Genomic DNA, 72,089 nt, shown 5'->3' with positions numbered 1-72,089 from the left:
AATACATCGTCCTCCAGCCGAGTTGACTCCATGGGTCTATTGCTGCCTCGGGCACCTTATGGCCGTTCTGCTGTGAATCTAGATTATCGAATGGGACGAAAAACTGATAGTGAATTGTAACGTTCAGGGCCACCTAATGACGATGGATCACTCAAATTGCGTCCCGATTCAATACATCGTCCCCAGCCGACTTGTCTCCATGGGTCTATTGCTGCCTCGGGCACCTTATGGCCGTTCTGCTGTGAGTCTAGATTATCGAATGGGACGAAAAACTGATAGTGAATTGTAACATTCAGGGCCACCTAATGACGATGGATCACTCAAATTGCGTCCTGATTCAATACATCGTCCTCCAGCAGACTTGACTACATGGGTCTATTGCTGCCTCGGGCACCTTATGGCCGTTCTGCTGTGAGTCAAAGATTTTCGAATCGGACGAAAAACTGATAGTGAATTGTAACTTTCAGGGCCACCTAATGACGATGGATCACTCAAATTGCGTCCCGATTCAATACATTGTCCTCCAGCAGACTGTCTCCATGGGTCTATTGCAGCATCGGGCACCTTATGGCCGTTCTGCTGTGAGTCTAGATTATCGAATGGGACGAAAAACTGATAGTGAATTGTAACGTTCAGGGCCTCCTAATGACGATGGATCACTCAAATTGCGTCCCGATTCGATACATCGTCCTCCAGCCGACTTGACTCCATGGGTCTATTGCTGCATCGGGCACCTTATGGCCGTTCTGCTGTGAGTCTAGATTATCGAATGGGACGAAAAACTGATAGTGAATTGTAACGTTCAGGGCCACCTAATGACGATGGATCACTCAAATTGCGTCCCGATTCAATACATCGTCCTCCAGCAGACTTGACTTCATGGGTCTATTGCTGCCTCGGGCACCTTATGGCCGTTCTGCTGTGAGTCAAAGATTTTCGAATCGGACGAAAAACTGATAGTGAATTGTAACTTTCAGGGCCACCTAATGACGATGGATCACTCAAATTGCGTCCCGATTCAATACATTGTCCTCCAGCAGACTGTCTCCTTGGGTCTATTGCAGCCTCGGGCACCTTATGGCCGTTCAGCTGTGACTCAAAGATTTTCGAATCGGACGAAAAACTGATAGTGAATTGTAACGTTCAGGGCCTCCTAATGACGATGGAACATTCAAATTGCGTCCCGATTCAATACATCGTCCTCCAGCCGACTTGTCTCCATGGGTCTATTGCTGCCTCGGGCACCTTATGGCCGTTCTGCTGTGAGTCTAGATTATCGAATGGGACGAAAAACTGATAGTGAATTGTAACGTTCAGGGCCACCTAATGACGATGGATCACTCAAATTGCGTCCCGATTCAATACATCATCCTCCAGCAGACTTGTCTCCATGGGTCGATTGCTGCCTCGGGCACTTAATGGCCGTTCTGCTGTGAGTCAAAGATTTTCGAATCGGACGAAAAACTGATAGTGAATTGTAACATTCAGGGCCACCTATTGACGATGGACCACGCAAATTGCGTCCCGATTCAATACATCGTCCTCCAGCCGAGTTGACTCCATGGGTCTATTGCTGCCTCGGGCACCTTATGGCCGTTCTGCTGTGAATCTAGATTATCGAATGGGACGAAAAACTGATAGTGAATTGTAACGTTCAGGGCCACCTAATGACGATGGATCACTCAAATTGCGTCCCGATTCAATACATCGTCCCCAGCCGACTTGTCTCCATGTGTCTATTGCTGCCTCGGGCACCTTATGGCCGTTCTGCTGTGAGTCTAGATTATCGAATGGGACGAAAAACTGATAGTGAATTGTAACATTCAGGGCCACCTAATGACGATGGATCACTCAAATTGCGTCCTGATTCAATACATCGTCCTCCAGCAGACTTGACTACATGGGTCTATTGCTGCCTCGGGCACCTTATGGCCGTTCTGCTGTGAGTCAAAGATTTTCGAATCGGACGAAAAACTGATAGTGAATTGTAACTTTCAGGGCCACCTAATGACGATGGATCACTCACATTGCGTCCCGATTCAATACATCGTCCTCCAGCAGACTTGTCTCCATGGGTCGATTGCTGCCTCGGGCACCTTATGGCCGTTCTGCTGTGAGTCAAAGATTTTCGAATCGGAAGAAAAACTGATAGTGATTTGTAACTTTCAGGGCCACCTAATGACGATGGATCACTCAAATTGCGTCCCGATTCAATACATCGTCCTCCAGCAGACTTGACTTCATGGGTCTATTGCTGCCTCGGGCACCTTATGGCCGTTCTGCTGTGAGTCAAAGATTTTCGAATCGGACGAAAAACTGATAGTGAATTGTAACTTTCAGGGCCACCTAATGACGATGGATCACTCAAATTGCGTCCCGATTCAATACATTGTCCTCCAGCAGACTGTCTCCATGGGTCTATTGCAGCATCGGGCACCTTATGGCCGTTCAGCTGTGACTCAAAGATTTTCGAATCGGACGAAAAACTGATAGTGAATTGTAACGTTCAGGGCCTCCTAATGACGATGGAACACTCAAATTGCGTCCCGATTCAATACATCGTCCTCCAGCCGACTTGTCTCCATGGGTCTATTGCTGCCTCGGGCACCTTATGGCCGTTCTGCTGTGAGTCTAGATTATCGAATGGGACGAAAAACTGATAGTGAATTGTAACATTCAGGGCCACCTAATGACGATGGATCACTCAAATTGCGTCCCGATTCAATACATCGTCCTCCAGCCGACTTGACTCCATGGGTCTCTTGCTGCCTCGGGCACCTTATGGCCGTTCTGCTGTGAGTCTAGATTATTGAATGGGACGAAAAACTGATAGTGAATTCTAACGTTCAGGGCACCTAATGACGATGGATCACTCAAATTGCGTCCCGATTAAATACATCGTCCCCAGCCGACTTGTCTCCATGGGTCTATTGCTGACTCGGCACCTTATGGCCGTTCTGCTGTGAGTCTAGATTATCGAATGGGACGAAAAACTGATAGTGAATTGTAACGTTCAGGGCCACCTAATGACGATGGGTCACTCAAATTGCGTCCTGATTCAATACATCGTCCTCCAGCAGACTTGACTTCATGGGTCTATTGCTGCCTCGGGCACCTTATGGCCGTTCTGCTGTGAGTCAAAGATTTTCGAATCGGACGAAAAACTGATAGTGAATTGAAACGTTCAGGGCCACCTAATGACGATGGATCACTCAAATTGCGTCCCGATTCAATACATCGTCCTCCAGCCGACTTGACTCCATGGGTCTATTGCTGCCTCGGGCACCTTATGGCCGTTCTGCTGTGAGTCTAGATTATCGAATGGGACAAAAAACTGATAGTGAATTGTAACGTTCAAGGCCTCCTAATGACGATGGATCACTCAAATTGCGTCCCGATTCAATACATCGACCTCCAGCAGACTTGTCTCCATGGGTCTATTGCTGCCTCGGGCACCTTATGGCCGTTCTGCTGTGAGTCTAGATTATCGAATGGGACGAAAAACTGATAGTGAATTGTAACGTTCGGGGCCACCTAATGACGATGGATCACTCAAATTGCGTCCCGATTCAATACATCGTCCTCCAGCCGACTTGACTCCATGGGTCTATTGCTGCCTCGGGCACCTTATGGCCGTTCTGCTGTGAGTCTAGATTATCGAATGGGACGAAAAACTGATAGTGAATTGTAACGTTCAGGGCCACCTAATGACGATGGATCACTCAAATTGCGTCCCGATTCAATACATCGTCCTCCAGCAGACTTGACTTCATGGGTCTATTGCTGCCTCGGGCACCTTATGGCCGTTCTGCTGTGAGTCAAAGATTTTCGAATCGGACGAAAAACTGATAGTGAATTGTAACTTTCAGGGCCACCTAATGACGATGGATCACTCAAATTGCGTCCCGATTCAATACATTGTCCTCCAGCAGACTGTCTCCATGGGTCTATTGCAGCCTCGGGCACCTAAACGCCGTTCAGCTGTGACTCAAAGATTTTCGAATCGGACGAAAAACTGATAGTGAATTGTAACGTTCAGGGCCTCCTAATGACGATGGAACACTCAAATTGCGTCCCGATTCAATACATCGTCCTCCAGCCGACTTGTCTCCATGGGTCTATTGCTGCCTCGGGCACCTTATGGCCGTTCTGCTGTGAGTCTAGTTTATCGAATGGGACGAAAAACTGATAGTGAATTGTAACGTTCAGGGCCTCCTAATGACGATGGATTACTCAAATTGCGTCCCGATTCAATACATCGTCCTCCAGCAGACTTGTCTCCATGGGTCGATTGCTGCCTCGGGCACCTAATGACCGTTCTGCTGTGAGTCAAAGATTTTCGAATCGGACGAAAAACTGATAGTGAATTGTAACTTTCAGGGCCACCTAATGACGATGGACCACGCAAATTGCGTCCCGATTCAATACATCGTCCTCTAGCCGAGTTGACTCCATGGGTCTATTGCTGCCTCGGGCACCTTATGGCCGTTCTGCTGTGAATCTAGATTATCGAATGGGGCGAAAAACTGATAATGAATTGTAACGTTCAGGGCCACCTAATGACGATGGAACACTCAAATTGCGTCCCGATTCAATACATCGTCCCCAGCCGACTTGACTCCATGGGACTATTGCTGCCTCGGGCACCTTATGGCCGTTCTGCTGTGAGTCTAGATTATCGAATGGGACGAAAAACTGATAGTGAATTGTAACATTCAGGGCCACCTAATGACGATGGATCACTCAAATTGCGTCCTGATTCAATACATCGTCCTCCAGCAGACTTGACTACATGGGTCTATTGCTGCCTCGGGCACCTTATGGCCGTTCTGCTGTGAGTCTAGATTATCGAATGGGACGAAAAACTGATAGTGAATTGTAACGTTCGGGGCCACCTAATGACGATGGATCACTCAAATTGCGTCCCGATTCAATACATCGTCCTCCAGCCGACTTGACTCCATGGGTCTATTGCTGCCTCGGGCACCTTATGGCCGTTCTGCTGTGAGTCTAGATTATCGAATGGGACGAAAAACTGATAGTGAATTGTAACGTTCAGGGCCTCCTAATGACGATGGATCACTCAAATTGCGTCCCGATTCGATACATCGTCCTCCAGCCGACTTGACTCCATGGGTCTATTGCTGCATCGGGCACCTTATGGCCGTTCTGCTGTGAGTCTAGATTATCGAATGGGACGAAAAACTGATAGTGAATTGTAACGTTCAGGGCCACCTAATGACGATGGATCACTCAAATTGCGTCCCGATTCAATACATCGTCCTCCAGCAGACTTGACTTCATGGGTCTATTGCTGCCTCGGGCACCTTATGGCCGTTCTGCTGTGAGTCAAAGATTTTCGAATCGGACGAAAAACTGATAGTGAATTGTAACTTTCAGGGCCACCTAATGACGATGGATCACTCAAATTGCGTCCCGATTCAATACATTGTCCTCCAGCAGACTGTCTCCTTGGGTCTATTGCAGCCTCGGGCACCTTATGGCCGTTCAGCTGTGACTCAAAGATTTTCGAATCGGACGAAAAACTGATAGTGAATTGTAACGTTCAGGGCCTCCTAATGACGATGGAACATTCAAATTGCGTCCCGATTCAATACATCGTCCTCCAGCCGACTTGTCTCCATGGGTCTATTGCTGCCTCGGGCACCTTATGGCCGTTCTGCTGTGAGTCTAGATTATCGAATGGGACGAAAAACTGATAGTGAATTGTAACGTTCAGGGCCACCTAATGACGATGGATCACTCAAATTGCGTCCCGATTCAATACATCATCCTCCAGCAGACTTGTCTCCATGGGTCGATTGCTGCCTCGGGCACTTAATGGCCGTTCTGCTGTGAGTCAAAGATTTTCGAATCGGACGAAAAACTGATAGTGAATTGTAACATTCAGGGCCACCTATTGACGATGGACCACGCAAATTGCGTCCCGATTCAATACATCGTACTCCAGCCGAGTTGACTCCATGGGTCTATTGCTGCCTCGGGCACCTTATGGCCGTTCTGCTGTGAATCTAGATTATCGAATGGGACGAAAAACTGATAGTGAATTGTAACGTTCAGGGCCACCTAATGACGATGGATCACTCAAATTGCGTCCCGATTCAATACATCGTCCCCAGCCGACTTGTCTCCATGGGTCTATTGCTGCCTCGGGCACCTTATGGCCGTTCTGCTGTGAGTCTAGATTATCGAATGGGACGAAAAACTGATAGTGAATTGTAACATTCAGGGCCACCTAATGACGATGGATCACTCAAATTGCGTCCTGATTCAATACATCGTCCTCCAGCAGACTTGACTACATGGGTCTATTGCTGCCTCGGGCACCTTATGGCCGTTCTGCTGTGAGTCAAAGATTTTCGAATCGGACGAAAAACTGATAGTGAATTGTAACTTTCAGGGCCACCTAATGACGATGGATCACTCACATTGCGTCCCGATTCAATACATCGTCCTCCAGCAGACTTGTCTCCATGGGTCGATTGCTGCCTCGGGCACCTTATGGCCGTTCTGCTGTGAGTCAAAGATTTTCGAATCGGAAGAAAAACTGATAGTGATTTGTAACTTTCAGGGCCACCTAATGACGATGGATCACTGAAATTGCGTCCCGATTCAATACATCGTCCTCCAGCAGACTTGACTTCATGGGTCTATTGCTGCCTCGGGCACCTTATGGCCGTTCTGCTGTGAGTCAAAGATTTTCGAATCGGACGAAAAACTGATAGTGAATTGTAACTTTCAGGGCCACCTAATGACGATGGATCACTCAAATTGCGTCCCGATTCAATACATTGTCCTCCAGCAGACTGTCTCCATGGGTCTATTGCAGCATCAGGCACCTTATGGCCGTTCAGCTGTGACTCAAAGATTTTCGAATCGGACGAAAAACTGATAGTGAATTGTAACGTTCAGGGCCACCTAATGACGATGGATCACTCAAATTGCGTCCCGATTCAATACATCGTCCTCCAGCAGACTTGACTTCATGGGTCTATTGCTGCCTCGGGCACCTTATGGCCGTTCTGCTGTGAGTCAAAGATTTTCGAATCGGACGAAAAACTGATAGTGAATTGTAACTTTCAGGGCCACCTAATGACGATGGATCACTCAAATTGCGTCCCGATTCAATACATTGTCCTCCAGCAGACTGTCTCCATGGGTCTATTGCAGCCTCGGGCACCTAAACGCCGTTCAGCTATGACTCAAAGATTTTCGAATCGGACGAAAAACTGATAGTGAATTGTAACGTTCAGGGCCTCCTAATGACGATGGAACACTCAAATTGCGTCCCGATTCAATACATCGTCCTCCAGCCGACTTGTCTCCATGGGTCTATTGCAGCCTCGGGCACCTTATGGCCGTTCTGCTGTGAGTCTAGATTATCGAATGGGACGAAAAACTGATAGTGAATTGTAACGTTCAGGGCCACCTAATGACGATGGATCACTCAAATTGCGTCCCGATTCAATACATCGTCCTCCAGCCGACTTGACTCCATGGGTCTATTGCTGCCTCGGGCACCTTATGGCCGTTCTGCTGTGAGTCTAGATTATCGAATGGGACGAAAAACTGATAGTGAATTGTAACGTTCAGGGCCTCCTAATGACGATGGATCACTCAAATTGGGTCCCGATTCAATACATCGTTCTCCAGCAGACTTGTCTCCATGGGTCGATTGCTGCCTCGGGCACCTAATGGCCGTTCTGCTGTGAGTCAAAGATTTTCGAATCGGACGAAAAACTGATAGTGAATTGTAACATTCAGGGCCACCTAATGACGATGGACCACGCAAATTGCGTCCCGATTCAATACATCGTCCTCCAGCAGACTTGACTCCATGGGTCGATTGCTGCCTCGGGCACCTTATGGCCGTTCTGCTGTGAGTCTAGATTATAGAATGGGATGAAAAACTGATAGTGAATTGTAACGTTCAAGGCCACCTAATGACGATGGATCACTCAAATTGCGTCCCGATTCAATACATCGTCCTCCAGCAGACTTGACTTCATGGGTCTATTGCTGCCTCGGGCACCTTATGGCAGGCCTGCTGTGACTCAAAGATTTTCGAATCGGACGAAAAACTGATAGTGAATAGTAACGTTCAGGGCCTCCTAATGACGATGGAACACTCAAATTGCGTCCCGATTCAATACATCGTCCTCCAGCAGACTTGTCTCCATGCGACTATTGCTGCCTCGGGCACCTTATGGCCGTTCTGCTGTGAGTCAAAGATATTCGAATCGGACGAAAAACTGATAGTGAATTGTAACGTTCAGGGTCACCTAATGACGATGGATCACTCAAATTGCGTCCCGATTCAATACATCGTCCTCCAGCCGAATTGACTCCATGGGTCTATTGCTGCCTCGGGCACCTTATGGCCGTTCTGCTGTGAGTCTAGATTATCGAATGGGACGAAAAACTGATAGTGAATTGTAACGTTCAGGGCCACCTAATGACGATGGATCACTCAAATTGCGTCCCGATTCAATACATCGTCCTCCAGCCGACTTGACTCCATGGGTCTATTGCTGCCTCGGGCACCTTATGGCCGTTCTGCTGTGAGTCTAGATTATCGAATGGGACGAAAAACTGATAGTGAATTGTAACGTTCAGGGCCTCCTAATGACGATGGATCACTCAAATTGCGTCCCGATTCAATACATCGTCCTCCAGCCGACTTGACTCCATGGGTCTATTGCTGCCTCGGGCACCTTATGGCCGTTCTGCTGTGAGTCTAGATTATCGAATGGGACGAAAAACTGATAGTGAATTGTAACGTTCGGGGCCACCTAATGACGATGGATCACTCAAATTGCGTCCCGATTCAATACATCGTCCTCCAGCCGACTTGACTCCATGGGTCTATTGCTGCCTCGGGCACCTTATGGCCGTTCTGCTGTGAGTCTAGATTATCGAATGGGACGAAAAACTGATAGTGAATTGTAACGTTCAGGGCCTCCTAATGACGATGGATCACTCAAATTGCGTCCCGATTCAATACATCGTCCTCCAGCCGACTTGACTCCATGGGTCTATTGCTGCATCGGGCACCTTATGGCCGTTCTGCCGTGAGTCTAGATTATCGAATGGGACGAAAAACTGATAGTGAATAGTAACATTCAGGGCCACCTAATGACGATGGGCCACGCAAATTGCGTCCCGATTCAATACATCGTCCTCCAGCCGAGTTGACTCCATGGGTTTATTGCTGCCTCGGGCACCTTATGGCCGTTCTGCTGTGAATCTAGATTATCGAATGGGACGAAAAACTGATAGTGTATTGTAACGTTCAGGGCCACCTAATGACGATGGATCACTCAAATTGCGTCCCGAATCAATACATCGTCCCCAGCCGACTTGTCTCCATGGGTCTATTGCTGCCTCGGGCACCTTATGGCCGTTCTGCTGTGAGTCTAGATTATCGAATGGGACGAAAAACTGATAGTGAATTGTAACGTTCAGGGCCACCTAATGACGATGGATCACTCAAATTGCGTCCTGATTCAATACATCGTCCTCCAGCAGACTTGACTTCATGGGTCTATTGCTGCCTCGGGCACCTTATGGCCGTTCTGCTGTGACTCAAAGATTTTCGAATCGGACGAAAAACTGATAGTGAATTGTAACTTTCAGGGCCACCTAATGACGATGGATCACTCAAATTGCGTCCCGATTCAATACATCGTCCTCCAGCAGACTTGACTCCATGGGTCGATTGCTGCCTCGGGCACCTTATGGCCGTTCTGCTGTGAGTCAAAGATTTTCGAATCGGACGAAAAACTGATAGTGATTTGTAACATTCAGGGCCACCTAATGACGATGGACCACACAAATTGCGTCCCGATTCAGTACATCGTCCACTAGCCGACCTGACTCCATGGGACTATTGCTGCCTCGGGCACCTTATGGCCGTTCTGCTGTGAGTCTAGATTATAGAATGGGATGAAAAACTGATAGTTAATTGTAACGTTCAGGGCCACCTAATGACGATGGATCACTCAAATTGCGTCCCGATTCAATACATCGTCCTCCAGCAGACTTGTCTCCATGGGTCTATTGCTGCCTCGGGCACCTTATGGCAGGCCTGCTGTGACTCAAAGATTTTCGAATCGGACGAAAAACTGATAGTGAATTGTAACGTTCAGGGCCTCCTAATGACGATGGAACACTCAAATTGCGTCCCGATTCAATACATCGTCCTCCAGCAGACTTGTCTCCATGCGACTATTGCTGCCTCGGGCACCTTATGGCCGTTCTGCTGTGAATCAAAGATTTTCGAATCGGACGAAAAACTGATAGTGAATTGTAACGTTCAGGGTCACCTAATGACGATGGATCACTCAAATTGCGTCCCGATTCAATACATCGTCCTCCAGCCGAATTGACTCCATGGGTCTATTGCTGCCTCGGGCACCTTATGGCCGTTCTGCTGTGAGTCTAGATTATCGAATGGGACAAAAAACTGATAGTGAATTGTAACGTTCAGGGCCTCCTAATGACGATGGATCACTCAAATTGCGTCCCGATTCAATACATCGTCCTCCAGCAGACTTGTCTCCATGGGTCTATTGCTGCCTCGGGCACCTTATGGCCGTTCTGCTGTGAGTGTAGATTATCGAATCGGACGAAAAACTGATAGTGAATTGTAACGTTCAGGGCCTCCTAATGACGATGGATCACTCAAATTGCGTCCCGATTCAATACATCGTCCGCCAGCCGACTTGACTCCATGGGTCTATTGCTGCCTCGGGCACCTTATGGCCATTCTGCTGTGAGTCTAGACTATCGAATGGGACGAAAAACTGATAGTGAATTGTAACGTTCAGGGCCTCCTAATGACGATGGATCACTCAAATTGCGTCCCGATTCAATACATCGTCCCCAGCCGACTTGACTCCATGGGACTATTGCTGCCTCGGGCTCCTTATGGCCGTTCTGCTGTGAGTCTAGATTATCGAATCGGACGAAAAACTGATAGTGAATTGTAACATTCAGGGCCACCTATTGACGATGGACCACGCAAATTGCGTCCCGATTCAATACATCGTCCTCCAGCCGAGTTGACTCCATGGGTCTATTGCTGCCTCGGGCACCTTATGGCCGTTCTGCTGTGAATCTAGATTATCGAATGGGACGAAAAACTGATAGTGAATTGTAACGTTCAGGGCCACCTAATGACGATGGATCACTCAAATTGCGTCCCGATTCAATACATCGTCCCCAGCCGACTTGTCTCCATGGGTCTATTGCTGCCTCGGGCACCTTATGGCCGTTCTGCTGTGAGTCTAGATTATCGAATGGGACGAAAAACTGATAGTGAATTGTAACATTCAGGGCCACCTAATGACGATGGATCACTCAAATTGCGTCCTGATTCAATACATCGTCCTCCAGCAGACTTGACTTCATGGGTCTCTTGCTGCCTCGGGCACCTTATGGCCGTTCTGCTGTGAGTCTAGATTATTGAATGGGACGAAAAACTGATAGTGAATTCTAACGTTCAGGGCACCTAATGACGATGGATCACTCAAATTGCGTCCCGATTAAATACATCGTCCCCAGCCGACTTGTCTCCATGGGTCTATTGCTGACTCGGCACCTTATGGCCGTTCTGCTGTGAGTCTAGATTATCGAATGGGACGAAAAACTGATAGTGAATTGTAACGTTCAGGGCCACCTAATGACGATGGGTCACTCAAATTGCGTCCTGATTCAATACATCGTCCTCCAGCAGACTTGACTTCATGGGTCTATTGCTGCCTCGGGCACCTTATGGCCGTTCTGCTGTGAGTCAAAGATTTTCGAATCGGACGAAAAACTGATAGTGAATTGAAACGTTCAGGGCCACCTAATGACGATGGATCACTCAAATTGCGTCCCGATTCAATACATCGTCCTCCAGCCGACTTGACTCCATGGGTCGATTGCTGCCTCGGGCACCTTATGGCCGTTCTGCTGTGAGTCTAGATTATCGAATGGGACAAAAAACTGATAGTGAATTGTAACGTTCAAGGCCTCCTAATGACGATGGATCACTCAAATTGCGTCCCGATTCAATACATCGACCTCCAGCAGACTTGTCTCCATGGGTCTATTGCTGCCTCGGGCACCTTATGGCCGTTCAGCTGTGAGTCTAGATTATCGAATGGGACGAAAAACTGATAGTGAATTGTAACGTTCGGGGCCACCTAATGACGATGGATCACTCAAATTGCGTCCCGATTCAATACATCGTCCTCCAGCCGACTTGACTCCATGGGTCTATTGCTGCCTCGGGCACCTTATGGCCGTTCTGCTGTGAGTCTAGATTATCGAATGGGACGAAAAACTGATAGTGAATTGTAACGTTCAGGGCCACCTAATGACGATGGATCACTCAAATTGCGTCCCGATTCAATACATCGTCCTCCAGCAGACTTGACTTCATGGGTCTATTGCTGCCTCGGGCACCTTATGGCCGTTCTGCTGTGAGTCAAAGATTTTCGAATCGGACGAAAAACTGATAGTGAATTGTAACTTTCAGGGCCACCTAATGACGATGGATCACTCAAATTGCGTCCCGATTCAATACATTGTCCTCCAGCAGACTGTCTCCATGGGTCTATTGCAGCCTCGGGCACCTAAACGCCGTTCAGCTGTGACTCAAAGATTTTCGAATCGGACGAAAAACTGATAGTGAATTGTAACGTTCAGGGCCTCCTAATGACGATGGAACACTCAAATTGCGTCCCGATTCAATACATCGTCCTCCAGCCGACTTGTCTCCATGGGTCTATTGCAGCCTCGGGCACCTTATGGCCGTTCTGCTGTGAGTCTAGATTATCGAATGGGACGAAAAACTGATAGTGAATTGTAACGTTCAGGGCCACCTAATGACGATGGATCACTCAAATTGCGTCCCGATTCAATACATCGTCCTCCAGCCGACTTGACTCCATGGGTCTATTGCTGCCTCGGGCACCTTATGGCCGTTCTGCTGTGAGTCTAGATTATCGAATGGGACGAAAAACTGATAGTGAATTGTAACGTTCAGGGCCTCCTAATGACGATGGATCACTCAAATTGCGTCCCGATTCAATACATCGTTCTCCAGCAGACTTGTCTCCATGGGTCGATTGCTGCCTCGGGCACCTAATGGCCGTTCTGCTGTGAGTCAAAGATTTTCGAATCGGACGAAAAACTGATAGTGAATTGTAACTTTCAGGGCCACCTAATGACGATGGATCACTCAAATTGCGTCCCGATTCAATACATCGTCCTCCAGCAGACTTGACTCCATGGGTCGATTGCTGCCTCGGGCACCTTATGGCCGTTCTGCTGTGAGTCTAGATTATAGAATGGGATGAAAAACTGATAGTGAATTGTAACGTTCAAGGCCACCTAATGACGATGGATCACTCAAATTGCGTCCCGATTCAATACATCGTCCTCCAGCAGACTTGACTTCATGGGTCTATTGCTGCCTCGGGCACCTTATGGCAGGCCTGCTGTGACTCAAAGATTTTCGAATCGGACGAAAAACTGATAGTGAATTATAACGTTCAGGGCCACCTAATGATGATGGATCACTCAAATTGCGTCCCGATTCAATACATCGTCCCCAGCCGACTTGTCTCCATGGGTCTATTGCTGCCTCGGGCACCTTATGGCCGTTCTGCTGTCAGTCTAGATTATCGAATGGGACGAAAAACTGATAGTGAATTGTAACTTTCAGGGCCACCTAATGACGATGGATCACTCAAATTGCGTCCTGATTCAATACATCGTCCTCCAGCAGACTTGACTTCATGGGTCTATTGCTGCCTCGGGCACCTTATGGCCGTTCTGCTGTGACTCAAAGATTTTCGAATCGGACGAAAAACTGATAGTGAATTGTAACTTTCAGGGCCACCTAATGACGATGGATCACTCAAATTGCGTCCCGATTCAATACATCGTCCTCCAGCAGACTTGACTCCATGGGTCGATTGCTGCCTCGGGCACCTTATGGCCGTTCTGCTGTGAGTCTAGATTATAGAATGGGATGAAAAACTGATAGTGAATTGTAACGTTCAAGGCCACCTAATGACGATGGATCACTCAAATTGCGTCCCGATTCAATACATCGTCCTCCAGCAGACTTGACTTCATGGGTCTATTGCTGCCTCGGGCACCTTATGGCAGGCCTGCTGTGACTCAAAGATTTTCGAATCGGACGAAAAACTGATAGTGAATTGTAACGTTCAGGGCCTCCTAATGACGATGGAACACTCAAATTGCGTCCCGATTCAATACATCGTCCTCCAGCAGACTTGTCTCCATGCGACTATTGCTGCCTCGGGCACCTTATGGCCGTTCTGCTGTGAGTCAAAGATATTCGAATCGGACGAAAAACTGATAGTGAATTGTAACGTTCAGGGTCACCTAATGACGATGGATCACTCAAATTGCGTCCCGATTCAATACATCGTCCTCCAGCCGAATTGACTCCATGGGTCTATTGCTGCCTCGGGCACCTTATGGCCGTTCTGCTGTGAGTCTAGATTATCGAATGGGACGAAAAACTGATAGTGAATTGTAACGTTCAGGGCCACCTAATGACGATGTATCACTCAAATTGCGTCCCGATTCAATACATCGTCCGCCAGCCGACTTGACTCCATGGGTCTATTGCTGCCTCGGGCACCTTATGGCCATTCTGCTGTGAGTCTAGACTATCGAATGGGACGAAAAACTGATAGTGAATTGTAACGTTCAGGGCCTCCTAATGACGATGGATCACTCAAATTGCGTCCCGATTCAATACATCGTCCCCAGCCGACTTGACTCCATGGGACTATTGCTGCCTCGGGCTCCTTATGGCCGTTCTGCTGTGAGTCTAGATTATCGAATCGGACGAAAAACTGATAGTGAATTGTAACATTCAGGGCCACCTATTGACGATGGACCACGCAAATTGCGTCCCGATTCAATACATCGTCCTCCAGCCGAGTTGACTCCATGGGTCTATTGCTGCCTCGGGCACCTTATGGCCGTTCTGCTGTGAATCTAGATTATCGAATGGGACGAAAAACTGATAGTGAATTGTAACGTTCAGGGCCACCTAATGACGATGGATCACTCAAATTGCGTCCCGATTCAATACATCGTCCCCAGCCGACTTGTCTCCATGGGTCTATTGCTGCCTCGGGCACCTTATGGCCGTTCTGCTGTGAGTCTAGATTATCGAATGGGACGAAAAACTGATAGTGAATTGTAACATTCAGGGCCACCTAATGACGATGGATCAATCAAATTGCGTCCTGATTCAATACATCGTCCTCCAGCAGACTTGACTTCATGGGTCTCTTGCTGCCTCGGGCACCTTATGGCCGTTCTGCTGTGAGTCTAGATTATTGAATGGGACGAAAAACTGATAGTGAATTCTAACGTTCAGGGCACCTAATGACGATGGATCACTCAAATTGCGTCCCGATTAAATACATCGTCCCCAGCCGACTTGTCTCCATGGGTCTATTGCTGACTCGGCACCTTATGGCCGTTCTGCTGTGAGTCTAGATTATCGAATGGGACGAAAAACTGATAGTGAATTGTAACGTTCAGGGCCACCTAATGACGATGGGTCACTCAAATTGCGTCCTGATTCAATACATCGTCCTCCAGCAGACTTGACTTCATGGGTCTATTGCTGCCTCGGGCACCTTATGGCCGTTCTGCTGTGAGTCAAAGATTTTCGAATCGGACGAAAAACTGATAGTGAATTGAAACGTTCAGGGCCACCTAATGACGATGGATCACTCAAATTGCGTCCCGATTCAATACATCGTCCTCCAGCCGACTTGACTCCATGGGTCTATTGCTGCCTCGGGCACCTTATGGCCGTTCTGCTGTGAGTCTAGATTATCGAATGGGACAAAAAACTGATAGTGAATTGTAACGTTCAAGGCCTCCTAATGACGATGGATCACTCAAATTGCGTCCCGATTCAATACATCGACCTCCAGCAGACTTGTCTCCATGGGTCTATTGCTGCCTCGGGCACCTTATGGCCGTTCTGCTGTGAGTCTAGATTATCGAATGGGACGAAAAACTGATAGTGAATTGTAACGTTCGGGGCCACCTAATGACGATGGATCACTCAAATTGCGTCCCGATTCAATACATCGTCCTCCAGCCGACTTGACTCCATGGGTCTATTGCTGCCTCGGGCACCTTATGGCCGTTCTGCTGTGAGTCTAGATTATCGAATGGGACGAAAAACTGATAGTGAATTGTAACGTTCAGGGCCACCTAATGACGATGGATCACTCAAATTGCGTCCCGATTCAATACATCGTCCTCCAGCAGACTTGACTTCATGGGTCTATTGCTGCCTCGGGCACCTTATGGCCGTTCTGCTGTGAGTCAAAGATTTTCGAATCGGACGAAAAACTGATAGTGAATTGTAACTTTCAGGGCCACCTAATGACGATGGATCACTCAAATTGCGTCCCGATTCAATACATTGTCCTCCAGCAGACTGTCTCCATGGGTCTATTGCAGCCTCGGGCACCTAAACGCCGTTCAGCTGTGACTCAAAGATTTTCGAATCGGACGAAAAACTGATAGTGAATTGTAACGTTCAGGGCCTCCTAATGACGATGGAACACTCAAATTGCGTCCCGATTCAATACATCGTCCTCCAGCCGACTTGTCTCCATGGGTCTATTGCAGCCTCGGGCACCTTATGGCCGTTCTGCTGTGAGTCTAGATTATCGAATGGGACGAAAAACTGATAGTGAATTGTAACGTTCAGGGCCACCTAATGACGATGGATCACTCAAATTGCGTCCCGATTCAATACATCGTCCTCCAGCCGACTTGACTCCATGGGTCTATTGCTGCCTCGGGCACCTTATGGCCGTTCTGCTGTGAGTCTAGATTATCGAATGGGACGAAAAACTGATAGTGAATTGTAACGTTCAGGGCCTCCTAATGACGATGGATCACTCAAATTGCGTCCCGATTCAATACATCGTTCTCCAGCAGACTTGTCTCCATGGGTCGATTGCTGCCTCGGGCACCTAATGGCCGTTCTGCTGTGAGTCAAAGATTTTCGAATCGGACGAAAAACTGATAGTGAATTGTAACATTCAGGGCCACCTAATGACGATGGACCACGCAAATTGCGTCCCGATTCAATACATCGTCCTCCAGCCGAGTTGACTCCATGGGTTTATTGCTGCCTCGGGCACCTTATGGCCGTTCTGCTGTGAATCTAGATTATCGAATGGGACGAAAAACTGATAGTGAATTATAACGTTCAGGGCCACCTAATGACGATGGATCACTCAAATTGCGTCCCGATTCAATACATCGTCCCCAGCCGACTTGTCTCCATGGGTCTATTGCTGCCTCGGGCACCTTATGGCCGTTCTGCTGTGAGTCTAGATTATCGAATGGGACGAAAAACTGATAGTGAATTGTAACTTTCAGGGCCACCTAATGACGATGGATCACTCAAATTGCGTCCTGATTCAATACATCGTCCTCCAGCAGACTTGACTTCATGGGTCTATTGCTGCCTCGGGCACCTTATGGCCGTTCTGCTGTGACTCAAAGATTTTCGAATCGGACGAAAAACTGATAGTGAATTGTAACTTTCAGGGCCACCTAATGACGATGGATCACTCAAATTGCGTCCCGATTCAATACATCGTCCTCCAGCAGACTTGACTCCATGGGTCGATTGCTGCACCGGGAACCTTATGGCCGTTCTGCTGTGAATCTAGATTATAGAATGGGATGAAAACCTGATAGTGAATTGTAACGTTCAAGGCCACCTAATGACGATGGATCACTCAAATTGCGTCCCGATTCAATACATCGTCCTCCAGCAGACTTGACTTCATGGGTCTATTGCTGCCTCGGGCACCTTATGGCAGGCCTGCTGTGACTCAAAGATTTTCGAATCGGACGAAAAACTGATAGTGAATTGTAACGTTCAGGGCCTCCTAATGACGATGGAACACTCAAATTGCGTCCCGATTCAATACATCGTCCTCCAGCAGACTTGTCTCCATGCGACTATTGCTGCCTCGGGCACCTTATGGCCGTTCTGCTGTGAGTCAAAGATATTCGAATCGGACGAAAAACTGATAGTGAATTGTAACGTTCAGGGTCACCTAATGACGATGGATCACTCAAATTGCGTCCCGATTCAATACATCGTCCTCCAGCCGAATTGACTCCATGGGTCTATTGCTGCCTCGGGCACCTTATGGCCGTTCTGCTGTGAGTCTAGATTATCGAATGGGACGAAAAACTGATAGTGAATTGTAACGTTCAGGGCCACCTAATGACGATGGATCACTCAAATTGCGTCCCGATTCAATACATCGTCCTCCAGCCGACTTGACTCCATGGGTCTATTGCTGCCTCGGGCACCTTATGGCCGTTCTGCTGTGAGTCTAGATTATCGAATGGGACGAAAAACTGATAGTGAATTGTAACGTTCAGGGCCTCCTAATGACGATGGATCTCTCAAATTGCGTCCCGATTCAATACATCGTCCTCCAGCCGAATTGACTCCATGGGTCTATTGCTGCCTCGGGCACCTTATGGCCGTTCTGCTGTGAGTCTAGATTATCGAATGGGACGAAAAACTGATAGTGAATTGTAACGTTCGGGGCCACCTAATGACGATGGATCACTCAAATTGCGTCCCGATTCAATACATCGTCCTCCAGCCGACTTGACTCCATGGGTCTATTGCTGCCTCGGGCACCTTATGGCCGTTCTGCTGTGAGTCTAGATTATCGAATGGGACGAAAAACTGATAGTGAATTGTAACGTTCAGGGCCTCCTAATGACGATGGATCACTCAAATTGCGTCCCGATTCAATACATCGTCCTCCAGCCGACTTGACTCCATGGGTCTATTGCTGCATCGGGCACCTTATGGCCGTTCTGCCGTGAGTCTAGATTATCGAATGGGACGAAAAACTGATAGTGAATAGTAACATTCAGGGCCACCTAATGACGATGGGCCACGCAAATTGCGTCCCGATTCAATACATCGTCCTCCAGCCGAGTTGACTCCATGGGTTTATTGCTGCCTCGGGCACCTTATGGCCGTTCTGCTGTGAATCTAGATTATCGAATGGGACGAAAAACTGATAGTGTATTGTAACGTTCAGGGCCACCTAATGACGATGGATCACTCAAATTGCGTCCCGAATCAATACATCGTCCCCAGCCGACTTGTCTCCATGGGTCTATTGCTGCCTCGGGCACCTTATGGCCGTTCTGCTGTGAGTCTAGATTATCGAATGGGACGAAAAACTGATAGTGAATTGTAACGTTCAGGGCCACCTAATGACGATGGATCACTCAAATTGCGTCCTGATTCAATACATCGTCCTCCAGCAGACTTGACTTCATGGGTCTATTGCTGCCTCGGGCACCTTATGGCCGTTCTGCTGTGACTCAAAGATTTTCGAATCGGACGAAAAACTGATAGTGAATTGTAACTTTCAGGGCCACCTAATGACGATGGATCACTCAAATTGCGTCCCGATTCAATACATCGTCCTCCAGCAGACTTGACTCCATGGGTCGATTGCTGCCTCGGGCACCTTATGGCCGTTCTGCTGTGAGTCAAAGATTTTCGAATCGGACGAAAAACTGATAGTGATTTGTAACATTCAGGGCCACCTAATGACGATGGACCACACAAATTGCGTCCCGATTCAGTACATCGTCCACTAGCCGACCTGACTCCATGGGACTATTGCTGCCTCGGGCACCTTATGGCCGTTCTGCTGTGAGTCTAGATTATAGAATGGGATGAAAAACTGATAGTTAATTGTAACGTTCAGGGCCACCTAATGACGATGGATCACTCAAATTGCGTCCCGATTCAATACATCGTCCTCCAGCAGACTTGTCTCCATGGGTCTATTGCTGCCTCGGGCACCTTATGGCAGGCCTGCTGTGACTCAAAGATTTTCGAATCGGACGAAAAACTGATAGTGATTTGTAACGTTCAGGGCCTCCTAATGACGATGGAACACTCAAATTGCGTCCCGATTCAATACATCGTCCTCCAGCAGACTTGTCTCCATGCGACTATTGCTGCCTCGGGCACCTTATGGCCGTTCTGCTGTGAATCAAAGATTTTCGAATCGGACGAAAAACTGATAGTGAATTGTAACGTTCAGGGTCACCTAATGACGATGGATCACTCAAATTGCGTCCCGATTCAATACATCGTCCTCCAGCCGAATTGACTCCATGGGTCTATTGCTGCCTCGGGCACCTTATGGCCGTTCTGCTGTGAGTCTAGATTATCGAATGGGACAAAAAACTGATAGTGAATTGTAACGTTCAGGGCCTCCTAATGACGATGGATCACTCAAATTGCGTCCCGATTCAATACATCGTCCTCCAGCAGACTTGTCTCCATGGGTCTATTGCTGCCTCGGGCACCTTATGGCCGTTCTGCTGTGAGTGTAGATTATCGAATCGGACGAAAAACTGATAGTGAATTGTAACGTTCAGGGCCTCCTAATGACGATGGATCACTCAAATTGCGTCCCGATTCAATACATCGTCCGCCAGCCGACTTGACTCCATGGGTCTATTGCTGCCTCGGGCACCTTATGGCCATTCTGCTGTGAGTCTAGACTATCGAATGGGACGAAAAACTGATAGTGAATTGTAACGTTCAGGGCCTCCTAATGACGATGGATCACTCAAATTGCGTCCCGATTCAATACATCGTCCCCAGCCGACTTGACTCCATGGGACTATTGCTGCCTCGGGCTCCTTATGGCCGTTCTGCTGTGAGTCTAGATTATCGAATCGGACGAAAAACTGATAGTGAATTGTAACATTCAGGGCCACCTATTGACGATGGACCACGCAAATTGCGTCCCGATTCAATACATCGTCCTCCAGCCGACTTGACTCCATGGGTCTATTGCTGCCTCGGGCACCTTATGGCCGTTCTGCTGTGAATCTAGATTATCGAATGGGACGAAAAACTGATAGTGAATTGTAACGTTCAGGGCCACCTAATGACGATGGATCACTCAAATTGCGTCCCGATTCAATACATCGTCCCCAGCCGACTTGTCTCCATGGGTCTATTGCTGCCTCGGGCACCTTATGGCCGTTCTGCTGTGAGTCTAGATCATCGAATGGGACGAAAAACTGATAGTGAATTGTAACATTCAGGGCCACCTAATGACGATGGATCACTCAAATTGCGTCCTGATTCAATACATCGTCCTCCAGCAGACTTGACTTCATGGGTCTATTGCTGCCTCGGGCACCTTATGGCCGTTCTGCTGTGAGTCAAAGATTTTCGAATCGGACGAAAAACTGATAGTGAATTGTAACTTTCAGGGCCACCTAATGACGATGGATCACTCACATTGCGTCCCGATTCAATACATCGTCCTCCAGCAGACTTGTCTCCATGGGTCGATTGCTGCCTCGGGCACCTTATGGCCGTTCTGCTGTGAGTCAAAGATTTTCGAATCGGACGAAAAACTGATAGTGATTTGTAACATTCAGGGCCACCTAATGACGATGGATCACTCAAATTGCGTCCTGATTCAATACATCGTCCTCCAGCAGACTTGACTTCATGGGTCTATTGCTGCCTCGGGCACCTTATGGCCGTTCTGCTGTGAGTGTAGATTATCGAATGGGACGAAAAACTGATAGTGAATTGTAACGTTCAGGGCCTCCTAATGACGATGGATCACTCAAATTGCGTCCCGATTCAATACATCGTCCGCCAGCCGACTTGACTCCATGGGTCTATTGCGGCCTCGGGCACCTTATGGCCGTTCTGCTGTGAGTCTAGATTATCGAATGGGACGAAAAACTGATAGTGAATTCTAACGTTCAGGGCCTCCTAATGACGATGGATCACTCAAATTGCGTCCCGATTCAATACATCGTTCTCCAGCAGACTTGTCTCCATGGGTCGATTGCTGCCTCGGGCACCTAATGGCCGTTCTGCTGTGAGTCAAAGATTTTCGAATCGGACGAAAAACTGATAGTGAATTGTAACATTCAGGGCCACCTAATGACGATGGACCACGCAAATTGCGTCCCGATTCAATACATCGTCCTCCAGCCGAGTTGACTCCATGGGTTTATTGCTGCCTCGGGCACCTTATGGCCGTTCTGCTGTGAATCTAGATTATCGAATGGGACGAAAAACTGATAGTGAATTATAACGTTCAGGGCCACCTAATGACGATGGATCACTCAAATTGCGTCCCGATTCAATACATCGTCCCCAGCCGACTTGTCTCCATGGGTCTATTGCTGCCTCGGGCACCTTATGGCCGTTCTGCTGTGAGTCTAGATTATCGAATGGGACGAAAAACTGATAGTGAATTGTAACTTTCAGGGCCACCTAATGACGATGGATCACTCAAATTGCGTCCTGATTCAATACATCGTCCTCCAGCAGACTTGACTTCATGGGTCTATTGCTGCCTCGGGCACCTTATGGCCGTTCTGCTGTGACTCAAAGATTTTCGAATCGGACGAAAAACTGATAGTGAATTGTAACTTTCAGGGCCACCTAATGACGATGGATCACTCAAATTGCGTCCCGATTCAATACATCGTCCTCCAGCAGACTTGACTCCATGGGTCGATTGCTGCCTCGGGCACCTTATGGCCGTTCTGCTGTGAGTCTAGATTATGGAATGGGATGAAAAACTGATAGTGAATTGTAACGTTCAAGGCCACCTAATGACGATGGATCACTCAAATTGCGTCCCGATTCAATACATCGTCCTCCAGCAGACTTGACTTCATGGGTCTATTGCTGCCTCGGGCACCTTATGGCAGGCCTGCTGTGACTCAAAGATTTTCGAATCGGACGAAAAACTGATAGTGAATTGTAACGTTCAGGGCCTCCTAATGACGATGGAACACTCAAATTGCGTCCCGATTCAATACATCGTCCTCCAGCAGACTTGTCTCCATGCGACTATTGCTGCCTCGGGCACCTTATGGCCGTTCTGCTGTGAGTCAAAGATATTCGAATCGGACGAAAAACTGATAGTGAATTGTAACGTTCAGGGTCACCTAATGACGATGGATCACTCAAATTGCGTCCCGATTCAATACATCGTCCTCCAGCCGAATTGACTCCATGGGTCTATTGCTGCCTCGGGCACCTTATGGCCGTTCTGCTGTGAGTCTAGATTATCGAATGGGACGAAAAACTGATAGTGAATTGTAACGTTCAGGGCCACCTAATGACGATGGATCACTCAAATTGCGTCCCGATTCAATACATCGTCCTCCAGCCGACTTGACTCTATGGGTCTATTGCTGCCTCGGGCACCTTATGGCCGTTCTGCTGTGAGTCTAGATTATCGAATGGGACGAAAAACTGATAGTGAATTGTAACGTTCAGGGCCTCCTAATGACGATGGATCACTCAAATTGCGTCCCGATTCAATACATCGTCCTCCAGCCGACTTGACTCCATGGGTCTATTGCTGCCTCGGGCACCTTATGGCCGTTCTGCTGTGAGTCTAGATTATCGAATGGGACGAAAAACTGATAGTGAATTGTAACGTTCGGGGCCACCAAATGACGATGGATCACTCAAATTGCGTCCCGATTCAATACATCGTCCTCCAGCCGACTTGACTCCATGGGTCTATTGCTGCCTCGGGCACCTTATGGCCGTTCTGCTGTGAGTCTAGATTATCGAATGGGACGAAAAACTGATAGTGAATTGTAACGTTCAGGGCCTCCTAATGACGATGGATCACTCAAATTGCGTCCCGATTCAATACATCGTCCTCCAGCCGACTTGACTCCATTGCTGCATCGGGCACCTTATGGCCGTTCTGCCGTGAGTCTAGATTATCGAATGGGACGAAAAACTGATAGTGAATAGTAACATTCAGGGCCACCTAATGACGATGGGCCACGCAAATTGCGTCCCGATTCAATACATCGTCCTCCACCCGAGTTGACTCCATGGGTTTATTGCTGCCTCGGGCACATTATGGCCGTTCTGCTGTGAATCTAGATTATCGAATGGGACGAAAAACTGATAGTGTATTGTAACGTTCAGGGCCACCTAATGACGATGGATCACTCAAATTGCGTCCCGAATCAATACATCGTCCCCAGCCGACTTGTCTCCATGGGTCTATTGCTGCCTCGGGCACCTTATGGCCGTTCTGCTGTGAGTCTAGATTATCGAATGGGACGAAAAACTGATAGTGAATTGTAACGTTCAGGGCCACCTAATGACGATGGATCACTCAAATTGCGTCCTGATTCAATACATCGTCCTCCAGCAGACTTGACTTCATGGGTCTATTGCTGCCTCGGGCACCTTATGGCCGTTCTGCTGTGACTCAAAGATTTTCGAATCGGACGAAAAACTGATAGTGAATTGTAACTTTCAGGGCCACCTAATGACGATGGATCACTCAAATTGCGTCCCGATTCAATACATCGTCCTCCAGCAGACTTGACTCCATGGGTCGATTGCTGCCTCGGGCACCTTATGGCCGTTCTGCTGTGAGTCAAAGATTTTCGAATCGGACGAAAAACTGATAGTGATTTGTAACATTCAGGGCCACCTAATGACGATGGACCACACAAATTGCGTCCCGATTCAGTACATCGTCCACTAGCCGACCTGACTCCATGGGACTATTGCTGCCTCGGGCACCTTATGGCCGTTCTGCTGTGAGTCTAGATTATAGAATAGGATGAAAAACTGATAGTTAATTGTAACGTTCAGGGCCACCTAATGACGATGGATCACTCAAATTGCGTCCCGATTCAATACATCGTCCTCCAGCAGACTTGTCTCCATGGGTCTATTGCTGCCTCGGGCACCTTATGGCAGGCCTGCTGTGACTCAAAGATTTTCGAATCGGACGAAAAACTGATAGTGAATTGTAACGTTCAGGGCCTCCTAATGACGACGGAACTCTCAAATTGCGTCCCGATTCAATACATCGTCCTCCAGCAGACTTGTCTCCATGCGACTATTGCTGCCTCGGGCACCTTATGGCCGTTCTGCTGTGAGTCAAAGATTTTCGAATCGGACGAAAAACTGATAGTGAATTGTAACGTTCAGTGTCACCTAATGACGATGGATCACTCAAATTGCGTCCCGATTCAATACATCGTCCTCCAGCCGAATTGACTCCATGGGTCTATTGCTGCCTCGGGCACCTTATGGCCGCTCTGCTGTGAGTCTAGATTATCGAATGGGACAAAAAACTGATAGTGAATTGTAACGTTCAGGGCCTCCTAATGACGATGGATCACTCAAATTGCGTCCCGATTCAATACATCGTCCTCCAGCAGACTTGTCTCCATGGGTCTATTGCTGCCTCGGGCACCTTATGGCCGTTCTGCTGTGAGTGTAGATTATCGAATGGGACGAAAAACTGATAGTGAATTGTAACGTTCAGGGCCTCCTAATGACGATGGACCACTCAAATTGCGTCCCGATTCAATACATCGTCCGCCAGCCGACTTGACTCCATGGGTCTATTGCTGCCTCGGGCACCTTATGGCCATTCTGCTGTGAGTCTAGACTATCGAATGGGACGAAAAACTGATAGTGAATTGTAACGTTCAGGGCCTCCTAATGACGATGGATCACTCAAATTGCGTCCCGATTCAATACATCGTCCCCAGCCGACTTGACTCCATGTGACTATTGCTGCCTCGGGCTCCTTATGGCCGTTCTGCTGTGAGTCTAAATTATCGAATCGGACGAAAAACTGATAGTGAATTGTAACATTCAGGGCCACCTATTGACGATGGACCACGCAAATTGCGTCCCGATTCAATACATCGTCCTCCAGCCGAGTTGACTCCATGGGTCTATTGCTGCCTCGGGCACCTTATGGCCGTTCTGCTGTGAATCTAGATTATCGAATGGGACGAAAAACTGATAGTGAATTGTAACGTTCAGGGCCACCTAATGACGATGGATCACTCAAATTGCGTCCCGATTCAATACATCGTCCCCAGCCGACTTGTCTCCATGGGTCTATTGCTGCCTCGGGCACCTTATGGCCGTTCTGCTGTGAGTCTAGATTATCGAATGGGACGAAAAACTGATAGTGAATTGTAACATTCAGGGCCACCTAATGACGATGGATCACTCAAATTGCGTCCTGATTCAATACATCGTCCTCCAGCAGACTTGACTTCATGGGTCTATTGCTGCCTCGGGCACCTTATGGCCGTTATGCTGTGAGTCAAAGATTTTCGAATCGGACGAAAAACTGATAGTGAATTGTAACTTTCAGGGCCACCTAATGACGATGGATCACTCAAATTGCGTCCCGATTCAATACATTGTCCTCCAGCAGACTGTCTCCATGGGTCTATTGCAGCCTCGGGCACCTTATGGCCGTTCAGCTGTGACTCAAAGATTTTCGAATCGGACGAAAAACTGATAGTGAATTGTAACGTTCAGGGCCTCCTAATGACGATGGAACACTCAAATTGCGTCCCGATTCAATACATCGTCCTCCAGCCGACTTGTCTCCATGGGTCTATTGCTGCCTCGGGCACCTTATGGCCGTTCTGCTGTGAGTCTAGATTATCGAATGGGACGAAAAACTGATAGTGAATTGTAACGTTCAGGGCCACCTAATGACGATGGATCACTCAAATTGCGTCCCGATTCAATACATCGTCCTCCAGCAGACTTGTCTCCATGGGTCTATTGCTGCCTCGGGCACCTTATGGCCGTTCTGCTGTGAGTCTAGATTATCGAATGGGACGAAAAACTGATAGTGTATTGTAACGTTCAGGGCCACCTAATGACGATGGATCACTCAAATTGCGTCCCGAATCAATACATCGTCCCCAGCCGACTTGTCTCCATGGGTCTATTGCTGCCTCGGGCACCTTATGGCTGTTCTGCTGTGAGTCTAGATTATCGAATGGGACGAAAAACTGATAGTGAATTGTAACGTTCAGGGCCACCTAATGACGATGGATCACTCAAATTGCGTCCTGATTCAATTCATCGTCCTCCAGCAGACTTGACTTCATGGGTCTATTGCTGCCTCGGGCACCTTATGGCCGTTCTGCTGTGAGTCAAAGATTTTCGAATCGGACGAAAAACTGATAGTGAATTGTAACTTTCAGGGCCACCTAATGACGATGGATCACTCACATAGCGTCCCGATTCAATACATCGTCCTCCAGCAGACTTGTCTCCATGGGTCGATTGCTGCCTCGGGCACCTTATGGCCGTTCTGCTGTGAGTCAAAGATTTTCGAATCGGACGAAAAACTGATAGTGATTTGTAACATTCAGGGCCACCTAATGACGATGGATCACTCAAATTGCGTCCCGATTCAATACATCGTCCTCCAGCAGACTTGACTTCATGGGTCTATTGCTGCCTCGGGCACCTTATGGCCGTTCTGCTGTGAGTCAAAGATTTTCGAATCGGACGAAAAACTGATAGTGAATTGTAACTTTCAGGGCCACCTAATGACGATGGATCACTCAAATTGCGTCCCGATTCAATACATTGTCCTCCAGCAGACTGTCTCCATGGGTCTATTGCAGCCTCGGGCACCTTATGGCCGTTCAGCTGTGACTCAAAGATTTTCGAATCGGACGAAAAACTGATAGTGAATTGTAACGTTCAGGGCCTCCTAATGACGATGGAACACTCAAATTGCGTCCCGATTCAATACATCGTCCTCCAGCAGACTTGTCTCCATGCGACTATTGCTGCCTCGGGCACCTTATGGCCGTTCTGCTGTGAGTCTAGACTATCGAATGGGACGAAAAACTGATAGTGAATTGTAACGTTCAGGGCCTCCTAATGACGATGGATCACTCAAATTGCGTCCCGATTCAATACATCGTCCCCAGCCGACTTGACTCCATGGGACTATTGCTCCCTCGGGCTCCTTATGGCCGTTCTGCTGTGAGTCTAGATTATCGAATCGGACGAAAAAATGATAGTGAATTGTAACATTCAGGGCCACCTATTGACGATGGACCACGCAAATTGCGTCCCGATTCAATACATCGTCCTCCAGCCGAGTTGACTCCATGGGTCTATTGCTGCCTCGGGCACCTTATGGCCGTTCTGCTGTGAATCTAGATTATCGAATGGGACGAAAAACTGATAGTGAATTGTAACGTTCAGGGCCACCTAATGACGATGGATCACTCAAATTGCGTCCCGATTCAATACATCGTCCCCAGCCGACTTGTCTCCATGGGTCTATTGCTGCCTCGGGCACCTTATGGCCGTTCTGCTGTGAGTCTAGATTATCGAATGGGACGAAAAACTGATAGTGAATTGTAACATTCAGGGCCACCTAATGACGATGGATCACTCAAATTGCGTCCTGATTCAATACATCGTCCTCCAGCAGACTTGACTTCATGGGTCTATTGCTGCCTCGGGCACCTTATGGCCGTTCTGCTGTGAGTCAAAGATTTTCGAATCGGACGAAAAACTGATAGTGAATTGCAACTTTCAGGGCCACCTAATGACGATGGATCACTCACATTGCGTCCCGATTCAATACATCGTCCTCCAGCAGACTTGTCTCCATGGGTCGATTGCTGCCTCGGGCACCTTATGGCCGTTCTGCTGTGAGTCAAAGATTTTCGAATCGGACGAAAAACTGATAGTGATTTGTAACATTCAGGGCGACCTAATGACAATGGATCACTCAAATTGCGTCCCGATTCAATACATCGTCCTCCAGCAGACTTGACTTCATGGGTCTATTGCTGCCTCGGGCACCTTATGGCAGGCCTGCTGTGACTCAAAGATTTTCGAATCGGACGAAAAACTGATAGTGAATTGTAACGTTCAGGGCCTCCTAATGACGATGGAACACTCAAATTGCGTCCCGATTCAATACATCGTCCTCCAGCAGACTTGTCTCCATGCGACTATTGCTGCCTCGGGCACCTTATGGCCGTTCTGCTGTGAGTCAAAGATATTCGAATCGGACGAAAAACTGATAGTGAATTGTAACGTTCAGGGTCACCTAATGACGATGGATCACTCAAATTGCGTCCCGATTCAATACATCGTCCTCCAGCCGAATTGACTCCATGGGTCTATTGCTGCCTCGGGCACCTTATGGCCGTTCTGCTGTGAGTCTAGATTATCGAATGGGACGAAAAACTGATAGTGAATTGTAACGTTCAGGGCCACCTAATGACGATGGATCACTCAAATTGCGTCCCGATTCAATACATCGTCCTCCAGCCGACTTGACTCCATGGGTCTATTGCTGCCTCGGGCACCTTATGGCCGTTCTGCTGTGAGTCTAGATTATCGAATGGGACGAAAAACTGATAGTGAATTGTAACGTTCAGGGCCTCCTAATGACGATGGATCACTCAAATTGCGTCCCGATTCAATACATCGTCCTCCAGCCGACTTGACTCCATGGGTCTATTGCTGCCTCGGGCACCTTATGGCCGTTCTGCTGTGAGTCTAGATTATCGAATGGGACGAAAAACTGATAGTGAATTGTAACGTTCGGGGCCACTTAATGACGATGGATCACTCAAATTGCGTCCCGATTCAATACATCGTCCTCCAGCCGACTTGACTCCATGGGTCTATTGCTGCCTCGGGCACCTTATGGCCGTTCTGCTGTGAGTCTAGATTATCGAATGGGACGAAAAACTGATAGTGAATTGTAACGTTCAGGGCCTCCTAATGACGATGGATCACTCAAATTGCGTCCCGAATCAATACATCGTCCCCAGCCGACTTGTCTCCATGGGTCTATTGCTGCCTCGGGCACCTTATGGCCGTTCTGCTGTGAGTCTAGATTATCGAATGGGACGAAAAACTGATAGTGAATTGTAACGTTCAGGGCCACCTAATGACGATGGATCACTCAAATTGCGTCCTGATTCAATACATCGTCCTCCAGCAGACTTGACTTCATGGGTCTATTGCTGCCTCGGGCACCTTATGGCCGTTCTGCTGTGACTCAAAGATTTTCGAATCGGACGAAAAACTGATAGTGAATTGTAACTTTCAGGGCCACCTAATGACGATGGATCACTCAAATTGCGTCCCGATTCAATACATCGTCCTCCAGCAGACTTGACTCCATGGGTCGATTGCTGCCTCGGGCACCTTATGGCCGTTCTGCTGTGAGTCAAAGATTTTCGAATCGGACGAAAAACTGATAGTGATTTGTAACATTCAGGGCCACCTAATGACGATGGACCACACAAATTGCGTCCCGATTCAGTACATCGTCCACTAGCCGACCTGACTCCATGGGACTATTGCTGCCTCGGGCACCTTATGGCCGTTCTGCTGTGAGTCTAGATTATAGAATGGGATGAAAAACTGATAGTTAATTGTAACGTTCAGGGCCACCTAATGACGATGGATCACTCAAATTGCGTCCCGATTCAATACATCGTCCTCCAGCAGACTTGTCTCCATGGGTCTATTGCTGCCTCGGGCACCTTATGGCAGGCCTGCTGTGACTCAAAGATTTTCGAATCGGACGAAAAACTGATAGTGAATTGTAACGTTCAGGGCCTCCTAATGACGACGGAACACTCAAATTGCGTCCCGATTCAATACATCGTCCTCCAGCAGACTTGTCTCCATGCGACTATTGCTGCCTCGGGCACCTTATGGCCGTTCTGCTGTGAGTCAAAGATTTTCGAATCGGACGAAAAACTGATAGTGAATTGTAACGTTCAGTGTCACCTAATGACGATGGATCACTCAAATTGCGTCCCGATTCAATACATCGTCCTCCAGCCGAATTGACTCCATGGGTCTATTGCTGCCTCGGGCACCTTATGGCCGCTCTGCTGTGAGTCTAGATTATCGAATGGGACAAAAAACTGATAGTGAATTGTAACGTTCAGGGCCTCCTAATGACGATGGATCACTCAAATTGCGTCCCGATTCAATACATCGTCCTCCAGCAGACTTGTCTCCATGGGTCTATTGCTGCCTCGGGCACCTTATGGCCGTTCTGCTGTGAGTGTAGATTATCGAATGGGACGAAAAACTGATAGTGAATTGTAACGTTCAGGGCCTCCTAATGACGATGGATCACTCAAATTGCGTCCCGATTCAATACATCGTCCGCCAGCCGACTTGACTCCATGGGTCTATTGCTGCCTCGGGCACCTTATGGCCATTCTGCTGTGAGTCTAGACTATCGAATGGGACGAAAAACTGATAGTGAATTGTAACGTTCAGGGCCTCCTAATGACGATGGATCACTCAAATTGCGTCCCGATTCAATACATCGTCCCCAGCCGACTTGACTCCATGGGACTATTGCTGCCTCGTGCTCCTTATGGCCGTTCTGCTGTGAGTCTAGATTATCGAATCGGACGAAAAACTGATAGTGAATTGTAACATTCAGGGCCACCTATTGACGATGGACCACGCAAATTGCGTCCCGATTCAATACATCGTCCTCCAGCCGAGTTGACTCCATGGGTCTATTGCTGCCTCGGGCACCTTATGGCCGTTCTGCTGTGAATCTAGATTATCGAATGGGACGAAAAACTGATAGTGAATTGTAACGTTCAGGGCCACCTAATGACGATGGATCACTCAAATTGCGTCCCGATTCAATACATCGTCCCCAGCCGACTTGTCTCCATGGGTCTATTGCTGCCTCGGGCACCTTATGGCCGTTCTGCTGTGAGTCTAGATTATCGAATGGGACGAAAAACTGATAGTGAATTGTAACATTCAGGGCCACCTAATGACGATGGATCACTCAAATTGCGTCCTGATTCAATACATCGTCCTCCAGCAGACTTGACTTCATGGGTCTATTGCTGCCTCGGGCACCTTATGGCCGTTCTGCTGTGAGTCAAAGATTTTCGAATCGGACGAAAAACTGATAGTGAATTGTAACTTTCAGGGCCACCTAATGACGATGGATCACTCACATTGCGTCCCGATTCAATACATCGTCCTCCAGCAGACTTGTCTCCATGGGTCGATTGCTGCCTCGGGCACCTTATGGCCGTTCTGCTGTGAGTCAAAGATTTTCGAATCGGACGAAAAACTGATAGTGATTTGTAACATTCAGGGCGACCTAATGACAATGGATCACTCAAATTGCGTCCCGATTCAATACATCGTCCTCCAGCAGACTTGACTTCATGGGTCTATTGCTGCCTCGGGCACCTTATGGCCGTTCTGCTGTGAGTCAAAGATTTTCGAATCGGACGAAAAACTGATAGTGAATTGTAACTTTCAGGGCCACCTAATGACGATGGATCACTCAAATTGCGTCCCGATTCAATACATTGTCCTCCAGCAGACTGTCTCCATGGGTCTATTGCAGCCTCGGGCACCTTATGGCCGTTCAGCTGTGACTCAAAGATTTTCGAATCGGACGAAAAACTGATAGTGAATTGTAACGTTCAGGGCCTCCTAATGACGATGGAACACTCAAATTGCGTCCCGATTCAATACATCGTCCTCCAGCCGACTTGTCTCCATGGGTCTATTGCTGCCTCGGGCACCTTATGGCCGTTCTGCTGTGAGTCTAGATTATCGAATGGGACGAAAAACTGATAGTGAATTGTAACGTTCAGGGCCACCTCATGACGATGGATCACTCAAATTGCGTCCCGATTCAATACATCGTCCTCCAGCAGACTTGTCTCCATGGGTCTATTGCTGCCTCGGGCACCTTATGGCCGTTCTGCTGTGAGTCTAGATTATCGAATGGGACGAAAAACTGATAGTGTATTGTAACGTTCAGGGCCACCTAATGACGATGAATCACTCAAATTGCGTCCCGAATCAATACATCGTCCCCAGCCGACTTGTCTCCATGGGTCTATTGCTGCCTCGGGCACCTTATGGCTGTTCTGCTGTGAGTCTAGATTATCGAATGGGACGAAAAACTGATAGTGAATTGTAACGTTCAGGGCCACCTAATGACGATGGATCACTCAAATTGCGTCCTGATTCAATACATCGTCCTCCAGCAGACTTGACTTCATGGGTCTATTGCTGCCTCGGGCACCTTATGGCCGTTCTGCTGTGAGTCAAAGATTTTCGAATCGGACGAAAAACTGATAGTGAATTGTAACTTTCAGGGCCACCTAATGACGATGGATCACTCACATAGCGTCCCGATTCAATACATCGTCCTCCAGCAGACTTGTCTCCATGGGTCGATTGCTGCCTCGGGCACCTTATGGCCGTTCTGCTGTGAGTCAAAGATTTTCGAATCGGACGAAAAACTGATAGTGATTTGTAACATTCAGGGCCACCTAATGACGATGGATCACTCAAATTGCGTCCCGATTCAATACATCGTCCTCCAGCAGACTTGACTTCATGGGTGTATTGCTGCCTCGGGCACCTTATGGCCGTTCTGCTGTGAGTCAAAGATTTTCGAATCGGACGAAAAACTGATAGTGAATTGTAACTTTCAGGGCCACCTAATGACGATGGATCACTCAAATTGCGTCCCGATTCAATACATTGTCCTCCAGCAGACTGTCTCCATGGGTCTATTGCAGCCTCGGGCACCTTATGGCCGTTCAGCTGTGACTCAAAGATTTTCGAATCGGACGAAAAACTGATAGTGAATTGTAAGGTTCAGGGCCTCCTAATGACGATGGAACACTCAAATTGCGTCCCGATTCAATACATCGTCCTCCAGCCGACTTGTCTCCATGGGTCTATTGCTGCCTCGGGCACCTTATGGCCGTTCTGCTGTGAGTCTAGATTATCGAATGGGACGAAAAACTGATAGTGAATTGTAACGTTCAGGGCCACCTAATGACGATGGATCACTCAAATTGCGTCCCGATTCAATACATCGTCCTCCAGCAGACTTGTCTCCATGGGTCTATTGCTGCCTCGGGCACCTTATGGCCGTTCTGCTGTGAGTCTAGATTATCGAATAGGACGAAAAACTGATAGTGTATTGTAACGTTCAGGGCCACCTAATGACGATGGATCACTCAAATTGCGTCCCGAATCAATACATCGTCCCCAGCCGACTTGTCTCCATGGGTCTATTGCTGCCTCGGGCACCTTATGGCCGTTCTGCTGTGAGTCTAGATTATCGAATGGGACGAAAAACTGATAGTGAATTGTAACGTTCAGGGCCACCTAATGACGATGGATCACTCAAATTGCGTCCTGATTCAATACATCGTCCTCCAGCAGACTTGACTTCATGGGTCTATTGCTGCCTCGGGCACCTTATGGCCGTTCTGCTGTGACTCAAAGATTTTCGAATCGGACGAAAGACTGATAGTGAATTGTAACTTTCAGGGCCACCTAATGACGATGGACCACTCAAATTGCGTCCCGATTCAATACATCGTCCTCCAGCAGACTTGACTCCATGGGTCGATTGCTGCCTCGGGCACCTTATGGCCGTTCTGCTGTGAGTCAAAGATTTTCGAATCGGACGAAAAACTGATAGTGATTTGTAACATTCAGGGCCACCTAATGACGATGGACCACACAAATTGCGTCCCGATTCAGTAAATCGTCCACTAGCCGACCTGACTCCATGGGACTATTGCTGCCTCGGGCACCTTATGGCCGTTCTGCTGTGAGTCTAGATTATAGAATGGGATGAAAAACTGATAGTGAATTGTAACGTTCAGGGCCACCTAATGACGATGGATCACACAAATTGCGCCCCGATTCAATACATCGTCCTCCAGCAGACTTGTCTCCATGGGTCTATTGCTGCCTCGGGCACCTTATGGCAGGCCTGCTGTGACTCAAAGATTTTCGAATCGGACGAAAAACTGATAGTGAATTGTAACGTTCAGGGCCTCCTAATGACGATGGAACACTCAAATTGCGTCCCGATTCAATACATCGTCCTCCAGCAGACTTCTCTCCATGCGACTATTGCTGCCTCGGGCATCTTATGGCCGTTCTGCTGTGAGTCAAAGATTTTCGAATCGGACGAAAAACTGATAGTGAATTGTAACGTTCAGGGTCACCTAATGACGATGGATCACTCAAATTGCGTCCCGATTCAATACATCGTCCTCCAGCCGAATTGACTCCATGGGTCTATTGCTGCCTCGGGCACCTTATGGCCGTTCTGCTGTGAGTCTAGATTATCGAATGGGACAAAAAACTGATAGTGAATTGTAACGTTCAGGGCCTCCTAATGACGATGGATCACTCAAATTGCGTCCCGATTCAATACATCGTCCTCCAGCAGACTTGTCTCCATGGGTCTATTGCTGCCTCGGGCACCTTATGGCCGTTCTGCTGTGAGTGTAGATTATCGAATGGGACGAAAAACTGATAGTGAATTGTAACGTTCAGAGCCACCTAATGACGATGGATCTCTCAAATTGCTGCCTCGGGCTCCTTATGGCCGTTCTGCTGTGAGGCTAGATTATCGAATGGGACGAAAAACTGATAGTGAATTGTAACGTTCAGGGCCTCCTAATGACGATGGATCACTCAAATTTCGTCCCGATTCAATACATCGTCCTCCAGCAGACTTGTCTCCATGGGTCTATTGCTGCCTCGGGCACTTAATGGCCGTTCTGCTGTGAGTCAAAGATTTTCGAATCGGACGAAACACTGATAGTGAATTGTAACATTCAGGGCCACCTATTGACGATGGACCACGCAAATTGCGTCCCGATTCAATACATCGTCCTCCAGCCGACTTGTCTCCATGGGTCTATTGCTGCCTCGGGCACCTTATGGCCGTTCTGCTGTGAGTCTAGATTATCGAATGGGACGAAAAACTGATAGTGATTTGTAACGTTCAGAGCCACCTAATGACGATGGATCACTCAAATTGCGTCCCGATTCAATACATCGTCCTCCAGCCGACTTGACTCCATGGGTCTATTGCTGCCTCGGGCACCTTATGGCCGTTCTGCTGTGAGTCTAGATTATTGAATGGGACGAAAAACTGATAGTGAATTCTAACGTTCAGGGCACCTAATGACGATGGATCACTCAAATTGCGTCCCGATTAAATACATCGTTCCCAGCCGACTTGTCTCCATGGGTCTATTGCTGACTCGGGCACCTTATGGCCGTTCTGCTGTGAGTCCAGATTATCGAATGGGACGAAAAACTGATACTGAATTGTAACGTTCAGGGCCACCTAATGACGATGGGTCACTCAAATTGCGTCCTGATTCAATACATCGTCCTCCAGCAGACTTGACTTCATGGGTCTATTGCTGCCTCGGGCACCTTATGGCCGTTTTGCTGTGAGTCAAAGATTGTCGAATCGGACGAAAAACTGATAGTGAATTGAAACGTTCAGGGCCACCTAATGACGATGGATCACTCAAATTGCGTCCCGATTCAATACATCGTCCTCCAGCCGACTTGACTCCATGGGTCTATTGCTGCCTCGGGCACCTTATGGCCGTTCTGCTGTGAGTCTAGATTATCGAATGGGACAAAAAACTGATAGTGAATTGTAACGTTCAAGGCCTCCTAATGACGATGGATCAATCAAATTGCGTCCCGATTCAATACATCGTCCTCCAGCAGACTTGTCTCCATGGGTCTATTGCTGCCTCGGGCACCTTATGGCCGTTCTGCTGTGAGTCTAGATTATCGAATGGGACGAAAAACTGATAGTGAATTGTAACGGTCAGGGCCACCTAATGACGATGGATCACTCAAATTGCGTCCTGATTCAATACATCGTCATCCAGCAGACTTGACTTCATGGGTCTATTGCTGCCTCGGGCACCTTATGGCCGTTCTGCTGTGACTCAAAGATTTTCGAATCGGATGAAAAACTGATAGTGAATTGTAACTTTCAGGGCCACCTAATGACGATGGATCACTCAAATTGCGTCCCGATTCAATACATCGTCCTCCAGCAGACTTGACTCCATGGGTCGATTGCTGCCTCGGGGACCTTATGGCCGTTCTGCTGTGAGTCAAAGATTTTCGAATCGGACGAAAAACTGATAGTGATTTGTAACATTCAGGGCCACCTAATGACGATGGACCACACAAATTGCGTCCCGATTCAGTACATCGTCCACTAGCCGACCTGACTCCATGGGACTATTGCTGCCTCGGGCACCTTATGGCCGTTCTGCTGTGCGTCTAGATTATAGAATGGGATGAAAAACTGATAGTGAATTGTAACGTTCAGGGCCACCTAATGACGATGGATCACTCAAATTGCGTCCCGATTCAATACATCGTCCTCCAGCAGACTTGTCTCCATGGGTCTATTGCTGCCTCGGGCACCTTATGGCAGGCCTGCTGTGACTCAAAGATTTTCGAATCGGACGAAATACTGATAGTGAATTGTAACGTTCAGGGCCTCCTAATGACGATGGAACACTCAAATTGCGTCCCGATTCAATACATCGTCCTCCAGCAGACTTGTCTCCATGCGACTATTGCTGCCTCGGGCACCTTATGGCCGTTCTGCTGTGAGTCAAAGATTTTCGAATCGGACGAAAAACTGATAGTGAATTGTAACGTTCAGGGTCACCTAATGACGATGGATCACTCAAATTGCGTCCCGATTCAATACATCGTCCTCCAGCCGAATTGACTCCATGGGTCTATTGCTGCCTCGGACACCTTATGGCTGTTCTGCTGTGAGTCTAGATTATCGAATGGGACAAAAAACTGATAGTGAATTGTAACGTTCATTGCCTCCTAATGACGATGGATCACTCAAATTGCGTCCCGATTCAATACATCGTCCTCCAGCAGACTGCCTCGGGCACCTTATGGCCGTTCTGCTGTGAGTGTAGATTATCGAATGGGACGAAAAACTGATAATGAATTGTAACGTTCAGGGCCACCTAATGACGATGGATCACTCAAATTGCGTCCCGATTCAATACATCGTCCCCAGCCGACTTGACTCCATGGGACTATTGCTGCCTTGGGCTCCTTATGGCCGTTCTGCTGTGAGGCTAGATTATCGAATGGGACGAAAAACTGATAGTGAATTGTAACGTTCAGGGCCTCCTAATGACGATGGATCACTCAAATTGCGTCCCGATTCAATACATCGTCCTCCAGCAGACTTGTCTCCATGGGTCTATTGCTGCCTCGGGCACTTAATGGCCGTTCTGCTGTGAGTCAAAGATTTTCGAATCGGACGAAAAACTGATAGTGAATTGTAACATTCAGGGCCACCTATTGACGATGGACCACGCAAATTGCGTCCCGATTCAATACATCGTCCTCCAGCCGAGTTGACTCCATGGGTCTATTGCTGCCTCGGGCACCTTATGGCCGTTCTGCTGTGAATCTAGATTATCGAATGGGACGTAAAACTGATAATGAATTGTAACGTTCAGGGCCACCTAATGACGATGGATCACTCAAATTGCGTCCCGATTCAATACATCGTCCCCAGCCGACTTGTCTCCATGGGTCTATTGCTGCCTCGGGCACCTTATGGCCGTTCTGCTGTGAGTCTAGATTATCGAATGGGACGAAAAACTGATAGTGAATTGTAACATTCAGGGCCACCTAATGACGATGGATCACTCAAATTGCGTCCTGATTCAATACATCGTCCTCCAGCAGACTTGACTTCATGGGTCTATTGCTGCCTCGGGCACCTTATGGCCGTTCTGCTGTGAGTCAAAGATTTTCGAATCGGACGAAAAACTGATAGTGAATTGTAACTTTCAGGGCCACCTAATGACGATGGATCACTCACATTGCGTCCCGATTCAATACATCGTCCTCCAGCAGACTTGTCTCCATGGGTCGATTGCTGCCTCGGGCACCTTATGGCCGTTCTGCTGTGAGTCAAAGATTTTCGAATCGGACGAAAAACTGATAGTGATTTGTAACATTCAGGGCCACCTAATGACGATGGATCACTCAAATTGCGTCCCGATTCAATACATCGTCCTCCAGCAGACTTGACTTCATGGGTCTATTGCTGCCTCGGGCACCTTATGGCCGTTCTGCTGTGAGTCTAGATTATTGAATGGGACGAAATACTGATAGTGAATTCTAACGTTCAGGGCACCTAATGACGATGGATCACTCAAATTGCGTCCCGATTAAATACATCGTTCCCAGCCGACTTGTCTCCATGGGTCTATTGCTGACTCGGGCACCTTATGGCCGTTCTGCTGTGAGTCCAGATTATCGAATGGGACGAAAAACTGATACTGAATTGTAACATTCAGGGCCACCTCATGACGATGGGTCACTCAAATTGCGTCCTGATTCAATACATCGTCCTCCAGCAGACTTGACTTCATGGGTCTATTGCTGCCTCGGGCACCTTATGGCCGTTATGCTGTGAGTCAAAGATTTTCGAATCGGACGAAAAACTGATAGTGAATTGAAACGTTCAGGGCCACCTAATGACGATGGATCACTCAAATTGCGTCCCGATTCAATACATCGTCCTCCAGCCGACTTGACTCCATGGGTCTATTGCTGCCTCGGGCACCTTATGGCCGTTCTGCTGTGAGTCTAGATTATCGAATGGGACAAAAAACTGATAGTGAATTGTAACGTTCAAGGCCTCCTAATGACGATGGATCAATCAAATTGCGTCCCGATTCAATACATCGTCCTCCAGCAGACTTGTCTCCATGGGTCTATTGCTGCCTCGGGCACCTTATGGCCGTTCTGCTGTGAGTCTAGATTATCGAATGGGACGAAAAACTGATAGTGAATTGTAACGTTCAGAGCCACCTAATGACGATGGATCACTCAAATTGCGTCCTGATTCAATACATCGTCCTCCAGCAGACTTGACTTCATGGGTCTATTGCTGCCTCGGGCACCTTATGGCCGTTCTGCTGTGACTCAAAGATTTTCGAATCGGATGAAAAACTGATAGTGAATTGTAACTTTCAGGGCCACCTAATGACGATGGATCACTCAAATTGCGTCCCGATTCAATACTTCGTCCTCCAGCAGACTTGTCTCCATGGGTCTATTGCTGCCTCGGGCACCTTATGGCCGTTCTGCTGTGAGTCTAGATTATCGAATGGAACGAAAAACTGATAGTGAATTTAACGTTCGGGGCCACCTAATGACGATGGACCACACAAATTGCGTCCCGATTCAGTACAACGTCCACTAGCCGACCTGACTCCATGGGACTATTGCTGCCTCGGGCACCTTATGGCCGTTCTGCTGTGCGTCTAGATTATAGAATGGGATGAAACACTGATAGTGAATTGTAACGTTCAGGGCCACCTAATGACGATGGATCACTCAAATTGCGTCCCGATTCAATACTTCGTCCTCCAGCAGACTTGTCTCCATGGGTCTATTGCTGCCTCGGGCACCTTATGGCAGGCCTGCTGTGACTCAAAGATTTTCGAATCGGACGAAATACTGATAGTGAATTGTAACGTTCAGGGCCTCCTAATGACGATGGAACACTCAAATTGCGTCCCGATTCAATACATCGTCCTCCAGCAGACTTGTCTCCATGCGACTATTGCTGCCTCGGGCACCTTATGGCCGTTCTGCTGTGAGTCAAAGATTTTCGAATCGGACGAAAAACTGATAGTGAATTGTAACGTTCAGGGTCACCTAATGACGATGGATCACTCAAATTGCGTCCCGATTCAATACATCGTCCTCCAGCCGAATTGACTCCATGGGTCTATTGCTGCCTCGGACACCTTATGGCTGTTCTGCTGTGAGTCTAGATTATCGAATGGGACAAAAAACTGATAGTGAATTGTAACGTTCAGGGCCTCCTAATGACGATGGATCACTCAAATTGCGTCCCGATTCAATACATCGTCCTCCAGCAGACTGCCTCGGGCACCTTATGGCCGTTCTGCTGTGAGTGTAGATTATCGAATGGGACGAAAAACTGATAGTGTATTGTAACGTTCAGAGCCACCTAATGACGATGGATCACTAAAATTGCGTCCCGATTCAATACATCGTCCTCCAGCCGACTTGACTCCATGGGTCTATTGCTGCCTCGGGCACCTTATGGCCGTTCTGCTGTGAGTCTAGTTTATCGAATGGGACGAAAAACTGATAGTGAATTGTAACGTTCAGGGCCTCCTAATGACGATGGATCACTCAAATTGCGTCCCGATTCAATACATCGTCCTCCAGCCGACTTGAGTCCATGGGTCTATTGCTGCCTCGGGCACCTTATGGCCGTTCTGCTGTGAGTCTAGATTATCGAATGGAACGAAAAACTGATAGTGAATTGTAACGTTCGGGGCCACCTAATGACGAAGGATCACTCAAATTGCGTCCCGATTCAATACATCGTCCTCCAGCCGACTTGACTCCATGGGTCTATTGCTGCCTCGGGCACCTTATGGCCGTTCAGCTGTGAGTCTAGATTATCGAATGGGACGAAAAACTGATAGTGAATTGTAACGTTCAGGGCCTCCTAATGACGATGGATCACTCAAATTGCGTCCCGATTCAATACATCGTCCTCCAGCCGACTTGACTCCATGGGTCTATTGCTGCATCGGGCACCTTATGGCCGTTCTGCTGTGAGTCTAGATTATCGAATGGGACGAAAAACTGATAGTGAATTGTAAGATTCAGGGCAACCTAATGACGATGGACCACGCAAATTGCGTAACGATTCAATAAATCGTCCTCCAGCCGAGTTGACTCCATGGGTTTATTGCAGCCTCGGGCACCTTATGGCCGTTCTGCTGTGAATCTAGATTATCCAATGGGACGAAAAACTGATAGTGTATTGTAATGTTCAGGGCCACCTAATGACGATGGATCACTAAAATTGCGTCCCGATTCAATACATCGTCCCCAGCCGACTTGTCTCCATGGGTCTATTGCTGCCTCGGGCACCTTATGGCCGTTCTGCTGTGAGTCTAGATTATCGAATGGGACGAAAAACTGATAGTGAATTGTAACGTTCAGGGCCACCTAATGACGATGGATCAATCAAATTGCGTACTGATTCAATACATCGTCCTCCAGCAGACTTGACTTCATGGGTCTATTGCTGCCTCGGGCACCTTATGGCCGTTCTGCTGTGACTCAAAGATTTTCGAATCGGACGAAAAACTGATAGTGAATTGTAACTTTCAGGGCCACTTAATGACGATGGATCACTCAAATTGCGTCCCGATTCAATACATCGTCCTCCAGCAGACTTGACTCCATGGGTCGATTGCTGCCTCGGGCACCTTAAGGCCGTTCTGCTGTGAGTCAAAGATTTTCGAATCGGACGAAAAACTGATAGTGATTTGTAACTTTCAGGGCCACCTAATGACGATGGACCACACAAATTGCGTCCCGATTCAGTACATCGTCCACTAGCCGACCTGACTCCATGGGACTATTGCTGCCTCGGGCACCTTATGGCCGTTCTGCTGTGAGTCTAGATTATAGAATGGGATGAAAAACTGATAGTGAATTGTAACGTTCAGGGCCACCTAATGACGATGGATCACTCAAATTGCGTCCCGATTCAATGCATCGTCCTCCAGCAGACTTGTCTCCATGGGTCTATTGCTGCCTCGGGCACCTTATGGCAGGCCTGCTGTGACTCAAAGATTTTCGAATCGGACGAAAAACTGATAGTGAATTGTAACGTTCAGGGCCTCCTAATGACGATGGAACACTCAAATTGCGTCCCGATTCAATACATCGTCCACCAGCAGACTTGTCTCCATGCGACTATTGCTGCCTCGGGCACCTTATGGCCGTTCTGCTGTGAGTCAAAGATTTTCGAATCGGACGAAAAACTGATAGTGAATTGTAACGTTCAGGGTCACCTAATGACGATGGATCACTCAAATTGCGTCCCGATTCAATACATCGTCCTCCAGCCGAATTGACTCCATGGGTCTATTGCTGCCTCGGACACCTTATGGCTGTTCTGCTGTGAGTCTAGATTATCGAATGGGACAAAAAACTGATAGTGAATTGTAACGTTCAGGGCCTCCTAATGACGATGGATCACTCAAATTGCGTCCCGATTCAATACATCGTCCTCCAGCAGACTGCCTCGGGCACCTTATGGCCGTTCTGCTGTGAGTGTAGATTATCGAATGGGACGAAAAACTGATAGTGTATTGTAACGTTCAGAGCCACCTAATGACGATGGATCACTAAAATTGCGTCCCGATTCAATACATCGTCCTCCAGCCGACTTGACTCCATGGGTCTATTGCTGCCTCGGGCACCTTATGGCCGTTCTGCTGTGAGTCTAGTTTATCGAATGGGACGAAAAACTGATAGTGAATTGTAACGTTCAGGGCCTCCTAATGACGATGGATCACTCAAATTGCGTCCCGATTCAATACATCGTCCTCCAGCCGACTTGACTCCATGGGTCTATTGCTGCCTCGGGCACCTTATGGCCGTTCTGCTGTGAGTCTAGATTATCGAATGGAACGAAAAACTGATAGTGAATTGTAACGTTCGGGGCCACCTAATGACGATGGATCACTCAAATTGCGTCCCGATTCAATACATCGTCCTCCAGCCGACTTGACTCCATGGGTCTATTGCTGCCTCGGGCACCTTATGGCCGTTCTGCTGTGAGTCTAGATTATCGAATGGGACGAAAAACTGATAGTGAATTGTAACGTTCAGGGCCTCCTAATGACGATGGATCACTCAAATTGCGTCCCGATTCAATACATCGTCCTCCAGCCGACTTGACTCCATGGGTCTATTGCTGCATCGGGCACCTTATGGCCGTTCTGCTGTGAGTCTAGATTATCGAATGGGACGAAAAACTGATAGTGAATTGTAAGATTCAGGGCAACCTAATGACGATGGACCACGCAAATTGCGTAACGATTCAATAAATCGTCCTCCAGCCGAGTTGACTCCATGGGTTTATTGCAGCCTCGGGCACCTTATGGCCGTTCTGCTGTGAATCTAGATTATCCAATGGGACGAAAAACTGATAGTGTATTGTAATGTTCAGGGCCACCTAATGACGATGGATCACTCAAATTGCGTCCCGATTCAATACATCGTCCCCAGCCGACTTGTCTCCATGGGTCTATTGCTGCCTCGGGCACCTTATGGCCGTTCTGCTGTGAGTCTAGATTATCGAATGGGACGAAAAACTGATAGTGAATTGTAACGTTCAGGGCCACCTAATGACGATGGATCAATCAAATTGCGTACTGATTCAATACATCGTCCTCCAGCAGACTTGACTTCATGGGTCTATTGCTGCCTCGGGCACCTTATGGCCGTTCTGCTGTGACTCAAAGATTTTCGAATCGGACGAAAAACTGATAGTGAATTGTAACTTTCAGGGCCACTTAATGACGATGGATCACTCAAATTGCGTCCCGATTCAATACATCGTCCTCCAGCAGACTTGACTCCATGGGTCGATTGCTGCCTCGGGCACCTTAAGGCCGTTCTGCTGTGAGTCAAAGATATTCGAATCGGACGAAAAACTGATAGTGATTTGTAACATTCAGGGCCACCTAATGACGATGGACCACACAAATTGCGTCCCGATTCAGTACATCGTCCACTAGCCGACCTGACTCCATGGGACTATTGCTGCCTCGGGCACCTTATGGCCGTTCTGCTGTGAGTCTAGATTATAGAATGGGATGAAAAACTGATAGTGAATTGTAACGTTCAGGGCCACCTAATGACGATGGATCACTCAAATTGCGTCCCGATTCAATGCATCGTCCTCCAGCAGACTTGTCTCCATGGGTCTATTGCTGCCTCGGGCACCTTATGGCAGGCCTGCTGTGACTCAAAGATTTTCGAATCGGACGAAAAACTGATAGTGAATTGTAACGTTCAGGGCCTCCTAATGACGATGGAACACTCAAATTGCGTCCCGATTCAATACATCGTCCACCAGCAGACTTGTCTCCATGCGACTATTGCTGCCTCGGGCACCTTATGGCCGTTCTGCTGTGAGTCAAAGATTTTCGAATCGGACGAAAAACTGATAGTGAATTGTAACGTTCAGGGTCACCTAATGACGATGGATCACTCAAATTGCGTCCCGATTCAATACATCGTCCTCCAGCCGAATTGACTCCATGGGTCTATTGCTGCCTCGGGCACCTTATGGCCGTTCTGCTGTGAGTCTAGATTATCGAATGGGACAAAAAACTGATAGTGAATTGTAACGTTCAGGGCCTCCTAATGACGATGGATCACTCAAATTGCGTCCCGATTCAATACATCGTCCTCCAGCAGACTTGTCTCCATGGGTCTATTGCTGCCTCGGGCACCTTATGGCCATTCTGCTGTGAGTCTAGACTATCGAATGGGACGAAAAACTGATAGTGAATTGTAACGTTCAGGGCCTCCTAATGACGATGGATCACTCAAATTGCGTCCCGATTCAATACATCGTCCTCCAGCAGACTTGTCTCCATGGGTCGATTGCTGCCTCGGGCACCTAATGGCCGTTCTGCTGTGAGTCAAAGATTTTCGAATCGGACGAAAAACTGATAGTGAATTGTAACATTCAGGGCCACCTAATGACGATGGACCACGCAAATTTCGTCCCGATTCAATACATCGTCCTCCAGCCGAGTTGACTCCATGGGTCTATTGCTACCTCGGGCACCTTATGGCCGTTCTGCTGTGAGTCAAAGATTTTCGAATCGGACGAAAAACTGATAGTGATTTGTAACATTCAGGGCCACCTAATGACGATGGACCACACAAATTGCCTCCCGATTCAGTACATCGTCCACTAGCCGACCTGACTCCATGGGACTATTGCTGCCTCGGGCACCTTATGGCCGTTCTGCTGTGAGTCTAGTTTATCGAATGGGACGAAAAACTGATAGTGAATTGTAACGTTCAGGGCCTCCTAATGACGATGGATCACTCAAATTGCGTCCCGATTCAATACATCGTCCTCCAGCCGACTTGACTCCATGGGTCGATTGCTGCCTCGGGCACCTTATGGCCGTTCTGCTGTGAATCTAGGTTATCGAATGGGACGAAAAACTGATAGTGAATTGTAACGTTCAGGGCCACCTAATGACGATGGATCACTCAAATTGCGTCCCGATTCAATACATCGTCCCCAGCCGACTTGTCTCCATGGGTCTATTGCTGCCTCGGGCACCTTATGGCCGTTCTGCAGTGAGTCTAGATTATCGAATGGGACGAAAAACTGATAGTGAATTGTAACATTCAGGGCCACCTAATGACGATGGATCACTCAAATTGCGTCCTGATTCAATACATCGTCCTCCAGCAGACTTGACTTCATGGGTCTATTGCTGCCTCGGGCACCTTATGGCCGTTCTGCTGTGAGTCAAAGATTTTCGAATCGGACGAAAAACTGATAGTGAATTGTAACATTCAGGGCCACCTAATGACGATGGATCACTCACATTGCGTCCCGATTCAATACATCGTCCTCCAGCAGACTTGACTCCATGGGTCGATTGCTGCCTCGGGCACCTTATGGCCGTTCTGCTGTGAGTCAAAGATTTTCGAATCGGACGAAAAACTGATAGTGATTTGTAACATTCAGGGCCACCTAATGACGATGGATCACTCAAATTGCGTCCCGATTCAATACATCGTCCTCCAGCAGACTTGACTTCATGGGTCTATTGCTGCCTCGGGCACCTTATGGCCGTTCTGCAGTGAGTCTAGATAATCGAATGGGACGAAAAACTGATAGTGAATTGTAACATTCAGGGCCACCTAATGACGATGGACCACGCAAATTGCGTCCCGATTCAATAAATCGTCCTCCAGCCGAGTTGACTCCATGGGTTTATTGCTGCCTCGGGCACCTTATGGCCGTTCTGCAGTGAATCTAGATTATCGAATGGGACGAAAACTGATAATGAATTGTAACGTTCAGGGCCACCTAATGACGATGGATCACTCAAATTGCGTCCCGATTGAATACATCGTCGGCATCCGACTTGACTCCATGGGACTATTGCTGCCTCGGGCACCTTATGGCCGTTCTGCTGTGAGTCTAGATTATCGAATGGGACGAAAAACTGATAGTGAATTGTAACGTTCAGGGCCTCCTAATGACGATGGATCACTCAAATTGCGTCCCGATTCAATACATCGTCCTCCAGCAGACTTGTCTCCATGGGTCGATTGCTGCCTCGGGCACTTAATGGCCGTTCTGCTGTGAGTCAAAGATTTTCGAATCGGACGAAAAACTGATAGTGAATTGTAACATTCAGGGCCACCTAATGACGATGGACCACGCAAATTGCGTCCCGATTCAATACATCGTCCTCCAGCCGAGTTGACTCCATGGGTCTATTGCTGCCTCGGGCACCTTATGGCCGTTCTGCTGTGAATCTAGATTATCGAATGGGACGAAAAACTGATAGTGAATTGTAACGTTCAGGGCCACCTAATGACGATGGACCACGCAAATTGCACCCGATTCAATACATCGTCCTCCAGCCGAGTTGACTCCATGGGTCGATTGCTGCCTCGGGCACTTAATGGCCGTTCTGCTGTGAGTCAAAGATTTTCGAATCGGACGAAAAACTGATAGTGAATTGTAACACTCAGGGCCACCTAATGACGATGGACCACGCAAATTGCGTCCCGATTCAATACATCGTCCTCCAGCCGACTTGTCTCCATGGGTCTATTGCTGACTCGGGCACCTTATGGCCGTTCTGCTGTGAGTCTAGATTATCGAATGGGACGAAAAACTGATAGTGAATTGTAACGTTCAGGGCCACCTAATGACGATGGGTCACTCAAATTGCGTCCTGATTCAATACATCGTCCTCCAGCAGACTTGACTTCATGGGTCTATTGCTGCCTCGGGCACCTTATGGCCGTTCTGCTGTGAGTCAAAGATTTTCGAATCGGACGAAAAACTGATAGTGAATTGAAACGTTCAGGGCCACCTAATGACGATGGATCACTCAAATTGCGTCCCGATTCAATACATCGTCCTCCAGCCGACTTGACTCCATGGGTCTATTGCTGCATCGGGCACCTTATGGCCGTTCTGCTGTGAGTCTAGATTATCGAATGGGACAAAAAACTGATAGTGAATTGTAACGTTCAAGGCCTCCTAATGACGATGGATCACTCAAATTGCGTCCCGATTCAATACATCGTCCTCCAGCAGACTTGTCTCCATGGGTCTATTGCTGCCTCGGGCACCTTATGGCCGTTCTGCTGTGAGTCTAGATTATCGAATGGGACGAAAAACTGATAGTGAATTGTAACGTTCGGGGCCACCTAATGACGATGGATCACTCAAATTGCGTCCCGATTCAATACATCGTCCTCCAGCCGACTTGACTCCATGGGTCTATTGCTGCCTCGGGCACCATATGGCCGTTCTGCTGTGAGTCTAGATTATCGAATGGGACGAAAAACTGATAGTGAATTGTAACGTTCAGGGCCTCCTAATGACGATGGATCACTCAAATTGCGTCCCGATTCAATACATCGTCCTCCAGCCGACTTGACTCCATGGGTCTATTGCTGCATCGGGAACCTTATGGCCGTTTTGCTGTGAGTCTAGATTATCGAATGGGACGAAAAACTGATAGTGAATTGTAACATTCAGGGCCACCTAATGACGATGGACCACGCAAATTGCGTCCCGATTCAATAAATCGTCCTCCAGCCGAGTTGACTCCATGGGTTTATTGCTCCCTCGGGCACCTTATGGCCGTTCTGCTGTGAATCTAGATTATCGAATGGGACGAAAACTGATAATGAATTGTAACGTTCAGGGCCACCTAATGACGATGGATCACTCAAATTGCGTCCCGATTCAATACATCGTCCCCAGCCGACTTGTCTCCATGGGTCTATTGCTGCCTCGGGCACCTTATGGCCGTTCTGCTGTGAGTCTAGATTATCGAATGGGACGAAAAACTGATAGTGAATTGTAACGTTCAGGGCCACCTAATGACGATGGATCAATCAAATTGCGTACTGATTCAATACATCGTCCTCCAGCAGACTTGACTTCATGGGTCTATTGCTGCCTCGGGCACCTTATGGCCGTCCTGCTGTGACTCAAAGATTTTCGAATCGGACGAAAAACTGATAGTGAATTGTAACTTTCAGGGCCACTTAATGACGATGGATCACTCAAATTGCGTCCCGATTCAATACATCGTCCTCCAGCAGACTTGACTCCATGGGTCGATTGCTGCCTCGGGCACCTTAAGGCCGTTCTGCTGTGAGTCAAAGATTTTCGAATCGGACGAAAAACTGATAGTGATTTGTAACATTCAGGGCCACCTAATGACGATGGACCACACAAATTGCGTCCCGATTCAGTACATCGTCCACTAGCCGACCTGACTCCATGGGACTATTGCTGCCTCGGGCACCTTATGGCCGTTCTGCTGTGAGTCTAGATTATAGAATGGGATGAAAAACTGATAGTGAATTGTAACGTTCAGGGCCACCTAATGACGATGGATCACTCAAATTGCGTCCCGATTCAATGCATCGTCCTCCAGCAGACTTGTCTCCATGGGTCTATTGCTGCCTCGGGCACCTTATGGCAGGCCTGCTGTGACTCAAAGATTTTCGAATCGGACGAAAAACTGATAGTGAATTGTAACGTTCAGGGCCTCCTAATGACGATGGAACACTCAAATTGCGTCCCGATTCAATACATCGTCCTCCAGCAGACTTGTCTCCATGCGACTATTGCTGCCTCGGGCACCTTATGGCCGTTCTGCTGTGAGTCAAAGATTTTCGAATCGGACGAAAAACTGATAGTGAATTGTAACGTTCAGGGTCACCTAACGACGATGGATCACTCAAATTGCGTCCCGATTCAATACATCGTCCTCCAGCCGAATTGACTCCATGGGTCTATTGCTGCCTCGGGCACCTTATGGCCGTTCTGCTGTGAGTCTAGATTATCGAATGGGACAAAAAACTGATAGTGAATTGTAACGTTCAGGGCCTCCTAATGACGATGGATCACTCAAATTGCGTCCCGATTCAATACATCGTCCTCCAGCAGACTTGTCTCCATGGGTCTATTGCTGCCTCGGGCACCTTATGGCCATTCTGCTGTGAGTCTAGACTATCGAATGGGACGAAAAACTGATAGTGAATTGTAACGTTCAGGGCCTCCTAATGACGATGGATCACTCAAATTGCGTCCCGATTCAATACATCGTCCTCCAGCAGACTTGTCTCCATGGGTCGATTGCTGCCTCGGGCACCTAATGGCCGTTCTGCTGTGAGTCAAAGATTTTCGAATCGGACGAAAAACTGATAGTGAATTGTAACATTCAGGGCCACCTAATGACGATGGACCACGCAAATTGCGTCCCGATTCAATACATGGTCCTCCAGCCGAGTTGACTCCATGGGTCTATTGCTACCTCGGGCACCTTATGGCCGTTCTGCTGTGAGTCAAAGATTTTCGAATCGGACGAAAAACTGATAGTGATTTGTAACATTCAGGGCCACCTAATGACGATGGACCACACAAATTGCGTCCCGATTCAGTACATCGTCCACTAGCCGACCTGACTCCATGGGACTATTGCTGCCTCGGGCACCTGATGGCCGTTCTGCTGTGAGTCTAGTTTATCGAATGGGACGAAAAACTGATAGTGAATTGTAACGTTCAGGGCCTTCTAATGACGATGGATCACTCAAATTGCGTCCCGATTCAATACATCGTCCTCCAGCCGACTTGACTCCATGGGTCGATTGCTGCCTCGGGCACCTTATGGCCGTTCTGCTGTGAATCTAGGTTATCGAATGGGACGAAAAACTGATAGTGAATTGTAACGTTCAGGGCCACCTAATGACGATGGATCACTCAAATTGCGTCCCGATTCAATACATCGTCCCCAGCCGACTTGTCTCCATGGGTCTATTGCTGCCTCGGGCACCTTATGGCCGTTCTGCTGTGAGTCTAGCTTATCGATTGGGACGAAAAACTGATAGTGAATTGTAACATTCAGGGCCACCTAATGACGATGGATCACTCAAATTGCGTCCTGATTCAATACATCGTCCTCCAGCAGACTTGACTTCATGGGTCTATTGCTGCCTCGGGCACCTTATGGCCGTTCTGCTGTGAGTCAAAGATTTTCGAATCGGACGAAAAACTGATAGTGAATTGTAACATTCAGGGCCACCTAATGACGATGGATCACTCACATTGCGTCCCGATTCAATACATCGTCCTCCAGCAGACTTGACTCCATGGGTCGATTGCTGCCTCGGGCACCTTATGGCCGTTCTGCTGTGAGTCAAAGATTTTCGAATCGGACGAAAAACTGATAGTGATTTGTAACATTCAGGGCCACCTAATGACGATGGATCACTCAAATTGCGTCCCGATTCAATACATCGTCCTCCAGCAGACTTGACTTCATGGGTCTATTGCTGCCTCGGGCACCTTATGGCCGTTCTGCTGTGACTCAAAGATTTTCGAATCGGACGAAAAACTGATAGTGAATTGCAACGTTCAGGGCCTCCTAATGACGATGGAACACTCAAATTGCGTCCCGATTCAATACATCGTCCTCCAGCCGACTTGTCTCCATGGGTCTATTGCTGCCTCGGGCACCTTATGGCCGTTCTGCTGTGAGTCTAGATTATCGAATGGGACGAAAAACTGATAGTGAATTGTAACGTTCAGGGCCACCTAATGACGATGGATCACTCAAATTGCGTCCCGATTCAATACATCGTCCTCCAGCCGACTTGACTCCATGGGTCTATTGCTGCCTCGGGCACCTTATGGCCGTTCTGCTGTGAGTCTAGATTACTGAATGGGACGAAAAACTGATAGTGAATTGTAACGTTCAGGGCCACCTAAAGACGATGGGTCACTCAAATTGCGTCCTGATTCAATACATCGTCCTCCAGCAGACTTGACTTCATGGGTCTATTGCTGCCTCGGGCACCTTATGGCCGTTCTGCTGTGAGTCAAAGATTTTCGAATCGGACGAAAAACTGATAGTGAATTGAAACGTTCAGGGCCACCTAATGACGATGGATCACGCAAATTGCGTCCCGATTCAATACATCGTCCTCCAGCCGACTTGACTCCATGGGTCTATTGCTGCCTCGGGCACCTTATGGCCGTTCTGCTGTGAGTCTAGATTATCGAATGGGACAAAAAACTGATAGTGAATTGTAACGTTCAAGGCCTCCTAATGACGATGGGTCACTCAAATTGCGTCCCGATTCAATACATCGTCCTCCAGCAGACTTGTCTCCATGGGTCTATTGCTGCCTCGGGCACCTTATGGCCGTTCTGCTGTGAGTCTAGATTATCGAATGGGACGAAAAACTGATAGTGAATTGTAACGTTCGGGGCCACCTAATGACGATGGATCACTCAAATTGCGTCCCGATTCAATACATCGTCCTCCAGCCGACTTGACTCCATGGGTCTATTGCTGCCTCGGGCACCTTATGGCCGTTCTGCTGTGAGTCTAGATTATCGAATGGGACGAAAAACTGATAGTGAATTGTAACGTTCAGGGCCTCCTAATGACGATGGATCACTCAAATTGCGTCCCGATTCAATACATCGTCCTCCAGCCGACTTGACTCCATGGGTCTATTGCTACATCGGGCACCTTATGGCCGTTCTGCTGTGAGTCTAGATAATCGAATGGGACGAAAAACTGATAGTGAATTGTAACATTCAGGGCCACCTAATGACGATGGACCACGCAAATTGCGTCCCGATTCAATAAATCGTCCTCCAGCCGAGTTGACTCCATGGGTTTATTGCTGCCTCGGGCACCTTATGGCCGTTCTGCTGTGAATCTAGATTATCGAATGGGACGAAAACTGATAATGAATTGTAACGTTCAGGGCCACCTAATGACGATAGATCACTCAAATTGCGTCCCGATTCAATACATCGTCCACAGCCGACTTGACTCCATGGGACTATTGCTGCCTCGGGCACCTTATGGCCGTTCTGCTGTGAGTCTAGATTATCGAATGGGACGAAAAACTGATAGTGAATTGTAACGTTCAGGGCCTCCTAATGACGATGGATCACTCAAATTGCGTCCCGATTCAATACATCGTCCTCCAGCAGACTTGTCTCCATGGGTCGATTGCTGCCTCGGGCACTTAATGGCCGTTCTGCTGTGAGTCAAAGATTTTCGAATCGGACGAAAAACTGATAGTGAATTGTAACATTCAGGGCCACCTAATGACGATGGACCACGCAAATTGCGTCCCGATTCAATACATCGTCCTGCAGCCGAGTTGACTCCATGGGTCTATTGCTGCCTCGGGCACCTTATGGCCGTTCTGCTGTGAAGCTAGATTATCGAATGGGACGAAAAACTGATAGTGAACTGTAACGTTCAGGGCCACCTAATGACGATGGAACACTCAAATTGCGTCCCGATTCAATACATCGTCCTCCAGCCGACTTGTCTCCATGGGTCTATTGCTGCCTCGGGCACCTTATGGCCGTTCTGCTGTGAGTCTAGATTATCGAATGGGACGAAAAACTGATAGTGGATTGTAACGTTCAGGGCCACCTAATGACGATGGATCACTCAAATTGCGTCCCGATTCAATACATCGTCCTCCAGCCGACTTGACTCCATGGGTCTATTGCTGCCTCGGGCACCTTATGGCCGTTCTGCTGTGAGTCTAGATTATTGAATGGGACGAAAAACTGATAGTGAATTCTAACGTTCAGGGCACCTAATGACGATGGATCACTCAAATTGCGTCCCGATTAAATACATCGTCCCCAGCCGACTTGTCTCCATGGGTCTATTGCTGACTCGGGCACCTTATGGCCGTTCTGCTGTGAGTCTAGATTATCGAATGGGACGAAAAACTGATAGTGAATTGTAACGTTCAGGGCCACCTAATGACGATGGGTCACTCAAATTGCGTCCTGATTCAATACATCGTCCTCCAGCAGACTTGACTTCATGGGTCTATTGCTGCCTCGGGCACCTTATGGCCGTTCTGCTGTGAGTCAAAGATTTTCGAATCGGACGAAAAACTGATAGTGAATTGAAACGTTCAGGGCCACCTAATGACGATGGATCACTCAAATTGCGTCCCGATTCAATACATCGTCCTCCAGCCGACTTGACTCCATGGGTCTATTGCTGCCTCGGGCACCTTATGGCCGTTCTGCTGTGAGTCTAGATTATCGAATGGGACAAAAAACTGATAGTGAATTGTAACGTTCAAGGCCTCCTAATGACGATGGATCACTCAAATTGCGTCCCGATTCAATACATCGTCCTCCAGCAGACTTGTCTCCATGGGTCTATTGCTGCCTCGGGCACCTTATGGCCGTTCTGCTGTGAGTCTAGATTATCGAATGGGACGAAAAACTGATAGTGAATTGTAACGTTCGGGGCCACCTAATGACGATGGATCACTCAAATTGCGTCCCGATTCAATACATCGTCCTCCAGCCGACTTGACTCCATGGGTCTATTGCTGCCTCGGGCACCATATGGCCGTTCTGCTGTGAGTCTAGATTATCGAATGGGACGAAAAACTGATAGTGAATTGTAACGTTCAGGGCCTCCTAATGACGATGGATCACTCAAATTGCGTCCCGATTCAATACATCGTCCTCCAGCCGACTTGACTCCATGGGTCTATTGCTGCATCGGGAACCTTATGGCCGTTTTGCTGTGAGTCTAGATTATCGAATGGGACGAAAAACTGATAGTGAATTGTAACATTCAGGGCCACCTAATGACGATGGACCACGCAAATTGCGTCCCGATTCAATAAATCGTCCTCCAGCCGAGTTGACTCCATGGGTTTATTGCTGCCTCGGGCACCTTATGGCCGTTCTGCTGTGAATCTAGATTATCGAATGGGACGAAAACTGATAATGAATTGTAACGTTCAGGGCCACCTAATGACGATGGATCACTCAAATTGCGTCCCGATTCAATACATCGTCCGCAGCCGACTTGACTCCATGGGACTATTGCTGCCTCGGGCACCTTATGGCCGTTCTGCTGTGAGTCTAGATTATCGAATGGGACGAAAAACTGATAGTGAATTGTAACGTTCAGGGCCTCCTAATGACGATGGATCACTCAAATTGCGTCCCGATTCAGTACATCGTCCTCCAGCAGACTTGTCTCCATGGGTCGATTGCTGCCTCGGGCACTTAATGGCCGTTCTGCTGTGAGTCAAAGATTTTCGAATCGGACGAAAAACTGATAGTGAATTGTAACATTCAGGGCCACCTAATGACGATGGACCACGCAAATTGCGTCCCGATTCAATACATCGTCCTCCAGCCGAGTTGACTCCATGGGTCTATTGCTGCCTCGGGCACCTTATGGCCGTTCTGCTGTGAATCTAGATTATCGAATGGGACGAAAAACTGATAGTGAATTGTAACGTTCAGGGCCACCTAATGACGATTGATCACACAAATTGCGTCCCGATTCAATACATCGTCCCCAGCCGACTTGTCTCCATGGGTCTATTGCTGCCTCGGGCACCTTATGGCCGTTCTGCTGTGAGTCTAGATTATCGAATGGGACGAAAAACAGATAGTGAATTGTAACATTCAGGGCCACCTAATGACGATGGATCACTCAAATTGCGTCCTGATTCAATACATCGTCCTCCAGCAGATTTGACTTCATGGGTCTATTGCTGCCTCGGGCACCTTATGGCCGTTCTGCTGTGACTCAAAGATTTTCGAATCGGACGAAAATCTGATAGTGAATTGTAACGTTCAGGGCCACCTAATGACGATGGATCACTCACATTGCGTCCCGATTCAATACATCGTCCTCCAGCAGACTTGTCTCCATGGGTCGATTGCTGCCTCGGGCACCTTATGGCCGTTCTGCTGTGAGTCAAAGATTTTCGAATCGGACGAAAAACTGATAGTGATTTGTAACATTCAGGGCCACCTAATGACGATGGATCACTCAAATTGCGTCCCGATTCAATACATCGTCCTCCAGCAGACTTGACTTCATGGGTCTATTGCTGCCTCGGGCACCTTATGGCCGTTCTGCTGTGAGTCAAAGATTTTCGAATCGGACGAAAAACTGATAGTGAATTGTAACTTTCAGGGCCACCTAATGACGATGGATCACTCAAATTGCGTCCCGATTCAATACATTGTCCTCCAGCAGACTGTCTCCATGGGTCTATTGCAGCCTCGGGCACCTTATGGCCGTGCAGCTGTGACTCAAAGATTTTCGAATCGGACGAAAAACTGATAGTGAATTGTAACGTTCAGGGCCTCCTAATGACGATGGAACACTCAAATTGCGTCCCGATTCAATACATCGTCCTCCAGCCGACTTGTCTCCATGGGTCTATTGCTGCCTCGGGCACCTTATGGCCGTTCTGCTGTGAGTCTAGATTATCGAATGGGACGAAAAACTGATAGTGAATTGTAACGTTCAGGGCCACCTAATGACGATGGATCACTCAAATTGCGTCCCGATTCAATACATCGTCCTCCAGCCGACTTGACTCCATGGGTCTATTGCTGCCTCGGGCACCTTATGGCCGTTCTGCTGTGAGTCTAGATTATTGAATGGGACGAAAAACTGATAGTGAATTCTAACGTTCAGGGCACCTAATGACGATGGATCACTCAAATTGCGTCCCGATTAAATACATCGTCCCCAGCCGACTTGTCTCCATGGGTCTATTGCTGACTCGGGCACCTGATGGCCGTTCTGCTGTGAGTCTAGATTATCGAATGGGACGAAAAACTGATAGTGAATTGCAACGTTCGGGGCCACCTAATGACGATGGATCACTCAAATTGCGTCCCGATTCAATACATCGTCCTCCAGCCGACTTGACTCCATGGGTCTATTGCTGCCTCGGGCACCTTATGGCCGTTCTGCCGTCTAGATTATCGAATGGGACGAAAAACTGATAGTGAATTGTAACGTTCAGGGCCTCCTAATGACGATGGATCACTCAAATTGCGTCCCGATTCAATACATCGTCCTCCAGCCGACAAGACTCCATGGGTCTATTGCTGCATCGGGCACCTTATGGCCGTTCTGCTGTGAGTCTAGATTATCGAATGGGACGAAAAACTGATAGTGAATTGTAACATTCAGGGCCACCTAATGACGATGGACCACGCAAATTGCGTCCCGATTCAATAAATCGTCCTCCAGCCGAGTTGACTCCATGGGTTTATTGCTGCCTCGGGAACCTTATGGCCGTTCTGCTGTGAATCTAGATTATCGAATGGGACGAAAAACTGATAGTGTATTGTAACGTTCAGGGCCACCTAATGACGATGGATCACTCAAATTGCGTCCTGGATCAATACATCGTCCTCCAGCAGACTTGACTTCATGGGTCTATTGCTGCCTCGGGCACCTTATGGCCGTTCTGCTGTGACTCAAAGATTTTCGAATCGGACGAAAAACTGATAGTGAATTGTAACTTTCAGGGCCACCTAATGACGATGGATCACTCAAATTGCGTCCCGATTCAATACATCGTCCTCCAGCAGACTTGACTCCATGGGTCGATTGCTGCCTCGGGCACCTTATGGCCGTACTGCTGTGAGTCAAAGATTTTCGAATCGGACGAAAAACTGATAGTGATTTGTAACATTCAGGGCCACCTAATGACGATGGACCACACAAATTGCGTCCCGATTCAGTACATCGTCCACTAGCCGACCTGACTCCATGGGACTATTGCTGCCTCGGGCACCTTATGGCCGTTCTGCTGTGAGTCTAGATTATAGAATGGGATGAAAAACTGATAGTGAATTGTAACGTTCAGGGCCACCTAATGACGATGGATCACTCAAATTGCGTCCTGATTCAATACATCGTCCTCCAGCAGACTTGTCTCCATGGGTCTATTGCTGCCTCGGGCACCTTATGGCAGGCCTGCTGTGAGTCAAAGATTTTCGAATCGGACGAAAAACTGATAGTGAATTGTAACGTTCAGGGCCTCCTAATGACGATGGAACACTCAAATTGCGTCCCGATTCAATACATCGTCCTCCAGCAGACTTGTCTCCATGCGACTATTGCTGCCTCGGGCACCTTATGGCCGTTCTGCTGTGAGTCAAAGATTTTCGAATCGGACGAAAAACTGATAGTGAATTGTAACGTTCAGGGTCACCTAATGACGATGGATCACTCAAATTGCGTCCCGATTCAATACATCGTCCTCCAGCCGAATTGACTCCATGGGCCTATTGCTGCCTCGGGCACCTTATGGCCGTTCTGCTGTGAGTCTAGATTATCGAATGGGACAAAAAACTGATAGTGAATTGTAACGTTCAGGGCCTCCTAATGACGATGGATCACTCAAATTGCGTCCCGATTCAATACATCGTCCTCCAGCAGCCTTGTCTCCATGGGTCTATTGCTGCCTCGGGCACCTTATGGCCGTTCTGCTGTGAGTGTAGATTATCGAATGGGACGAAAAACTGATAGTGAATTGTAACGTTCAGAGCCACCTAATGACGATGGATCTCTCAAATTGCGTCCCGATTCAATACATCGTCCTCCAGCCGACTTGACTCCATGGGTCTATTGCTGCCTCGGGCACCATATGGCCGTTCTGCTGTGAGTCTAGTTTATCGAATGGGACGAAAAACTGATAGTGAATTGTAACGTTCAGGGCCTCCTAATGACGATGGATCACTCAAATTGCGTCCCGATTCAATACATCGTCCTCCAGCCGACTTGACTCCATGGGTCTATTGCTGCCTCGGGCACCTTATGGCCATTCTGCTGTGAGTCTAGACTATCGATTGGGACGAAAAACTGATAGTGAATTGTAACGTTCAGGGCCTCCTAATGACGATGGATCACTCAAATTGCGTCCCGATTCAATACATCGTCCTCCAGCAGACTTGTCTCCATGGGTCGATTGCTGCCTCGGGCACCTAATGGCCGTTCTGCTGTGAGTCAAAGATTTTCGAATCGGACAAAAAACTGATTGTGAATTGTAACATTCAGGGCCACCTAATGACGATGGACCACGCAAATTGCGTCCCGATTCAATACATCGTCCTCCAGCCGAGTTGACTCCATGGGTCTATTGCTGCCTCGGGCACCTTATGGCCGTTCTGCTGTGAATCTAGATTATCGAATGGGACGAAAAACTGATAATGTATTGTAACGGTCAGGGCCACCTAATGACGATGGATCACTCAAATTGCGTCCCGATTCAATACATCGTCCTCCAGCCGACTTGACTCCATGGGTCTATTGCTGCCTCGGGCACCTTATGGCCGTTCTGCTGTGAGTCAAGATTATCGAATGGGACAAAAAACTGATAGTGAATTGTAACTTTCAGGGCCACCTAATGACGATGGATCACTCAAATTGCGTCCCGATTCAATACATTGTCCTCCAGCAGACTGTCTCCATGGGTCTATTGCAGCCTCGGGCACCTTATGGCCGTTCAGCTGTGACTCAAAGATTTTCGAATCGGACGAAAAACTGATAGTGAATTGTAACGTTCAGGGCCTCCTAATGACGATGGAACACTCAAATTGCGTCCCGATTCAATACATCGTCCTCCAGCCGACTTGTCTCAATGGGTCTATTGCTGCCTCGGGCACCTTATGGCCGTTCTGCTGTGAGTCTAGATTATCGAATTGGACGAAAAACTGATAGTGAATTGTAACGTTCGGGCCCACCTAATGACGATGGATCACTCACATTGCGTCCCGATTCAATACATCGTCCTCCAGCAGACTTGTCTCCATGGGTCGATTGCTGCCTCGGGCACCTTATGGCCGTTCTGCTGTGAGTCAAAGATTTTCGAATCGGACGAAAAACTGATAGTGATTTGTAACATTCAGGGCCACCTAATGACGATGGATCACTCAAATTGCGTCCCGATTCAATACAACGTCCTCCAGCAGAGTTGACTTCATGGGTCTATTGCTGCCTCGGGCACCTTATGGCCGTTCTGCTGTGAGTCAAAGATTTTCGAATCGGACGAAAAACTGATAGTGAATTGTAACTTTCAGGGCCACCTAATGACGATGGATCACTCAAATTGCGTCCCGATTCAATACATTGTCCTCCAGCAGACTGTCTCCATGGGTCTATTGCAGCCTTGGGCACCTTATGGCCGTTCAGCTGTGACTCAAAAATTTTCGAATCGGACGAAAAACTGATAGTGAATTGTAACGTTCAGGGCCTCCTAATGGCGATGGAACACTCAAATTGCGTCCCGATTCAATACATCATCCTCCAGCCGACTTGTCTCCATGGGTCTATTGCTGCCTCGGGCACCTTATGGCCGTTCTGCTGTGAGTCTAGATTATCGAATGGGACGAAAAACTGATAGTGAATTGTAACGTTCAGGGCCACCTAATGACGATGGATCACTCAAATTGCGTCCCGTTTCAATACATCGTCCTCCAGCCGACTTGACTCCATGGGTCTATTGCTGCCTCGGGCACCTTATGGCCGTTCTACTGTGAGTCTAGATTATTGAATGGGACGAAAAACTGATAGTGAATTCTAACGTTCAGGGCACCTAATGACGATGGATCACTCAAATTGCGTCCCGATTAAATACATCGTCCCCAGCCGACTTGTCTCCATGGGTCTATTGCTGACTCGGGCACCTGATGGCCGTTCTGCTGTGAGTCTAGATTATCGAATGGGACGAAAAACTGATAGTGAATTGCAACGTTCGGGGCCACCTAATGACGATGGATCACTCAAATTGCGTCCCGATTCAATACATCGTCCTCCAGCCGACTTGACTCCATGGGTCTATTGCTTCTCGGGCACCTTATGGCCGTTCTGCTGTGAATCTAGATTATCGAATGGGACAAAAAACTGATAGTGAATTGTAACGTTCAAGGCCTCCTAATGACGATGGATCACTCAAATTGCGTCCCGATTCAATACATCGTCCTCCAGCAGACTTGTCTCCATGGGTCTATTGCTGCCTCGGGCACCTTATGGCCGTTCTGCTGTGAGTCTAGATTATCGAATGGGACGAAAAACTGATAGTGAATTGTAACGTTCGGGGCCACCTAATGACGATGGATCACTCAAATTGCGTCCCGATTCAATACATCGTCCTCCAGCAGACTTGACTTCATGGGTCTATTGCTGCCTCGGGCACCTTATGGCCGTTCTGCTGTGAGTCAAAGATTTTCGAATCGGACGAAAAACTGATAGTGAATTGTAACTTTCAGGGCCACCTAATGACGATGGATCACTCAAATTGCGTCCCGATTCAATACATTGTCCTCCAGCAGACTGTCTCCATGGGTCTATTGCAGCCTCGGGCACCTTATGGCCGTTCAGCTGTGACTCAAAGATTTTCGAATCGGACGAAAAACTGATAGTGAATTGTAACGTTCAGGGCCTCCTAATGACGATGGAACACTCAAATTGCGTCCCGATTCAATACATCGTCCTCCAGCCGACTTGTCTCCATGGGTCTATTGCTGCCTCGGGCACCTTATGGCCGTTCTGCTGTGAGTCTAGATTATCGAATGGGACGAAAAATTGATAGTGAATTGTAACGTTCGGGGCCACCTAATGACGATGGATCACTCACATTGCGTCCCGATTCAATACATCGTCCTCCAGCAGACTTGTCTCCATGGGTCGATTGCTGCCTCGGGCACCTTATGGCCGTTCTGCTGTGAGTCAAAGATTTTCGAATCGGACGAAAAACTGATAGTGATTTGTAACATTCAGGGCCACCTAATGACGATGGATCACTCAAATTGCGTCCCGATTCAATACAACGTCCTCCAGCAGACTTGACTTCATGGGTCTATTGCTGCCTCGGGCACCTTATGGCCGTTCTGCTGTGACTCAAAGATTTTCGAATCGGACGAAAAACTGATAGTGAATTGTAACTTTCAGGGCCACCTAATGATGATGGATCACTCAAATTGCGTCCCGATTCAATACATTGTCCTCCAGCAGACTGTCTCCATGGGTCTATTGCAGCCTCGGGCACCTTATGGCCGTTCAGCTGTGACTCAAAGATTTTCGAATCGGACGAAAAACTGATAGTGAATTGTAACGTTCAGGGCCTGCTAATGACGATGGAACACTCAAATTGCGTCCCGATTCAATACATCGTCCTCCAGCCGACTTGTCTCCATGGGTCTATTGCTGCCTCGGGCACCTTATGGCCGTTCTGCTGTGAGTCTAGATTATCGAATGGGACGAAAAACTGATAGTGAATTGTAACGTTCAGGGCCACCTAATGACGATGGATCACTCAAATTGCGTCCCGATTCAATACATCGTCCTCCAGCCGTCTTGACTCCATGGGTCTATTGCTGCCTCGGGCACCTTATGGCCGTTCTGCTGTGAGTCTAGATTATTGAATGGGACGAAAAACTGATAGTGAATTCTAACGTTCAGGGCACCTAATGACGATGGATCACTCAAATTGCGTCCCGATTAAATACATCGTCCCCAGCCGACTTGTCTCCATGGGTCTATTGCTGACTCGGGCACCTGAATGCCGTTCTGCTGTGAGTCTAGATTATCGAATGGGACGAAAAACTGATAGTGAATTGCAACGTTCGGGGCCACCTAATGACGATGGATCACTCAAATTGCGTCCCGATTCAATACATCGTCCTCCAGCCGACTTGACTCCATGGGTCTATTGCTGCCTCGGGCACCTTATGGCCGTTCTGCTGTGAGTCTAGATTATCGAATGGGACGAAAAACTGATAGTGAATTGTAACGTTCAGGGCCTCCTAATGACGATGGATCACTCAAATTGCGTCCCGATTCAATACATCGTCCTCCAGCCGACTTGACTCCATGGGTCTATTGCTGCATCAGGCACCTTATGGCCGTTCTGCTGTGAGTCTAGATTATCGAATGGGACGAAGAACTGATAGTGAATTGTAACATTCAGGGCCACCTAATGACGATGGACCACGCAAATTGCGTCCCGATTCAATAAATCGTCCTCCAGCCGAGTTGACTCCATGGGTTTATTGCTGCTTCGGGCACCTTATGGCCGTTCTGCTGTGAATCTAGATTATCGAATGGGACGAAAAACTGATAGTGTATTGTAACGTTCAGGGCCACCTAATGACGATGGATCACTCAAATTGCGTCCTGATTCAATACATCGTCCTCCAGCAGACTTGACTTCATGGGTCTATTGCTGCCTCGGGCACCTTATGGCCGTTCTGCTGTGACTCAAAGATTTTCGAATCGGACGAAAAACTGATAGTGAATTGTAACTTTCACGGCCACCTAATGACGATGGATCACTCAAATTGCGTCCCGATTCAATACATCGTCCTCCAGCAGACTTGACTCCATGGGTCGATTGCTGCCTCGGGCACCTTATGGCCGTTCTGCTGTGAGTCAAAGATTTTCGAATCGGACGAAAAACTGATAGTGATTTGTAACATTCAGGGCCACCTAATGACGATGGACCACACAAATTGCGTCCCGATTCAGTACATCGTCCACTAGCCGACCTGACTCCATGGGACTATTGCTGCCTCGGGCACCTTATGGCCGTTCTGCTGTGAGTCTAGATTATAGAATGGGATGAAAAACTGATAGTGAATTGTAACGTTCAGGGCCACCTAATGACGATGGATCACTCAAATTGCGTCCCGATTCAATACATCGTCCTCCAGCAGACTTGTCTCCATGGGTCTATTGCTGCCTCGGGCACCTTATGGCAGGCCTGCTGTGACTCAAAGATTTTCGAATCGGACGAAAAACTGATAGTGAATTGTAACGTTCAGGGCCTCCTAATGACGATGGAACACTCAAATTGCGTCCCGATTCAATACATCGTCCTCCAGCAGACTTGTCTCCATGCGACTATTGCTGCCTCGGGCACCTTATGGCCGTTCTGCTGTGAGTCAAAGATTTTCGAATCGGACGAAAAACTGATAGTGAATTGTAACGTTCAGGGTCACCTAATGACGATGGATCACTCAAATTGCGTCCCGATTCAATACATCGTCCTCCAGCCGAATTGACTCCATGGGCCTAATGCTGCCTCGGGCACCTTATGGCCGTTCTGCTGTGAGTCTAGATTATCGAATGGGACAAAAAACTGATAGTGAATTGTAACGTTCAGGACCTCCTAATGACGATGGATCACTCAAATTGCGTCCCGATTCAATACATCGTCCTCCAGCAGACTTGTCTCCATGGGTCTATTGCTGCCTCGGGCACCTTATGGCTGTTCTGCTGTGAGTGTAGATTATCGAATGGGACGAAAAACTGATAGTGAATTGTAACGTTCAGAGCCACCTAATGACGATGGATCTCTCAAATTGCGTCCCGATTCAATACATCGTCCTCCAGCCGACTTGACTCCATGGGTCTATTGCTGCCTCGGGCACCTTATGGCCGTTCTGCTGTGAGTCTAGTTTATTGAATGGGACGAAAAACTGATAGTGAATTGTAACGTTCAGGGCCTCCTAATGACGATGGATCACTCAAATTGCGTCCCGATTCAATACATCGTCCTCCAGCCGACTTGACTCCATGGGTCTATTGCTGCCTCGGGCACCTTATGGCCATTCTGCTGTGAGTCTAGACTATCGATTGGGACGAAAAACTGATAGTGAATTGTAACGTTCATGGCCTCCTAATGACGATGGATCACTCAAATTGCGTCCCGATTCAATACATCGTCCTCCAGCAGACTTGTCTCCATGGGTCGATTGCTGCCTCGGGCACCTAATGGCCGTTCTGCTGTGAGTCAAAGATTTTCGAATCGGACAAAAAACTGATAGTGAATTGTAACATTCAGGGCCACCTAATGACGATGGACCACGCAAATTGCGTCCCGATTCAATACATCGTCCTCCAGCCGAGTTGACTCCATGGGTCTATTGCTGCCTCGGGCACCTTATGGCCGTTCTGCTGTGAATCTAGATTATCGAATGGGACGAAAAACTGATAATGAATTGTAACGTTCAGGGCCACCTAATGACGATGGATCACTCAAATTGCGTCCCGATTCAATACATCGTCCTCCAGCCGACTTGACTCCATGGGTCTATTGCTGCCTCGGGCACCTTATGGCCGTTCTGCTGTGAGTCTAGATTATCGAATGGGACAAAAAACTGATAGTGAATTGTAACGTTCAAGGCCTCCTAATGACGATGGATCACTCAAATTGCGTCCCGATTCAATACATCGTCCTCCAGCAGACTTGTCTCCATGGGTCTATTGCTGCCTCGGGCACCTTATGTCCGTTCTGCTGTGAGTCTAGATTATCGAATGGGACGAAAAACTGATAGTGAATTGTAACGTTCGGGGCCACCTAATGACGATGGATCACTCAAATTGCGTCCCGATTCAATACATCGTCCTCCAGCCGACTTGACTCCATGGGTCTATTGCTGCCTCGGGCACCTTATGGCCGTTCTGCTGTGAGTCTAGATTATCGAATGGGACGAAAAACTGATAGTGAATTGTAACGTTCAGGGCCTCCTAATGACGATGGATCACTCAAATTGCGTCCCGATTCAATACATCGTCCTCCAGCAGACTTGTCTCCATGGGTCGATTGCTGCCTCGGGCACTTAATGGCCGTTCTGCTGTGAGTCAAAGATTTTCGAATCGGACGAAAAACTGATAGTGAATTGTAACATTCAGGGCCACCTAATGACGATGGACCACGCAAATTGCGTCCCGATTCAATACATCGTCCTCCAGCCGAGTTGACTCCATGGGTCTATTGCTGCCTCGGGCACCTTATGGCCGTTCTGCTGTGAATCTAGATTATCGAATGGGACGAAAAACTGATAGTGAATTGTAACGTTCAGAGCCACCTAATGACGATGGATCTCTCAAATTGCGTCCCGATTCAATACATCGTCCTCCAGCCGACTTGACTCCATGGGTCTATTGCTGCCTCGGCCACCTTATGGCCGTTCTGCTGTGAGTCTAGTTTATCGAATGGGACGAAAAACTGATAGTGAATTGTAACGTTCAGGGCCTCCTAATGACGATGGATCACTCAAATTGCGTCCCGATTCAATACATCGTCCTCCAGCAGACTTGACTTCATGGGTCTATTGCTGCCTCGGGCACCTTATGGCCGTTCTGCTGTGAGTCAAAGATTTTCGAATCGGACGAAAAACTGATAGTGAATTGTAACTTTCAGGGCCACCTAATGACGATGGATCACTCACATTGCGTCCCGATTCAATACATCGTCCTCCAGCAGACTTGTCTCCATGGGTCGATTGCTGCCTCGGGCACCTTATGGCCGTTCTGCTGTGAGTCAAAGATTTTCGAATCGGACGAAAAACTGATAGTGATTTGTAACATTCAGGGCCACCTAATGACGATGGATCACTCAAATTGCGTCCCGATTAAATACATCGTCCCCAGCCGACTTGTCTCCATGGGTCTATTGCTGACTCGGGCACCTGATGGCCGTTCTGCTGTGAGTCTAGATTATCGAATGGGACGAAGAACTGATAGTGAATTGCAACGTTCGGGGCCACCTAATGACGATGGATCACTCAAATTGCGTCCCGATTCAGTACATCGTCCTCCAGCCGACTTGACTCCATGGGTCTATTGCTGCCTCGGGCACCTTATGGCCGTTCTGCTGTGAGTCTAGATTATCGAATGGGACGAAAAACTGATAGTGAATTGTAACGTTCAGGGCCTCCTAATGACGATGGATCACTCAAATTGCGTCCCGATTCAATACATCGTCCTCCAGCCGACTTGACTCCATGGGTCTATTGCTGCATCGGGCACCTTATGGCCGTTCTGCTGTGAGTCTAGATTATCGAATGGGACGAAAAACTGATAGTGAATTGTAACATTCAGGGCCACCTAATGACGATGGACCACGCAAATTGCGTCCCGATTCAATAAATCGTCCACCAGCCGAGTTGACTCCATGGGTTTATTGCTGCCTCGGGCACCTTATGGCCGTTCTGCTGTGAATCTAGATTATCGAATGGGACGAAAAACTGATAGTGTATTGTAACGTTCAGGGCCACCTAATGACGATGGATCACTCAAATTGCGTCCCGATTCAGTACATCGTCCTCCAGCCGACTTGACTCCATGGGTCTATTGCTGCCTCGGGCACCTTATGGCCGTTCTGCTGTGAGTCTAGATTATCGAATGGGACGAAAAACTGATAGTGAATTGTAACGTTCAGGGCCTCCTAATGACGATGGATCACTCAAATTGCGTCCCGATTCAATACATCGTCCTCCAGCCGACTTGACTCCATGGGTCTATTGCTGCATCGGGCACCTTATGGCCGTTCTGCTGTGAGTCTAGATTATCGAATGGGACGAAAAACTGATAGTGAATTGTAACATTCAGGGCCACCTAATGACGATGGACCACGCAAATTGCGTCCCGATTCAATAAATCGTCCACCAGCCGAGTTGACTCCATGGGTTTATTGCTGCCTCGGGCACCTTATGGCCGTTCTGCTGTGAATCTAGATTATCGAATGGGACGAAAAACTGATAGTGTATTGTAACGTTCAGGACCACCTAATGACGATGGATCACTCAAATTGCGTCCCGATTCAATACATCGTCCTCCAGCAGACTTGTCTCCATGGGTCTATCGCTGCCTCGGGCACCTTATGGCAGGCCTGCTGTGACTCAAAGATTTTCGAATCGGACGAGAAACTGTTAGTGAATTGTAACGTTCAGGGCCTCCTAATGACGATGGAACACTCAAATTGCGTCCCGATTCAATACATCGTCCTCCAGCAGACTTGTCTCCATGCGACTATTGCTGCCTCGGGCACCTTATGGCCGTTCTGCTGTGAGTCAAAGATTTTCGAATTGGACGAAAAACTGATAGTGAATTGTAACGTTCAGGGTCACCTAATGACGATGGATCACTCAAATTGCGTCCCGATTCAATACATCGTCCTCCAGCCGAATTGACTCCATGGGCCTATTGCTGCCTCGGGCACCTTATGGCCGTTCTGCTGTGAGTCTAGATTATCGAATGGGACAAAAAACTGATAGTGAATTGTAACGTTCAGGGCCTCCTAATGACGATGGATCACTCAAATTGCGTCCCGATTCAATACATCGTCCTCCAGCAGACTTGTCTCCAAGGGTCTATTGCTGCCTCGGGCACCTTATGGCCGTTCTGCTGTGAGTGTAGATTATCGAATGGGACGAAAAACTGATAGTGAATTGTAAGGTTCAGAGCCACCTAATGACGATGGATCTCTCAAATTGCGTCCCGATTCAATACATCGTCCTCCAGCCGACTTGACTCCATGGGTCTATTGCTGCCTCGGGCTCCTTATGGCCGTTCTGCTGTGAGTCAAAGATTTTCGAATCGGACAAAAAACTGATAGTGAATTGTAACATTCAGGGCCACCTAATGACGATGGACCACGCAAATTGCGTCCCGATTCAATACATCGTCCTCCAGCCGAGTTGACTCCATGGGTCTATTGCTGCCTCGGGCACCTTATGGCCGTTCTGCAGTGAATCTAGATTATCGAATGGGACGAAAAACTGATAATGAATTGTAACGATCAGGGCCACCTAATGACGATGGATCACTCAAATTGCGTCCCGATTCAATACATCGTCCTCCAGCCGACTTGACTCCATGGGTCTATTGCTGCCTCGGGCACCTTATGGCCGTTCTGCTGTGAGTCTAGATTATCGAATGGGACAAAAAACTGATAGTGAATTGTAACGTTCAAGGCCTCCTAATGACGATGGATCACTCAAATTGCGTCCCGATTCAATACATCGTCCTCCAGCAGACTTGTCTCCATGGGTCTATTGCTGCCTCGGGCACCTTATGGCCGTTCTGCTGTGAGTCTAGATTATCGAATGGGACGAAAAACTGATAGTGAATTGTAACGTTCGGGGCCACCTAATGACGATGGATCACTCAAATTGCGTCCCGATTCAATACATCGTCCTCCAGCCGACTTGACTCCATGGGTCTATTGCTGCCTCGGGCACCTTATGGCCGTTCTGCTGTGAGTCTAGATTATCGAATGGGACGAAAAACTGATAGTGAATTGTAACGTTCGGGGCCACCTAATGACGATGGACCACGCAAATTGCGTCCCGATTCAATACATCGTCCTCCAGCCGAGTTGACTCCATGGGTCTATTGCTGCCTCGGGCACCTTATGGCCGTTCTGCTGTGAATCTAGATTATCGAATGGGACGAAAAACTGATAATGAATTGTAACTTTCAGGGCCACCTAATGACGATGGATCACTCAAATTGCGTCCCGATTCAATACATCGTCCTCCAGCCGACTTGACTCCATGGGTCTATTGCTGCCTCGGGCACCTTATGGCCGTTCTGCTGTGAGTCTAGATTATCGAATGGGACAAAAAACTGATAGTGAATTGTAACGTTCAAGGCCTCCTAATGACGATGGATCACTCAAATTGCGTCCCGATTCAATACATCGTCCTCCAGCAGACTTGTCTCCATGGGTCTATTGCTGCCTCGGGCACCTTATGGCCGTTCTGCTGTGAGTCTAGATTATCGAATGGGACGAAAAACTGATAGTGAATTGTAACGTTCGGGGCCACCTAATGACGATGGATCACTCAAATTGCGTCCCGATTCAATACATCGTCCTCCAGCCGACTTGACTCCATGGGTCTATTGCTGCCTCGGGCACCTTATGGCCGTTCTGCTGTGAGTCTAGATTATCGAATGGGACGAAAAACTGATAGTGAATTGTAACGTTCAGGGCCTCCTAATGACGATGGATCACTCAAATTGCGTCCCGATTCAATACATCGTCCTCCAGCCGACTTGACTCCATGGGTCTATTGCTGCATCGGGCACCTTATGGCCGTTCTGCTGTGAGTCTAGATTATCGAATGGGACGAAAAACTGATAGTGACTTGTAACATTCAGGGCCACCTAATGACGATGGACCACGCAAATTGCGTCCCGATTCAATAAATCGTCCTCCAGCCGAGTTGACTCCATGGGTTTATTGCTGCCTCGGGCCCCTTTGGCCGTTCTGCTGTGAATCTAGATTATCGAATGGGACGAAAAACTGATAGTGTATTGTAACGTTCAGGGCACCTAATGACGATGGATCACTCAAATTGCGTCCCGATTCAATACATCGTCCCCAGCCGACTTGTCTCCATGGGTCTATTGCTGCCTCGGGCACCTTATGGCCGTTCTGCTGTGAGTCTAGATTATCGAATGGGACGAAAAACTGATAGTGAATTGTAACGTTCAGGGCCACCTAATGACGATGGATCACTCAAATTGCGTCCTGATTAAATACATCGTTCTCCAGCAGACTTGACTTCATGGGTCTATTGCTGCCTCGGGCACCTTATGGCCGTTCTGCTGTGACTCAAAGATTTTCGAATCGGACGAAAAACTGATAGTGAATTGTAACTTTCAGGGCCACCTAATGACGATGGATCACTCAAATTGCGTCCCGATTCAATACATCGTCCTCCAGCAGACTTGACTTCATGGGTCTATTGCTGCCTCGGGCACCTTATGGCCGTTCCGCTGTGAGTCAAAGATTTTCGAATCGGACGAAAAACTGATAGTGAATTGTAACTTTCAGGGCCACCTAATGACGATGGATCACTCAAATTGCGTCCCGATTCAATACATTGTCCTCCAGGAGACTGTCTCCATGGGTCTATTGCAGCCTCGGGCACCTTATGGCCGTTCAGCTGTGACTCAAAGATTTTCGAATCGGATGAAAAACTGATAGTGAATTGTAACGTTCAGGGCCTCCTAATGACGATGGATCACTCACATTGCGTCCCGATTCAATACAGCGTCCTCCAGCAGACTTGTCTCCATGGCTCGATTGCTGCCTCGGGCACCTTATGGCCGTTCTGCTGTGAGTCAAAGATTTTCGAATCGGACGAAAAACTGATAGTGATTTGTAACATTCAGGGCCACCTAATGACGATGGATCACTCAAATTGCGTCCCGATTCAATACATCGTCCTCCAGCAGACTTGACTTCATGGGTCTATTGCTGCCTCGGGCACCTTACGGCCGTTCTGCTGTGAGTCAAAGATTTTCGAATCGGACGAAAAACTGATAGTGAATTGTAACTTTCAGGGCCACCTAATGACGATGGATCACTCAAATTGCGTCCCGATTCAATACATTGTCCTCCAGCAGACTGTCTCCATGGGTCTATTGCATACTCGGGCACCATATGGCCGTTCAGCTGTGACTCAAAGATTTTCGAATCGGACGAAAAACTGATAGTGAATTGTAACGTTCAGGGCCTCCTAATGACGATGGAACACTCAAATTGCGTCCCGATTCAATACATCGTCCTCCCGCCGACTTGTCTCCATGGGTCTATTGCTGCCTCGGGCACCTTATGGCCGTTCTGCTGTGAGTCTAGATTATCGAATGGGACGAAAAACTGATAGTGAATTGTAACGTTCAGGGCCACCTAATGACGATGGATCACTCAAATTGCGTCCCGATTCAATACATCGTCCTCCAGCCGACTTGACTCCATGGGTCTATTGCTGCCTCGGGCACCTTATGGCCGTTCTGCTGTGAGTCTAGATTATTGAATGGGACGAAAAACTGATAGTGAATTCTAACGTTCAGGGCACCTAATGACGATGGATCACTCAAATTGCGTCCCGATTAAATACATCGTCCCCAGCCGACTTGTCTCCATGGGTCTATTGCTGACTCGGGCACCTGATGGCCGTTCTGCTGTGAGTCTAGATTATCGAATGGGACGAAAAACTGATAGTGAATTGCAACGTTCGGGGCCACCTAATGACGATGGATCACTCAAATTGCGTCCCGATTCAGTACATCGTCACCAGCCGACTTGACTCCATGGGTCTATTGCTGCCTCGGGCACCTTATGGCCGTTCTGCTGTGAGTCTAGATTATCGAATGGGACGAAAAACTGATAGTGAATTGTAACGTTCAGGGCCTCCTAATGACGATGAATCACTCAAATTGCGTCCCGATTCAATACATCGTCCTCCAGCCGACTTGACTCCATGGGTCTAGCTGCATCGGGCACCTTATGGCCGTTCTGCTGTGAGTCTAGATTATCGAATTGGACGAAAAACTGATAGTGAATTGTAACATTCAGGGCCACCTAATGACGATGGACCACGCAAATTGCGTCCCGATTCAATAAATCGTCCTCCAGCCGAGTTGACTCCATGGGTCTATTGCTGCCTCGGGCACCTTATGGCCGTTCTGCT

Source organism: Schistocerca cancellata, unplaced genomic scaffold, assembly GCF_023864275.1.
Source record: "Schistocerca cancellata isolate TAMUIC-IGC-003103 unplaced genomic scaffold, iqSchCanc2.1 HiC_scaffold_1114, whole genome shotgun sequence".
Classification (NCBI taxonomy): domain Eukaryota; kingdom Metazoa; phylum Arthropoda; class Insecta; order Orthoptera; family Acrididae; genus Schistocerca; species Schistocerca cancellata.
Note: the sequence above shows the minus strand (reverse complement) of the source record.